Source organism: Hippichthys cyanospilos, chromosome 1 (genome assembly GCF_059441005.1).
Source record: "Hippichthys cyanospilos isolate Australia breed blue-spotted pipefish chromosome 1, RoL_Hcya_1.0, whole genome shotgun sequence".
NCBI classification, from domain to species: Eukaryota; Metazoa; Chordata; class Actinopteri; order Syngnathiformes; family Syngnathidae; genus Hippichthys; species Hippichthys cyanospilos.
The window spans coordinates 30,142,102-30,214,190 of NC_142369.1; the positions used below are offsets into that span (position 1 = coordinate 30,142,102).

Genomic DNA, 72,089 nt, shown 5'->3' on the forward strand with positions numbered 1-72,089 from the left:
CGAGCCACTGTGAGTTCAGCGCTCTAACGCTGGCGGCCAGCTTTCAATCAAAGAAGACGTTTAGCCTGCGTAGCAAAGTTCTATGACACCTCGATAAAACGGCCTGTCTGTCATCACTCGTGCCGGGGTTCGGGTGAATTGAAAAATTAATTTTGAATTGCGTTTGGATTTCCAAATACTGTATTTTAATACTTGTGTTGACTTCATTAAAAAGAAAAACATGATTATCTGCAGGAGCTTCGAGCGCAATCAACACCATTGGCCATGGCTCGAGCCCAAACCGATTTTGATTAAACAAATCCACATGCTCATGAAACTCAGAAGAGTTTGAGAGAACAGATAAGGAGCCGTTATCAAATTGCTTTCTGGATGGCAATTTTATTCATACGCAGGTAATTAGTAAATCACGACCTCTGACCATTTAGCCAAACAGCTATTAGAGCCTAAGAGTGCAATTTTGAGGTATTTAGGCTGTCAGCAAGTGTGATAAAAAGGCATTCTTTATCATTTTGAGGCTAACAATGGAGCGATGCGGTGATTTAGTCATCCGTAACTTGTTCTTAGCTCTAAAAAATATTTCGCCAGCACAAATAAAATAGCACAACCTTTCAATAAAATCACATAATCTTTTTTTATTTGATGGACGTTAACAATGAGAGCTTTTATTTTTAACCTTTTGTTTACTCATTAGGAATAAGGCTTTGACACATTTTTACAAAGCAATGACTGAGGTGCACGGGGGGAAAATATTTTCGATGAAAAATGTACTTCGTATATACAGTATATTATACAGTTTGTAAGCAATATGAAAAACATAAGACAAGGATATTTTCTGCATTCAATTATCACACCAAAAGGTGGAAATTCTTAAGGATATACAGTGACACAATTATTGGTTTATATGGTTACATTTTGAAATTGACATGCCTTCGATGGCACTGTAATCACAGAAATAGCACATTAATCAATAAATAAATCCAAATAAAACAGTGGCGAATGCCGGGCTCCTTGTCACCATAATGCTAAAAGAAACGTCATAAAAACAGTCTATATGGCAACCTGACTTGGTGAGAATAGTGCAGCTACAGCGCCCCCAGGTGCTTACTTATAGAAACACATACTCAGACACATTCATGAACGCGCCCAGGAACAAATAATTGTTCTAATTATTATTTGGTCTCACGTTATGAGACTACAAATACATGCAAACCTGAATTTACTGTATATATTATGATCACACGTTAAACACCGTGTTTAAACTCCCAGACATTTTCCTTCCAGATCCCAACATATAACCATTTATATATTTTACCAAGATAAAAAAAAGACTTAAAATGTCGATTGCTCATTTTACCAGCAAAACACACAAAGACGTATAAACATGTGTGTAAGACATTTTAAGTCTTTATATATATATATATATATATATATATATATATATATATATATATATATATATATATATATATATATATATAGAGAGAGAGAGAGAGAGAGAGAGAGAGAGAGAGAGAGACCATTAAGACGAGACTATTATAAGTGATTATTGTATTTTTAGCTGACACATCTGTGTTTACGCAGTATATTACAGCTCTCAAAGTATTCTATGTGTAACTACTTATAAGACCCACTTGAAAGATGTCTACATTGTTATTTGACTCTGCATCTATTCACTAACATTTGACTAAATATAATTGCATCTGTGAGAGGGACAGGTAAATGTCATGGTAAATTTCTTCAGATTTACAATGACTTTCATTTGCATTCTTTTTCTTAATCACATCCTTTTGTTAGCATGTGTCTATTTTCTTGTCATGTCAAAGCTAGAACTACTTCCCGCATCTGTGTCGAAGAATCATGGGAACTCTAGTGATACTCGTGCTGAGGGCGGCTCGCCAGTCTGACCCAACGCAAACAGGCCCTGTCTGGCGGCATATTTCCAATGCTTACGATTTAAGACCGGGGCAAGGTAGCGATACAGCCCCAGACCGGGCAATAAAGGTTGGGAAATGGTGATAGCATTGACTTGTTTACAGCTGTTAACCAAGAGAACATTTTGCATAAGCAAAAGCTACCAAAGATTACCAAACTTTGTTATTTTGTCAGTCAGATCTGTGAGATCCCCTCTTCTTCGCTCGAAATGACGTCTGTTATTGCAAAATAAAAAAATAGGTAATAGAGCGCCAACTAATCAACCAGAGTCAACTACAGTATTTAAAATAAAATACTTCACTAAACAACCATGTGCCTCATAACCCGGAGCACTTGATGTATGAAAGGTTTTTAAAATAGACCCGCTCATTGATAAAGCGCCTAATAATGTGGTGCACCCAATGGGCCCAAAAATATAGTATAATTTTGACCTTTTTTTTTTGTAAGGAAAACAATTTGAGCTGGCTGGATTTGAACTGTAAACATATTGCTTTACGAAAAAAAAAAACATAAATGGGAATGTAAGGGAAAATCAACGTGCCGACAATAATGCCAGTGTATAAATGTGAAAGTAATTTTGATTCTTGGAAACAGCCTTCAATGCGACATGCGCAAATGCATAATGCTTTCCGACATAGGGTTAATAAAACAACTTTGTTTCAAATGCCACCAAGTTTCTCTAATTGCATATTTTGAGTGGTGCCCATTTAACAACAGAATCCCACTTTTCCAACTATTTGTGTTGCTTGGACAGAGCAGCAGGAAATATCTAGTTCAACATTGTCCTTTATTTTTTTTTAAATACCGCTTGTTCCCAGTGTGGTCGACCCAGGATCATTTACATAAAATCACTGCACTGGCAGATGGGAGAAAATGCATAGCGTCTTTGAAGCTGTTGCCATGACTCATCATTTCGAATCTAGCCAGCTCATTCACACGCATCAATATTCATCAAGTTCTCCACATTGAGCTTTTATTGTCGATTGTGGGTGTGAAGAACTACTTTGTGTGCTAACAGCCTATGCGGAAGATTTTTTTCTGAAAAAACATGCATGATATAACAAGTATCTTTTACCATAACGCATTTATCTTCTTACACTATTGATATACACAGTTTATTTACGGCTTGTGCGTCTTGGGAATGAGAAAACATGCTCAGTTACGATCAAGCGGCTAGCTACAGCAGGTGATAAAGGTTTATGCATGAATCAGGTATCTAAGTTTTCTTGCACAACACAATGACCACAAACTTATTGCTGCCGCCTCTTCGTTTTACGGAAGAACCAGGTAAAAAATGAAAAGGAGTGAGTACCAGGGGTACATCACGGAGAAAAAAAATCGTACAAGTTTAAAAGCTGTTCAGTCCAGCGGAACCTCAGTAACAGGTATTGTGGTCGCTGTACCCCGTTTGGACTCTCTCATCTTGTCCAAGCCAAAGAGGAGGTCGAGTTGCGTGATTGGACGCAGTCGGTCCTCGTCCAAGAGTCTGCAGGACAAAATATATATATATATGTGAGTCTATTCTGTTATTAGTGCTTCATTATCAATGCCCGTATTGCCCTATAACAGTTTTGTTTTTTTCTCGCTTGCTTTATTATTTGCTCTATTGTGTGGAATGTAACACTGCTCAGGGAAGTGAACAGAATAAGAATTCCATGGAATACTGTTACTATGAATACGACAACCGAACTCTTCAATCTTACAAAGCACGCACGTATATTGATGGTTAGAAAAATACGGTTAATGTTTTGCGTTTGCAAAAATACTATACTGATATTGTCAGAAAGCTATTACTTCAAATCATGGATTTTTGTATATGTGGCTGTCGCAGTTTATGGAGAGAAACCACACAGGCACGGCGAAAACGTGCAAACGCCACACAGGATAGCTGGCTGAAATTGAACACGAGACCCCTGAAATGTGAGGTAGACATGCTAATCAGTCTTCCAACTATTGTATTTATTTATTTCTAATCATTTTCATCATCAAAAATCTCAAAATATATTCAAATAAGATACAAAAAAACCCCAAAGCAAAATAGTTTGAAATATATTGTAAACCTTTAGGAATAGATTTTCAAAACGGTGGAAATTTCTTTCGGGTGAAATCAGTGTGTCAATATGCTATGTTTTTTCCTTTTTCATTTTGATGGAGGCAATCCGTTGTGACACTCCTGAAGTGTTCTGGAAGCCAGTGCTACCATAGCAAACTTCTGACTGACTGCGTTATTGGCCCTGACGCCTCTCATCTTACTCTTCAAATAGCCAGTTAATTCTGAATTCGTATAAAAACAGTTTTCAACATAATTTGAAAATATCCTTCTGAAGCTGAACATTTTTTTTTAACAATCTTGATCGGTGGTCTTGTAGTATTAAAATTGTTGGAATTGTGAGACCCATATGCTCATATGGTCAGGTTTCCTTTTAACTCCTGAATCTCAAGACAAACTTAAGCAAAGCTGAAAGAAGAAGCTGAGCTAAAGTTTTCAATCTTAAAGAGACTGCTGCATGCACATAAAACTTTTACACAATATTCAACTTATACTACCTTCATGGTTTCTTCGAATTCATACTCAAATACAATAAAAACAAACTGAAATATATCCTTAAATGTTAATGAAAGTTACAATTTTCACTTTTATACTTTAACTCCTGAAGAGCCAAATTGAATTTTCCCTGATACGTAAATTTATTGAGGCACACCACTCTAATGAAATAGCTGAAGATCGGCGTATGTATAAACTGTATACAGTATTTGTATTCATAAACATATTCTCTATATATACAATTGCAAAGCCCTCCGGATGAAAACACTGAATTAAAGGGGAGGCCTAAACTTGAACCTTATGTTTTAATTGACAATTTCTCAATCAACGCACTAATCTATCTTCAAGCTTAGATTTAAAACCGCGACTGCTCGACAAATAGCTTAGCTGAAATGTTGGCGGCGTGGCTCATACTTGTCCTCTTCCTCGACCTCTCCTAGCTGCTGAGCAATCTGCCTCATCTGTTCCTTGCGGACGTAGTCTCGGACTCTGTACATGGCGGCATCGCGGCACAGTTCCCGCAGGTCGCTGCCCGAGTAGCTGTCTGTCTTCTCTGCTATCTCCTTCAGATTAATAGTGCTGCTCAGCTGGCCAACAGAAAGCCGGATGGTTACCCGACGGAACAATTGTAAAGTTCACCGTGCCTTTTGAAGGCATGAATCGTCTTACATTTTCTTCTGCTAATATCAAGCGTAGGATGTCATGTCTTTGTCTTATGTCCTGCGGGAAAAGACAAAGGTTTGCTCAAATCAAAATACAGTAAAGCCCAACATTTATGTTGTGATGTTTCACATAAATCCAAATGAATGTTATGAAATACACATGTAAATGGTTTCCTCTCAATCTACATCATTTCACAGATTGAATGTGCTTTTTCAAGATAGTTCTTACAGGAAAGCCAACGTGAAATGTGGTGGGCATTCGGCGTAGGATAGCAGGATCTACATCTTGTGGTCGGTTTGTTGCCCCCATGACCATCACCTGCCGATAGAAACAATGCTATAGAATGATCGCATAGGTATACGACCTGCTAACAGCAGTATACGGCCCATCCCGAAAGTATTCACAGTGCTTCACTTTTGCCACATTTTGTCATCTTACAGCCTCATTCCGAATTGTATGAAATTACTCTCGCCTCAAAAATCGACACACTTTACACCATTATGATAATGGGAATTTTTTTTTTAATTTATTATAAATAGATTTCCAGGGAAATCACAAAATTGAGCTCAGGTGCATCGTTTTCCACTGATCATCCTTGAGATGTTTCTACAGCTTAATTGACGTCCACCTGCAGTAAACTCAGTTGATTGGACGTGATGTGGAAAGGCATACACCTGTCTATATAAGTTCCCACAGTTGACCGTGCATGTCAGAGCGGACTTGACTCCCAGACCGTGAGAAACAAAAGTCTCTGGTATGATGAGACAAAGATTGAATGCTTAGGTGTGAATGCTAGGTGTCATGTTTGAAGAAAACCAGGCCAAACCATTCCTACAGTAAAGCATGGTGGTGGCAGCATCGTGCTATGGGGCTATCTTTCAGCAGCAGGAACAGGCAAACTAGTCAGGGCAGAGGGAAAAATTAATACATAAATGTACAGCGATTTCCTGGATGAAACTTGTTCCAGAACACCCTTGACATCAGACTGGGGCAAAGGTTCATTTCTCAGCGGGACAATGATCCGAAGGTCACAGGTAACATCTCAAAGGATTGGCTTGAGAAGCACTCTGCGAATGTCCAGGAGTGGCCCAGTCAGAGCCCAAACTAGAATCCAATTGGAGAGACCTGAAGTTTGCCGAGCTGTGCACAGACATCTCCCTTCCAACCTGATGGAGCTTAAGAAATGCTGCAAAGCAAACTGCACAGATAGGTGTGCTAAGCGTGTGGCCGCACATTCGAAAAGCAAACGCTTTGAATACTTGTGAAGACGTCATTTCTTAGTTTTCTATTTCTATTAACGTTGAAATGATGTCCCCCAAAACATTTCTCATTTATTGGGATATTGTCAAGAACATTTAGTTCACAGCAGAAATGTGAAAAAGTGAAGCGCTGTGATTATTTTCTGGATGCACCGTAGTTGCAAAGAGAGAAGAGCCAAGATCCGGCGCCATTGTAAACTCAACTCCAAAGAGACCCTGCAGCTTCAGTCACAAGATAGTGTGAATATTTACCTGAGTGGCTGAGGAAGTCTCCAGACCATCCCACAGGCTCATGAACTGGGCCTTCATCATGGCAGTGGCCTCGTGATCAAGACTGGAGCGGTTCCTGAGAAATGAATCTGTCAAGTATAAAATCAAAGTGGGATTTAAATACATTTCATTTCACCGTTAGACAGAATCATTAATGGATTCAGGAGAATGCTTAGTGAGCAGTCATTAAAAATGGCAGCTTGGAAGATTAAACATCACAATTTAGGGACTAATGAAGTCTTCGGGGAAAGTGGGATGTTTACAAATCCTGCTATGCACCCCCCTGTATTCACAAGTACACTACGAATTAGCCGACTCAACTCCACATAGTAAGGACCTCATCAGAATAAGGACCTCATCAGATCCAGCACATGGTGGGTTTTTTTTTTCCAGTTGATTTCTCATAGCTTAATTAACTTGCTCTGCATGGGCATGTGACATCAGTCAGCTCACATCTTTTTTTTTTACCACTCAATACATTTATTTGTCTACGTGATGGATGACATAACTCTGATTTTAGCCTCACGCTCAAGGGGCTGCATTAATGCATATTGTGACCTGATCGAATTGCCCAAGCAATTCAGATGATTTGCTGCTGGACCTGCTAAATAGCTAAAATTGTTTGAAGAGTGTCAGTGTCAGAGAAATATATGAAGACTTTTTCAAACAGTTTTATTCACTGATGGATGTTGTACTACTGTGACTAGAGACTTTAATGGCTGAGGATGGCCACAATGCTGCACTAAGGTTGCGACATCAACAAGGAGGTGGCTGAGTGATGTTTTACAAATGGAGAACTGCACAGCAGGATGGCAGAATGCATAAGAGTGCCTGCCACAAGGTGTAAAAATGACCTCTTCAAAAAATGTAGAGATACAAACTGGCAATATTTTGCAATACAGTGATGCCTCCTAATTCGCGGTCTCAGATATTGCGGTCTCAGTACTTTGCGTTTTTTCCAGGAAAAATTAAAAATATTTCAAGATAAGAAAATCATTTAAAAAATGTGCAAACATGTAAAAAAAATTGAAAAAAGCCAAGAAGTACATTATACAGTATTGTATTCATCAAATAACGAAGTAATATTAGTTAATAACTATGTTAAGAATTCTTCAAGCGTTAAGAGTTCGTGACGTTTATTATCTTATTTTGAAATGCATGCTTTTAATTTGTCGGGTCGCGTTGCATTTCCATTTCCTGTTTTACGTTCTCGGTGCGTCATTCGGCTCGTTACGGTGACGTATGAATGAGAACGTAAGGTCATATTTATAGTTTATTATCATTTCTGTTGATAACGCACGCTACTGCCTATGTTTCGTAAGCGATGAGTGTTTATTCTGTGTATGTGTTCGTTTGTGTAGAGATTGCACTTTATAGTTAGCAGTTGTTAGTTGTTGCTAACCGGCTAATGTCGGCTAAAAGTACAGTACATTCATAGCTTAAGTGTTTATGTGTTAGTTGACTGACTTTAAGATTGTTGTTGATTTATTATTCAACAGATACTACATGATACACCATACATGAGCCAAAATAAATGTGAAGTTCAACGTGATGACTTGCGTACTCTTTCACCGGAGTCTTGGTGCGAGAACAAATTCTCAACAAACTAAAGTAATATTAGTCACTTAATGAATATACAATAATGTTAATAATGTTAATAAGGATAATGTAATGTTAATTAATAGAAGAAAGGAAATAAAATAGGCAAAAAATACCAAAAAAAAAGGATTGTTTGTGGTTACTGCGGCTATATTGAGGCGTACATAGAAATCTAGGAACTGATATCCTACGTTGCGGGTTTCCGACTTCGCGGGGGGGTTGACAGCCCCCCATTAACCGCGAAGTAGGGGGGGATCACTGTAGTCCAAAAAGTCCATAAGTACTAAAAAGATTAATTTTCATGCAATTGAACACATTCTGGTGTAGAAAATGCCATCACGGTTGCACTAGATTTCTAATGGGTTGGCCCCCATCATCCCCTGACTTCAAGCCTGTTAGGAACTCTTGAGACATGCTTCAAACGAAAAGGAATGTGTGTTTGTAGAAAAAAAAAAAAAAACGCTAAACAGCAACTGGGAGGCAATTTTTGCATTTTCAACCGAGAGGCAAGCAAAAACGATCAATGCAGTACTTCAAATTTAAATGCATGAGGGAGTTCTTCAGGTTATGATGAAAGGGGACTGTGGCGTCAACATATTACTCCATTGGCATTTTGGGTTTATTTAGCATTTGTTAAATAAACATAAAAGATCTCTGAAGTACACATTTTTTTTCCCTGAGTTCTTTTCAACCTATTTATATTTTTAAAATGTGCAAAATATTTCGGAATGCTGTATTTTGTGTAATTTTGAAAAACAACAAATTGTGGTGGCTTTGTGCACTAAAACTAAAATTTTAGAACTAACTGGGAAAAACATTGTTTTCACTCAATCAATCAAAACTAAGAAAATGAGCAAAGCAGAATACGGTGATCCCTCGTTTTTCGCAGTTAATGGGGACCGGAATTCCCCTCCGGGGTAGGTAAAACCGTATATATATATTTTTTTTTTAACGTGAAAAGTCTTCATGGTAATACATACATGATACAATACAATACAATGCAATAAAATAAAACTACAATAAAATGCAATAAAATAAAACATAACAATGGAGTCATTAAACCAACCCCGACACATGTTGTTGTCAACAGGCAGAGAGGAGCAAAGCCGACGTTCACCAGACAGTTGGAAATCCCTTCCCTAGGTTTTGTTTTTTTTTTTTTTTATAAAATGGTATTTCAAGTGTAAACCCTCCAGTGTTATCATGTTTGATTATGTACAGATCTGACTTTAATTCAAAGTTGCTAATATGACCGCAGTTGCGCGAGACTTCAAAAGAAAGGGCGAACTGTTTATTTACTGTGCCGTGTATAAGGTTTAATCATTTAAGACTTAAGTGAATATGTGTACTGCAGTAGTTCCACGTCTGAGGAGTGCCCGTGGCAAGTGCATTGAGAGTTACCTCGTCTGCCTGGCATGCAAGAAACAGTCACCGCACGTGTCTCCGCAATGCAGTACAGTACTTTGCACAAGATAGGCTTTATGAGTTTCTATTGTTTCGCAACAGTAAACGTAGCTAATTCTAATTTCATGCTAGTGTGACAATACCTCTCGCTATACTGTAAGTATGTACAGTATATAATGTATAAAAAGGAAGCTTATCAAAAACTACAAATTGAGAGCCATCCTCCACTCACCGATTTCATCAATGAAAATGATACACGGTTGGAGTTTGACCGCCAATGAAAAGACAGCAGCTGTCAGCTTCTGTGATTCGCCGTACCACATGTCAGTCAGCGTCGATGCCTGCAAGTTGATAAATTTGCAGCCAGAAGCTTTAGCTGTTGCTTTAGCAATCATGGTTTTCCCACAGCCTGGAGGACCAAACAATAAAACACCTGCAACAACAAAATAGTAAAACGTTAAACTCATTTGATTTCTTGATTGTTGTTCCGTTGAGCTCTTTCCTATCCATTAAAGAAAACGTAGATACGGTATGCATCGCACAACTATGAAATGCCACAAAAATGTTGCAAGTACAGTGCTTTTATATATCTCGCTTTTGGGGATTTTCAAGAAAACAGGAGTATTTTCAACAAATTGCACTGCTGGGAATATTCTTTCCTGAACTGATCTTACAGGCAGTAGAAGTGGCTTGGCACTCATGAGCATACTTTCACAGAGCAGCAGATAAACAAAGCTTGAGGGCTAAAAAAGGAACACGGCTCCCTGGGTGCTAATTTCAGGAGTTGTCTCATCCCTACACAGAAACAGAAAAAAAAAAAGTCTCCGCCAAAAGGTAAGTTTGTCTTAAACCTAGGGCTCAAACGGATTGAAATTTGACATTTGGAAGAAAAGTACATTAAAATAAATTAGCTGGCCAATTGAGTTAAAGATACAAACTAAATATTTTTCTTAAGAACAAAGTTTAGCATTACAAGCAGAGAATTACCTTTCAATACTTTGTTTTCCCCCAGTCACTGCTGGCACTGTTAAATTGTATTTATTCACTGCCAGACCAGTCAAAATTGAAGAATTATTTGACATCTGTAAGGGTATGTGTATGAATTTGTAATACTTTTGTAATACGCATTGAGCACCAAATGGTGTAAAAAGCGTTAACTCTACTCCATTTACAAGATAGCCATCAATAGTCTTGAATATTTCTGATAAAGGATCAATTATATTAAATAAGTTAAAAAAAATAAAATTAAAGTAGTAATAAACATGCAAACAAGAATTAGCTGATGAATTTATCTTTAGATTTAGGTTGTAGATATATGCACTTCATAAACAACAAAATGAGCTAAGTTACTGACGAAACATTATTTATGCAGTTTAATGTTAAATCACATTTCGTCTTCACTACTTTTTATTTTAAGCAGACTTGAAAATTAAAACTGCAAGATGCCTTGATGTGAAACGATATCAACTGTCTTTTTTGATAAAGTTGCAATCGAAACATTGTACAGAGAGAGCAAGAGGGGTAAAATGAAACTGGGAGCCATTCTCGTTCTTATTTGTTTTTACACCTAGTGCTGGATGAAAGAATAGCCATTTACTTGGCAAATATTTGACCGATTAAATATTAAAGCTAAAGAAAAGGGCAAAAAAAACCAAAAAAAACCCCAAGGTGGCACGAAAAGCCTACTACAACATCTGAACCTCATTTTGGTAATCAGAGGCACTTTAAATAGTGGTAATTGCATTCTGACTTGGCAACTCCCCTTTAACATGATTCTGAATTTGGGTTCTCCATGAACTGTCAGTCACCTTGCTGTCGTGGAGGGGTTTGCATGTCCCAATGATCCTAAAAGGTCAGTTGTCTGGGTTTAGGCCCCTGGCAGATTCACCCATGGCAAACAGATCCTAGGTAAGGGACCAGACATAGTACAGCTCACACACAGTGTTTTCTCTTGAGTGGACGCAGGTAGCTGGGGCCTGGGTGGGTACAGCCCAAAAAGGCAACGTGGGTCCCCCTTTCCATGGGCTCACCACTAGTGGGAAGGGCCATAGGAGTTAGGTGCAGTTTGAATTTGGTGCCTCTCTGGCAGGGAGGGAGCCTGAGCTTGTGCACATGGCAGAAATGTTGTGACTAGACATAGCCTGACTCCAATCATCACACAGCTTGGGTTATGGTACAAGTCCTCTAGAAAGGGGTTGGAATGTCTTCCATGCAGTTTTTGCTCACGGTAAGAGGCGCAGAGCAGGAGTGGGCATACTTATTGCCCCCCGGCTCAGTGCCTGTACATTGGGGTTCACCCCGGTGGACGGGACTCCCTCCTCCTTCAGTAGGGGGTGGTCCTGACTGTTGTTTGTGCCTATGGACTAAACAGCAGCTCAGATTACTCACCTTTTTTGGAGTACTTGGAGGGTGTAAGTGGAGGGCACTCCCTTTGGGGACTGCCTTGTCCTGCTGGGGGACTTCAATGTTTTAGTGGGCAATGACAGTGAGACTTAGTGAGACCTAGGAAGCATGACTGGGAGAAACGCACTCCTTCCCAATCGGAACCCGTGCGGTGTTCTGTTAGTAGACGTCTGTGCTCGTCATGGATTTGTCCAACAAACACCATGTTCAAAATTTAAGTGTGCACACTTCCCAACCGAGTGTGGGGTCTTGTTTACATGTGAGGGTAGCATGGACTGGGAGATGGACAGGCAGGTATGTGCAGCATCTGTTGTGATGCGAACTCTTTAAAAGCTGAGTCTAAAGGTGAAGCTCTTGATTTACCAGTCTATCTAAACTCCTCATCTATGGTCACGAGCTGTGGGCGGTGACCAAAAGAACAAGCTCCTGGCATCAAGCAGCCCAAATGGGTTTTTGGCTTTCTTAGAGATAGACTGAGAAGCTCGGTCATCCGGTTGAGGCTCTGTGTCGAGCCGCTGCTCCTCCCAATTAAGAGAAGCCAGTTTATGTGGATTGGGCATCTGGTTAGGATGCCTCTTTGATGCCTCCAGAGTGAGGGTTTCCAAGCATGCCCAGTCGGTAGGAGACCCGTGGGACGAACAAGGACATGCCGGAAAGACTGTCACTTTGCTGGTGTCCGAACGCCTAGGGATCCCTCCGGAGGACCTGGATGAAATGGCTTCGAAGCGGGAAGTCTGGGCTTCCCAGGTGATGATGCTATCATCATCATCACCCCCCCCCCCCCCCCCCCCCACTGGTGGAGAGTATTTTACATGATTACTCTGCAACCCACTGTTCTCACTGCCGACAAAACACATGATGTTTCCTGACACATGATGCAAAAAAAAAAAAAAAAAGAAGAAAATCGGGGAAACCAGGATAATTTTTCACCTGTCAGTATCTTGTTGAACACCACCGTGCCACAGCACACTGGTTGAAAAACACTGCTTACAACGTTAAATAACCTTTAGGCCTAACATTTTTGTGTAGTGGTCTTGAATTGACACAAATATAATATTGTGAATTAATAATGAAAAGATGTTCTGATGGTTGTCTATTGTTCATCTGTTTACAACATGAAAGTGTTACCTTTAGGTGGCTGAAATAGTTTGGATCCAGCCAAAAGATGTCGTTTCTGAAAGGGCAGAATGACGGTGTCTTGTAGCTCATTGATTATCTCATCTAAACCTGCTATATCTCTCCAAGAAACCTGCAGCGAGACAAAGCACACTTCAAAGCTGGGTATTTGTCCCTGCGAGAGCAATTAGGACACGCACCGTCAAACTGTCTTGACATTTATGGTAAATGGTACTTCACTTATATAATTTTTTTCCACCTACAAGGCCCAAAATCGCTTTACAATCGACTACTAGACCTACTGATGGTGCTGCATGAGGACTAACTGGATATTCGGTTTCTTGCTCAAGAAAACTAAACCCAATCGGTTCATGAATTATTTAAAAATCATTACTATATGAAGTCTATCAGTTTTGTCTTTGTGCATGTGAAGATCATGCTTCTTCGATATGATTTGAATGAATAGGCCATCAATTGACGAAAGGTTTTCCTTAAATTAGGTTGTAAAACAGTGTCGATATTTGACAACTCTGATTGGCTATTAGCTTGTGAATCAGAAATGCGTTTGCGAGTGTTTGTATGCAAGCCTTTTAACTTTGTTTCTACTCGACTATGTTTGGCTCATATCCGATCAGATGCCACTGCCTGGTTACAGAAAATGACATAAATACTTTGGAGGCTATTGATTGGTCCGAGATAGGTTTGAAAATGCAGCAAGTTAAAGTAGACATGGAAAACACCCGCCATTAACAATGAATGACAAAGAGAGGAAAAAGAATGAAAACGCTTTCACTTCCAAGATTCCTTTGATGCACTTGAAGTGAATATTGTATTCTGGTTGATGCAAAACAGCCATAAACCAAGCATCGGGTACAATAATCCTTCTGCACTCTTCATTGTTTTTACATATAAGGTAATACTGAAGCCATTAAGACTAGGCATTCACAAGCCAGGATTCATTTATTGACGTTAAAATGTTATTCAAACCAAATTATGCTTTAACTTCTTCAACAGGCACAATTTTGCTCAAATGACAGCTTTGCAAATCTTTGTTATTTTTCAAGAAACGTTAAGAAGTGGATTTGCTTTGTGAACGAAAATGATTTTTAGTTGATGAATTTCTTGACCTCCTAAAATGGTTGAAAGCATATGAATTTGAAGTTGTTTCCAAACTTTTTATTGGTACTGAAAATAATTTGCTATTTAAATATTCAAGGTTGCTGACCCATGGTGTAGATATATTGTTCAATCAATACATATCTTATAGTGTTCAGTTATTATAAAAAGGCAAAATTATTGATAAAGCGTCCGCAAAGGTTAAGATTTCAGTGTGGTCTTTGTTCTTGATGTCAAGGACCTACCACAATTGTAACCATTACCTTCATTGTTTGTGGATCCACTAGTTGTGATGCAATGTTCATCTCATACTCAGTAAGTTTGACTCCTTCAACACCGATGCTCTTCATTAGTTGTTCTGCCTGGAAGGAAAAGGGCTAATCAATACTGGTCCAGATGCTACTAGAGTAGCACAACTGTGTTTTTTCTTTTTTTGTTTAAACACTGAGGTTAAAAGGAAAAAAAAATACCCTTTTCTTGGCTTGACTTTTCTGTTTGGCAGTGGGGTCCATTGCTTCCACAATCCATTTGATGCTGTAGTAAGTGGCTGCTCCAAAGATTGTCAGCCTCAACAGCATGCCCACCACCTCAGTCCTGGTCAAAGGCCGGAGCAGGCCCTCCCGAGGAAGATCTTTCAGCATTTTGGCTGGCCGATGTCAGTCCATCGACTTAAGTGCATGGAAGTACATCTACTAAGAGACATCTGTATATTACCATTGTGAAGGCCAATATCACCAAATCTGTTATAAAGTGAGAGCAACTTTTGGGAAAATGATTAGCAAAAATAGCTACCAGTTTGATACACTTTTCCAAAATAGCATTTGCTCAATTTAGAGAAATGTTAATAAATGATATTTGCCAACTTAAAGACATTGCTAATGATAATCTCTCAAGACAGCGATTTAACAGGGTTATCAAATATCAGTATGCCACACTTTATTTCTCTAAATCTCTGCAAGAATTCACATTTCGAAACGATCACTTCTACAACATTCCGACGAAATCACAATGACCCATCAAATATTTGGCGGCAGGTTATTAATTTAATCTGCTTGTTAGTGATCGTCACAAATTGCGCGTACTGAATGCTAGCAATATGAATTGTATTTATGAATGCATTTATTTATCAGAAAACTTGGTGAATCCAACATTTCCCAACTAGACATTTGAAGAAAATACAATTTAACGTTAAATTCAACATAACGCACGCATGCACTGTTATACGTGTGTAATATATTAACTTTAAATATGTTCAAATATCTTATAACAATGTGGGATACACCTGGGCATTTATTTTGAACTCATCTTCACCACTGGACAACCGAAACCTAGCGTCTTAAAAAGGAAACTAGCAGCGATTGATCAGTCATGCGAGTCAACATCATTAGATCAAGTTAAATATTGTTATTTTCATTCATGATTTTACTAAAACGCTGTAAAACGGAAACATGTTAAGCTTACCAAATAAGATTAGATTTTGGACACGGGAAGGAAGAGTGCAATGCACTTGTAAGTCGGGTAGAAACACGAGCGTCTGTTGGTTCCGGACCATTCCTTGCGTTCTTTCTTTCTTTTTTTTAAACCACAAAGCCGGAGTTGGTTCGAAAAACCCGCCACTGGATGGCAGAAATCGCACAAAGTTAACATCTACTGGTCAGCACCGAGGACAGCGTTCATTTATTGAAGGAAGATGGAGAAAGGCAGACGGAACAGAATGTATTAGAACAGACTGTATCAAAAGTAAAAACAAAGAGATTAAAAATAACAGTAATGTTGCGTTACTATATACTGTATATTATATTATATATATATATATATATATATATATATATATATATATATATATATATATATATATATATATATATATATATATATATATATATATATATATATATATATATATATATATATATATATATATATATATATATATATATATATATATATATATATATATATATATATATACCCTGAGGTGTTTGCCAGCCAATTGCAGGCCACACACAGACAAACAACCTTTCACGCACCCAATCACACCTAAGGACAATTTAGTATGTCACCTACACATGCCATGCACGTTTTTGGAGTGTGGGAGGAAACCAGAGAGCTCAGAGAGAACCAGGTTGCAAGTCTTAGAGCAGGGGCAAATTGTACTAGTTACACCAGCATTTGCTCTTCCATCGACTGTGATCACATAGGACCCTGTTCAGTACTTACTGCATTGTCGTTTTAATCAGTTAATCTTTTTTAACAATTGAACAAAACATTTTTAAATTCATTTGCACTTGTTCTTATGTTTGCCTTTACACTTCTATAAAGGGAGGGATCACAATTTCTACAATATCAATTCTGAACTTCAAAAATGAGGAAACTATAAGTCAGGACTGACTGAAAAAATGTCAAAATAAGTGCTATTGCAAACACCTCAGGCCCTCAAAATACTTCATAAAACCCCTTAATCCCTTATGTACCTCTGCGGCATGCCGCAGGAGATAGTGGACTGGCAGTACCATGCTGATGAGTCTGGACAGGAAAAAGCTGGCTTGTGTATCTGCAAAGTGCAGCTGCGCTTCCACAATCCCGCAACACCTTGCACCATGCCTGAACACCCACCCTCAGTTAGGTGTACTGTGTTTAAAATTAGAAAAAAATATACGGATGGCTGGACTGTCAAGCATCACTTTAGTATTGCCTCCAATGTTTACATTCAAAACCTTTTTTCTTTAGTGACAGTCTGGTAACTGATTGCAGTTAATTCAACATAATTATAAATTCAGGACTCCAGGTTATTTTACTGCCATTTGTTTTGTTGCTTTTCTAGGGTATACAGTGTCTTCAAGCTATTAACTGACAATGTGTCAAGCAACCTGATATACTCCAACACAACAAAGTATTTCTCTTCATGAAATATATAAATCGATGATACAAAGATTTTGCCGTTCATTTTCTACACATGTGCAGCTAATTTTGTGAATACAAAGCACAGCGCTTCATTGTATATTGGTGAGACAACTCTAAATGTTCACAAACTTTAGAAGAATACCTTTTTGAACTTACTCAAACTAGGACGTTTGTTGAAATGGATTAAATGTGGCAGAACTAGCAGCAAGTGACAGGACCAATGTCTGGGTGTGATGCACCACTGCTCAAAAAAGAGAATCCGTATGATGTTGCTGAGGCTCACTGTTCTCTTTATTCATTCTGTGACTTCACAAGAAAATAAAAGATGATTACAGCTGTTTCTCCTGACTGGCAGTGTGCGCCGTTTCCTTAACTCCGAGGGCCTCGCCATGGTAACCGAGACTCTGACAACATGAGGGGCAAAAATACTGAAAAAGATTGAGAATGTGTTCTTTCTCTCTCTTCTCATATCAGATAGGTAAGAAGGCTTTGCATTCCCAATGGTCCATCCAAAATTCATGCATACAGATAAGCCTGATTTCAGAGGCGTGAAGCAAAAACATATTTGTTATTCAGTGGGATGAACATTTGAGAGAAAATGCTTAAGATTTCTGTTGTTGCGTGTGTCTGTGCATTTATTATCAATTTTAAGTGATCTTTTGTCACACATGATGATTATTGTATTACTTTTATGACTATGTGAGCAACATTTAAATAAACAGATTTAATCATATCCCAAACCCAACTACCAAAAAATTATCAAATAATAAAAACATAACTCAGAAAAGAACTCAAGCCAACAATAACAAGACATCGCCATTCATTCGTTACACGTAATCCAGAACTATTCTATTCTTATTAAAACCGATTGAAGAGTGTGTCATTTAATTACTGTCACATAGATCTTGGGCAAAATACATTTCTTCAGCGCACTTTATTTTCCACTCAAGATGGCAGTATTCGAAGCAACAACATACTGTACATATTTAATATTTGAACCACTTTCAGAATGCCGGTACTTAGCAAACAATTGCTGACATACCACAATTGCCACAATAATTATTATCAAATATTTCATATCAAAGATTCAAAGAGATTCGTTGTCACATGTGTAGCACAAAATAAAAGATCACAATGTTGTGAAGAGGCGTAAGAGGTTGCATGAAGTCCACATATAGTTTACTTATTTTATTTGAGGACTTGCACTTTTTGTTCTTTGTCAACAATCTCATCTTCTCACAATATACACAAAATAAAAATAGAGCTGTTTTTTTTTTTTTTATGCGCATACAACACAGATGATAGAGGATTGAGACATTCAAGTTGACCTAAAATGAGGATACATGTAGGTAATATTTCCTGCTTTTTTATTCTATTTTTCCAATCTACACTGTTAATCACTAGTGTGTGCAAAATAAAGATCAAAATTGAGTTATAATTGGACCAGGACATAAGAGTTCTGCAAATACTTATATTGTGGCGAAGCGAAGGAACCACGCGTCGCTGTGCTAGTGGAGATCTTTACTCTTCGCATGCCATCACAAAACTGATACAACAAAGTCCAAAACAGCAAAGACAAAGCCAACAGGTTCAAAGCATCAAAGGATCATAGCGACATGCCTACTGGGTGAGAGACATGGTCCTAGTGTCCGCCACAATATATATATATATATATATATATATATATATATATATATATATATATATATATATATATATATATATATATATATATATATATATATATATATATATTCTTTTGTTTTTGTTTTCCCTAAATTTGACTGGGATGTTATTGTTTTTTGTTTCTTTCATGTCTTGGTTTTGTGTTGGTCTTTGGGTTCCTTTCATGTTCTTACTTTTTTCTGATCACTTTGTGTCAGTGTCTTGTTAGTGTGATTGCGTGCACCTGTCATCATCAATCTGCTTCTCTACGTCTGCCAATAAGCTCCTTGCTCCAATTGTGTCTTTCCCAAGTGTTTCTTTTTGTCACATCAGTTTTGAGTCTACCATTTCCTTTCATTTCTTGCCGGGTTATTGTTATTTTTTCTGTAGTCTGTTGTTGCTGTCGCTGTTACTCCGTTGTAGTCTCTGTGAGTTCCAGTCCTAAGTTTTTGCGAGTCCGTTATCCAAGTATTTTTGTACTTAGGTTATTTCTGGGTTTTTGTTTGTTACTTTGTATGGAGGTTTTGTCCTTTTGAATTTTTTTCCTCCTTATTTGTATTAAATTATGTTTTTTTAAGGCACCCCGCCTCCCTGCATTTGGGTCCACATCTTCCCCACCATGCTTGATGTTATGAATTTTATTGGTGTGTACTGTGGCAGCAGCACATTTAGATACTTTTAAGGTCTATTGTCACTCTTTTCACTTGGACTGTATTTTCTAATTCCAATTCTGAAACAGCTATTTTAACAGTGTAATCCCTGCAAGTGCACCAATGGTGTGATGTGCTATTTTCCTTTCATATATCACCATCTGACCATTTGATCAAAGTGTCAAAAACAGACTCAGCCAAAGCAGCTTCTTGAGTTCTCGCTACTCTCCTGAATCACTGGAGCTGACTGCATAATCGCCACCTGGAGCCAAGCATTCATAGAAGTAGACATGAAATTGAAGCAAACACGCCCAATTCTTCATTCTAATGTCAAATCTCCTTCAGGGAGGGGGGGGTTAGAATGACTTTAAAGAGTGTGTCTGAAGACAATGGAACGGTGACATGAGCGTCTACAAAGCACAACAATGACAGTGCTCCTCTGACAAGAAGGATATTTGAGTTCATTGCATGTAAGACTTGTCCTGTCGAGTGAAACAATTGGCTACTTCCAGCTCCCATTCATCAAAGTGACAGCACTTGGCCACTTGGAAATGAATGAATAAATAAAGTAGAATGTATTCGGTGCGCAAATAAAGCAGGGCCCGCTGGAGAGGATTATCTACATTATTGGCAAAAATGACATGCTCTACGATTGTTCAGTGTTGCGTATGGATCAATTTCAAATGATTTCAGTCAATACCAATTTGACCTCAATCAATGTCAATTTTAAAATCATCTTGCTGTGAGAGATTCGGTGGCTAATTAAAAAATGCTCAAATGATTCTAAAAAAATGATTTAAAATGTTGAGATTAGATCATATTCCACATTCACACAGCAAAGAAATATCTTTGTTTGCATATAAATGGAAAAAGAAACGTCTCACCATGACTCTTGTGCAGATGAGCAATGATCTGCCGGATATTCGTTATTGATAATTACATTTCTTTGCTGCTACGTTGCCTTGGTAACCACTTATAGATAACTACTTTTTTCCATGTGTATGGCCAAACCATTCAAGGCTGAAATAAATGGACGTACTTGAATCCATAATGCTACTATTCATATTCATTACACGTGCCCAGTGTATGAACAGTACCCTGAATGAATACGTAATATTGGCAGCTAAAGCAGTTTGAACGCAAATCTGCAGGTTGATAACAACATAACATTAACAAAATTGAAAAACAAAAGACACGAACCCTGACACGATAACTGACCTTTTTTCAATTGTATGAAGAAAAAATAGAGTTAGTTGGCTTTAATTCAGAGTATGGGGGTGCTATCACTGTGTAACTGTGCTTCATACAAGCGCGCACACTTCCCAAATGTCAAACAATCCCTTTGTGTAATGCATGCTAATTCAGTTTCATAACTAAGCCCTGAAATATTCTATTCATTTCATCTATCATTCACAGCCACTTTAATTCAGCACTCTGTTCGTAGTTTCTATGGCATCCCTCAGATCAATCAAGACGCACAGAACCCCAGAAAATTTGTTTTTCTTTATGGGGATGAACATTTCTATTTTTCTTGTGAAGTGGGCTCCCTCATCCGTGGCGTATCATTCTGAAAATGACACCTTCATCATAAATTACACACAGGCAGAATGATTGCACACAACTTTAGCCTGGAGTAAGCAGTAGGTGGGTGTAGGCTGTCTTGCGTTTGTTGGCAGCACACTGGCCCATATTGATTAGCACTCGTGTTTATTTTGAATCAATCTCCATCACCCACCGGTCATTTTCATCACGTTTCAGTGTGGGAGACAGTATGGTAGCGTCTTTGGCAGGGCATTCGGAGCAAAGATTACCTCCATTGAACCCCACCTGGTAAATAGAAAAAGGCCCATCACTGTCATTGACTGAATGCCTCATTCTAACCTACTACCCACCCACGCCTTCGCACATTCCTTTTCATTGGACCCCGAGAGATACAGAGACATTTGCTTTGGCTGATTAAAATCTCTGCCTCTTCTCCAGAAGGTGAATCATGGTAAACTCCGACATAGAGTTAGGACCAGGGGTATTTGTACAACAAGACAGTTGATGGTGTGCAAACACCACAATGGATTTAAAATTAAACACCATACAGTTAAGTTTTACCTACATCTCAATGGATTTGAAACAAAAGTATTGAGATTTTTAGGACATGAATGAATACTGAAGTATCAAATTCAAATTGAAAGAAATATTAATCAAAATAATAACGTTCATAACTTTGAGCATTAAATAGCTTGTCTTGATAATGTACAGACATTCAGTAGGTTATAGCATGTTGTGCATATGTCAATGGAATAAGGGTTTAGAAATAGATTGTTTCATTTTTTACCATTTGCTAAACAAAAATGTGTAAGATGAAGCTATAGTTTGTCAAGCCCATTCTCTTTTCACATAACAAAATACTATATATTTAATATTTTCTTAGAATATATAAATATAATAATTTATACTGTGAACTGGGCGTTTTTTTTCATCCAAATAATTACTGCAATAATGATATCCTAATGACATTCGACCACATTGTCATATTTTGGTGATGAATTACAATACTGTATATTCTGAAACACAAGTTAAGGCATCACAGCAGGAACGAAACTTTTCCATATACAGAGGACCTCCTCCACTGTAATCAACACCAATGATCACTGGACACCAAGTGGTCCAGTTTTGCCATGTGCAACTGGTAAAAAAAATGTGCACCACATCACATGCTTTCTTCACAATTACAGACGCCGAGCAAGGCATGGACATCAACTATACTCTTTTACTGATCGTTCCTGGAAAAGCCAGTCTGGCTCATTCCACAAAGTGGAGCAGAAAGCACCAGGATGGTATCAGCCAGGTTTATTTTTCCTCCAAAGCACTGGAACTCTGTCAGCCGGCTGTTGAGCCCCAAGTCCCAGTTTATCGAGTCCATCAGTGTTCTATGTTGCCTTGGGGATGTTGGCTGGCAGCCTAGATGAGCTCTCTCTTCCACCTCCTCATCCTCATGATGTGTGACGAATTATGGGCTGCTCTCCACACTCACGTACTCAATTTCTCAATGTTGCTTTTCATGACAATACACAAGCTTGGATATGTAACAGCTGCACACAGGAGAACCGTTACCGACATTAAACGTTACTGGAGGATGTTACTACAAATGCAAGCAAAGCCTAATTTTATTTTTTTTTGTTTTGTTTTTGTTTTCATAATTGTTTTATAAATATTAGCTGTGAAATGTTTTCTTTGACTCACAGGACAATGACATGCTTATGAATAGAATAGAATAACTTTATTGTCATTGTATAACTGGTACACAATGAAATTGGGTTCAGAAAGCAAAGTTGAAGCGTCATTGTCTCATCACTAGGTTTGACACAGGAAAACAAGAATTTCAGATCAAACTTTGGCAGTGGGTGAACATATATAGGGCCAAGATTTGTGTGAGTTAGCTCCACATTAAGTAGAGCAACTTGTCCATTCCCCATTTTCAAAATAAAACTTAAAAGAGCTTTTTCAAACACACACCTACACACGCACACACACAATAACACGATGATGATGCAGCATCAAGAGTATTAGCTATTGTACTTTCAGTATCTTGGAGGTGTTGAACCAGTAATCTTACATTTGCCAGACAACCACTTTCCTACCTCCCAGGTTAAATGGATTCTGCACTGGTGGAGGGTACAGCAGGGTCACATTTTCTTTTGCAGTGATTTATCTCCAAGTGCGCTTGAGCCAACTGCTGAGTTTTAAAGAATGCTTTCTTACCAACTCTGATTACACATTCAAAAGGTCAAAAGGGTGGCAAATGCCTGTAATCATGCATCTCATTTAAAAAGTTCCCTTTCATACGGTCCCAAAACTCTTTTTCTTGCTAAGTGACTGGGTTCATGTGGAAGCCAAGACTGCCGTGTCAACCCAGAACATTCAAAACTATTTTTTTTTAACCTGTTAAGGGCATTTGGTAAATCGTTTCCCTGGAGTAGAGGGTTTAAGGATTGGGATGTTTTCTTTTTGCCTTAGGGCTGACAGATTATTTCATACGCCCTCAATTTTTGTGATCATGACTTCTTGCGTTGTCAAAGGAAAGACAAGATTGTTTGCTCACTTCTTCAAACCCGCGAGCTGCTTGATCCCTAAGGCTTCATCAACTTTAGATACATTTCTAATGAGTCTCAAGCTAAGCAGAATTTATAAGTGAATGCACTGAATTCTACACACCAACAGATGGCATTTGGGATCGGTCCCAAACTTTAAAGGACACCCAAGGCTATTTCAAAGCACTACTGTCTGGAGCACAACTTCAAACTAAAATCACCAAGGACCCTCTATAACCTAATTTCATTTGCAAAGTGTAAACCATAGTATACTAATAAGAGCATTGCAAAAATAATATTAGCAGTTATAAATGAAAGTCAGAGAATGCTTTATGTAACTTTATGTAATCAATCACAATAAATGACTACTGTAGAGTAGCACATCAGCCTTTTGGTCAAGATATATTTGTTTGAATTTCAACTCCTTGGAGTTGGCATTTTTTTTTCCATGTCCCGCGCATGTCTATTGTCACTATGGCCCACGTGTATGGCAAGCCTTTTGAGCATTTATTCGATATCATGGATATCAGCCATTTGCATTTTTCACTAGCTCGGTCTTTGCCAGCACTAGTTGGACATTCAGCCACACTAGATGTGCACTTTGTCACACAAGTTGCACAGAAACTCTACCTTGTCACTCATTTTCAGCCATATGTTAACAAGTCAACTGTGGCTTATTCTAACATGTTAACTAGTGACCTATGATTTGCAGCACAAGCTCACTAGTGAGAGCTGGAACACTCACTAGTGACACTAGTGACAGACAATTGACTGACAAGTTAACTAGTGTGCTCCCCTACATCCCGTGATATCGAACTAGTGAGTGTCAAATGTCTTACTAGTTAACTACTGACATGCCAAATATCCACTTGTTATACTAGTGTGACAGTTTGATCTCACTAGTTATACTAGTGAAACCCAAAATGCTCACTAGTACAACTAGTGGATGCCAATCTGCTCACTAGTTAACTAGTTACACAAAAATAATGAGGAGGTGGGGCAGACATGTTGCATCCTGAAATTCCATTGGCTACACAATTACAATCCCCCAGTCAGGATTTAGATTTTGTTATTAGCCCACCCACTTTATTTGCATGTTGGACACTAGCTTACAAGCTGTTCTGAAGAATTGCAGCTAGCTAACTTGGCTGCCATTTACGGGTTACATGTTAACTTGTGAATGCTGAAACACAGATTGCTTGACTACTTGCAACCTCTTTTGGCCTTACATGCTAACTAGTGAGGCTCAAAATGTGAACTGCTTCACTAGTAAATTGAATATATCCACTAGTTGGACTAGTTGGTCTCATTTTGACCTTACTTGTTTTCTGGTGAAACACATTTTCTTACTAGTAACACTACTTATTGCCAGAGTTACTCACTAGTTTACTAGTGACACAGATTGTCATCTCACTAGCGAACTAGTGGAAGGTATTTTGTCTCACTTGTCAGGCTCATTACTGAACTTGTACGGACTTTGATTGAGCATGTTTGACGCTATTTGGCACTAGGTGGCATGCGCACGCAAGTTGTTTACAAGTTGAAAAAATCAAATTTGACCAATGCACATGTTTGCATCTTACAACACATTACAAGTTCACTAGTGGTGCACATGCTCCAACTTGTAAGAAATTTTGTTAAACTTGCACTGTGTAAATGACAGCTAGTTTGCCCAATACATTAACAAGTACAACTAAAATGTCTACATGTTAAACATTTGTTGTACTAGTTGTGCATTATTGCTCAGTAGTACTGCATAAGGGTCAACTAGTGAAAAGAAAAGCCCTACATGTAGGGAAAATGTCAAACATGTTTGACCAAATCTTTCACAAGTTCATATCTGGGTGTGACTAGTGAGACAAAATGTCCACTAGTTAATCCACTAGTTAACTAGTGAGATGAAAATCCGTGTCACTAGTAAACTAGTGAGTAACCCTGGCCTCAACTAGTGTCACTGGTAAAAAAACATGTGTTTCACTAGTAAACAAGTAAGGTCAAAATGAGGCCAACTAGTACAACTAGTGAATATCTTCAGGTTTACCAGTGAACTAGTTAACGTTTTGAGCCTCACTAGTCAGCTAGTAAGGTTGTGAAAATCCCAACTAGTGTTACTAGTCGACATTATATGCCTTACTAGTTTACTAGTGATCGATTTTTAAAACACAACTTAAATACTAAGTCAAATAAAAACGTGACTAGTGCAACTAGTGGGCGTTTGACCCTTACTAGTGAACATGTACACCGTAACATGTGGCCGTTGATTCCACTGGTGTGACACGAATGCCACACGTATCACCAGTGGGCTGCATGCAAATGAAGTAGGCGGGACAAGAATGCTCATTGGTCACTATTCAGTTGACATGCCTCGAGGCTTTAACCCTTGAGCACCCGAACCATTTGAAATGAAAGTAGTGATGATAGAACCGTTTAAACGCATATATTTATAAAGAAAATATCAAAATGCCTAACAGCACCCTATTTGGCTGTACATGAGCAAATTATGGCCGAACTTGTGACATGATTTTGGTTATTATCAATAAAACCTTTGTATAATGTCTCACTAAATGCATTCATCTGTTAGGAGCTGTTTTTTCTTCTTCTTTTATGTACTAACTATGCAATTATAATGAACATAAAATTGAAGAAAGTGGTGGTCTTTTTTTCCCTATGCCTGTTTACCATACCGTACAGTATAGACCACCTGTGTCAAACTCAAGGCCTGGGGGCCAAACCCGGCCCGCCACATCATTCTATGTGGCCCGCGGAATGCTATTTATGACTTAAATATTCTGACTAAAATACCAAGTTTTCACATTGTCTTTAACTTTAAAAAGTTTTTTAGGACACAACAAGCATTTTCTATGACTAATCACCATTTTGAACAGTTTTAACTGGCCTCTGATTTCACGCATAGGTACATGCGTGACAATCATATTTAAAATTGATTTAACTTCAGAGTCATAACGGCCTTCCGACATAAACATGAAGTACACTTTGGCCCACGGTTGAAACATGTTTGACACCCCTGGTATAGACAAATGCCGACCACTCGATGGCAGTAGACACAACGGATTCAACTACGCAAAAATAATATTTGGCGCGGCCACTTATTCAACGCAGAGATGAACGTCGCATCAGAGAATGAACCAAATTTTTCCGATGTCATAAATCGTGTTTGGAATGCACTGGATGTTGCCAGAAGAGAGCTGGCAACACAGATGGACGACACTAATGTCTTACAAGCCACAAGACGCACTTTTAGGAGACGAAGAGCACGCCTGTCGTCTGGTAAGTATAAGGTTACTTAGCTAATTGGCTAATTGCTAGACAGTAGTAGCAACGTGACAAGGAGGTAAGGACATAAGCTAAAACTAAAGATATGTGTATGCTAATAGGGGCCTTTACATGAGGATTTTTCACAAGAAATACTGCAAGGTTATAATAGAACAGACTACGGTCACGTGAATTAATGTGTGCATTTTTGTTGGGGTATGTAGAGACATGACCGTTATACTCTTTCTCAGATTCAGTGAATGTTAACCTGGGTTGGGGTTCGGTGAGTTGGCAAACAATGAGGAACGCTTCAACGAATTTACACAAGACATTTGAGGGGTTCGATCAAAGTTAAGAACCAATGCTATTATGCCAAGTAGCGTTTTGACCAGATTTTCATATACAAGGTATACCCCCCAAATAAATGTTTTCCTCTAAAAAAAAAAAAAAAAGCTTACTTCTTCCAAAACGCTTCATCCAATTTTCAAGATGCGTTCTACTCAGTATAAAATATCATTTTGACATATATTAATCCAGTCATGTCATATGTTCTGCCTTTGATTTTTTTACTCTGAAACTGGTTATACTGAAAGTAATGCAGATAGTGATGTGAAGGGAAACCTGTGACTTGTTAGGCCAAATGTTGTTGGCAATGTTGAGACTAAAATAGCCCAATTTGCCAAAAGTACTACTGATAGTTGTGTATCAATACGATGTTTTGTTTCTTTACAGACACACAATCAACACCTGCAAATGGAGTCTGGCGAGTAAGGCTCTTCCTTTTGCCATCCTCTGATGCTTCTTCCCTTCCATCTTATACAGAATGCTGCAAACTAAGCAAAATTGGTTTGGGTAAGGTATATATATGTGCTAAACAAATAACCTAATCAAATAGATTGTAAGTTACTTTAAACTAGTACTGATATAATATTTTTGAGGGTTGTTTTTTTTTTTTTTTTTTTTTTTTTTTTTACTTCAGGCGTCCCAGGTCATGAACTTCAAGGAGGAAACTCACCCAGCTGTTATGTTCAGTTGTCTTGGACTCTCCAAGAGTTAAATAATTACATCTGCCAAAGCTACCCCTCAGTAAGCCTCAATGTGATTGGATTTCACCTGGCAAGAGCTAATAAATGTAGGCTTCTGAGTAAAATTCAGGCAAATACAGTATCTGACATCCGAAGAGCTGTTGGCCGAAGCAGATTATATATTATTCCTGCAAGCAACATTACACTGCCGTTAGAGGTTAGTCTTTGAATTGGTTAAACATTCTTTTTGGATCATTAAGCAGAGTGACTGACTAATAAGATCTCATGTGTTGTCAACGCAGATCACTGAATCTGAACGTATTCATGCTGGACCAGAGACATCCCAGCCAACTGGAGGTGAGAGTGTGTCCCAGTCTTTTTCTCGTCCTTCAGCATCCGCAACATTGATTGTTTCGTCCACCGCTACCTCAACAGCCTCCAGACCTGAGAGCTCACCCAATACTCTATTTCAATCCCCATCAGCATCATCAACCATTGGATCTCCTGCCTCCTCTGGACTTTCTCAGGCCATGGAGCCTGCAGGACCAGTGCCCTTGTCTTTTATCACAGCCAATTCTGAGGCGAGTTCTCAGTCTTTGCCTAATGCCATGGCTTCCTCTTCATCTATGGACAATGATAGAAGCTCATCAAGCACAGGCTTGAACCCTCTACTCGTAAGTATTTGTACACAATACTGTATTTTATATGTTATTGAAAATTCAGACTGAAAAAATTGTGAATGGTAATATCTGGAGTTTGAAAGTTGCCCTTTCAGTGGAAAAAAAAAGACCATTTGGATTTAAGGTCATCTAACTCTTGCCAGCAGGAGTCAAGTTTGGATTCTGAACAGTGGCTGAATGCCGGGACCCCAGAGGTAATTTATGTAGTGATAATTATTAAATTTGTCTTACTGAGTAGGGATGTCCTGTTCTCAATTTGTGAGTATTGTGAGTATATATATATATGAGTATGAGTATATATATATATATATATATATATATATATATATATATATATATACACACAGTATTTCCCAAAAAATCTTTTCTCAAATTACAAACATTTTAGTGCGGAACGGGGGCCCGTTGCTATAATTTAATACGCACCTGGAATAACTGATGTGTAACCAACCAAACCCAACAAAAGCGTTTAAATGTCTTACTTGTTTTTGTCCACTGGTCCAAAAGCCATGTAAAGGGTGGGTGCAAAAATTGTGATGAGGACATTCCTAATAATGAGTATGTTTCGAAAATAGTCATATGTATTTATATTTTTATGACCTCATCACATGTAACACTTTGTACTTTTCAAGGTGTTTTACAGAAGAACACGTTTGGAACCAATTAACAGGTATTGTATTGGTCCCAAAAGATGATGTGGTACTGAATTCTGCTTAATGACTGTCCTGAACCGTGCACATTGACAGATAGCTAAACGTTCTTCACTTATAACACTCCAGAGTTTCTGTCCTTAATGAACATTTAATGGGTATGAGAAAGTCTTCTATATGAAAAACACAGAAAGCAAATACATACATGAGTAGTCAGTATTGATCTGTGTACATGATCACATCATTAAACTAGAAATGAAAGAGATACGCTTCAATGAATGGAATCACAATAAATTAAAAAAAAAATCACAATGCCGTACCTGTGCTATGCAAATGGTTTGGGATTTCAGTATTCCGGTGTAATTACGTTTTTTAAATACAGTTAACCTGTAACGTGACTACCTCTCAGTTTGTAGCACTTTCACTTTTTGTTACAAGTTCACTTGTGTTCATAACTGATTATATACCGTCACAATTTACTTGTGTAATGTAATGTTCAATTTTTAGGTGTCCTGTCAATGACTTTTTTATTGATGATACAGAAGATGAGGAAGATGATGACCTCCTTCCTTTTGAAAATAACAGTCCTCCATCAGTAAGTTATATTATCTTTTTACAGAACATAGAATGCTTTTTCAAGCGATTCAAGATTTATTGCCCTATGTATAGTAATACCACACAATGAAATTCTTATTCTATTCACTTTCTCGAGCAGCAGACTACATTCCATAATCTAGCAATAAATAAATACCGTAGTAATAAATAGCAATACATATCAATAAACAACAGACAGAGACAATAGTGCTAATAATGTAGTGCAGAATATGTAGTGCAAAACCTTTAGTGCAATACATTGTTTTATGCCTGCAGTAGGAGGCAGATTAGTTCATGAGAGATTTTTTGAGAATCCGGATGGCTTGTGGGTAGAAGCTGTTTGCCAGTCTGTAGCGTCTGCCTGATGGCAGCATTTCAAACAGATCGTTTTGTGGGTGTGTCTTGCAGGTGTTTTTATGAATGGAAGGAATGATTTAGTCACTTTCTGACATTCTCCATTCATTTATGATGTACTGTTCTTTTAATATATATTAGGAAGAAGTCGATCTTGCCACTATTTTGAGGAATTTTCAAGAGGACCACATTTCTGGCAACTCTATTGCCACTATTTGTGTCAGAAGGAGCAAGCTTCTGGAGAGTTCCATTAAAGCACTCTCCAGAGTGAGCTTTTGTTGGACCCATTTGCCACACATTGAGTTTGTCGGAGAAGATGCAGATGATATGGGGGGACCACAACGAGAGTTTTTCAGGTCTGAACACCAGCAGTAATTATGAATATTTTACTTGTACACTGTACATATGTTCTGGTAAACTGTGCTCAAGCACATATAAGGATAAATGCTTCAGAAGAAGAATGATTCTTGTTGATTTTTATTTTTTTTTCCTTAGGCTCCTGATGATAGAAGTACAGACCTCTCTTGGAGTTTTTGAGGGAAAGGCTGGCCAGCTTTTCTTTAGTTATGATCAAGCAGCTCTTGATCAGAAAAAATATTTCAGATGTGGCAACCTTATTGCTTGGTCAGTTGCACATAGTGGCCCATGCATCAAGGCCCTGGATCCTTGCCTCTTCCAGTTGATGTGCGGCCGGGAGCCACCACTGGAGCAATTTGACTGGCATGTGCTGCCTGACCCAGAGGTGCAAAGCAAAGTCAAGAGGGTACATAATGATGATAATGTAAACATGTTTTATGATGTGTGAAGAATTGAAATGCTACCAGTTGTTGCAATTAATTATTTAAAACAAATGTCAATTTGAGTCTTAGCTGCCTTGTTCCCACTAATGTTTCTCTTTAGATTCAACAATGCAAGACAACTGAAGACCTGACAACACTAGTCAATGACTTGGGAGATTGGATTTCTGAGTGTGGCTTCCCAGGAATATTTACTTCAAAAGTTGAAGACATACCAAAAATCTATGCATATGTGGTAAAGCATTACATCTTTCTCAGGTAAAAACATCTGCACCCGCCCATCATCGTCCATCAGCTTACATTACGCTGTCACTACATAGAAGTAATGTTAATATGTAAACATTAGTAACTTCTCTTTTTACATATAAAAAAGATTTAGAATATTACATCTTCAAACATTCTGTATCTATGACAAAATTGTATGTATTTGTTTTCTTGGACAGAGGTTGGCAGAAGGTTCGGCATTATAAAAAATTCTCCAACTGTCACAAATTGTCAGCAGGGGAATAATAATCTTGATGTTACAAGAGATGCTCCAACCTGAGTATCAGTTGTAACATAGCTTATATTTTGATGTAATTGTAAAAAGTACTAACTCGCCATATAGAGGTCTTTCTTCAGAACTGCAATCTGTTTGGGAAATTCAATGTATCAAAAGTGCTACAGGTTTTGCTGACTACTCAAGAGATGAGTACGCACACTGGTACTAATTTTAAGAAATTGTCTTTGAACGTCCCTGAATGGGAGTATAGTTCTGTCCAGATCTGGCAACAAAAACCTACAAGCTATTGTTAACATGCAGGGTGTTCCAAAATGGTTGACCCCATTCTAAATGCCCATACCTCGGAAAGAAAGGTACAAATATTTGTTGGTTCTATGACAGATTTTCATAAATGTTCAATATAAGCACCGCCTGTGACTGCACACGTATAGTCGGTACTCGAGCAGGGCCAAACGCGCCGTAGCATGTCTTCGGTAACAGTTTCCAGTGCAGCTGTAATTCTCTGTTTCAGTTCTTCATTGTTAGCTAGAAGAGGCGGTATGAAGACTAGTCCTTTCACAAAAACCCAGGGAAATAAATCAGATGGAAAATGCCCTTTCTTTTGAAGTGAACGGCATATCTTAAACTGAAAAGACAGAACTGCCAAACATTACACTCGAAAACATGAAACATTTCTAAACAAGCTGTAAAAATTGGAGGTCATTCCAACAAAAATGTTCAAAATGATTGGCCTACGAAATGGAGGAACATGGTGGAACCCCTGTACTTCTGACATTTGTGTGACCACATATATTTATATGAATTTTGTGTCACTTATTCTTTCCTATTTGAAATACTCAAATTAGTGATTCACAACTTTTACACACTAAAATGGTCTGCTTGTGTTCTCTCTGTTGTGTTATAGAACAGCCAAGATGATACACCAATTCACAGAGGGCATTAATGCATTTGGGGATTTGTGGGACCTTGTGAAGCAAAACTGGATTGCCTTCTTGCCTTTATTCACAAACATGCAGGAACCTCTGTCAAAAGAAGCCTTTAAAGCCATTCTAACTTACAATTACAGTCCCAGAGGAACAAACCATCGGCAGGCAGAAGAGGACACCATCTACAGCTGGGAAATGGTTCTCAATATGATTGAAGGTATTGTAATTTAGTCTTTGTTGCACCCAAAAAAATGTCACACTTAATATCTAAACTACTTTGGTAGTCCGTAATGTTATTGTCGGCTATTTTTAGTGAAAGAAAAATGTCGCTTGAAGACGTTTAATAAATGAGTTGTACTTTTTGCTCTTATGGCACTTACTGTTTTACAGTGTTATGTTTGGAGGACACAAAGTGCCAAAATTCAAGAAATCAATGTACCATTCTATAATTAAATGAAAGTGTCGATAAAAATGAGTTTATTAAATTTGTCAAAGTAAAAGTTTTGTTGATTGAATGTGTCAATAATTGAAGAAACCATTTTTGTTGATGAACAAATAAAATTGAATAAAACATTAAAATAATTAAATATTAATGACAATAAATTTATGAAACATTTTATTACACTTAACACCTAATTATTGAATGTTACATTTAATTATTACATTTTGACAGTTTCAGTCCTCCATATGGAAGCACAACTACCTTTCTTATCCCCACTTTAAAATAACAGTGCCTTGAAGAAAGCCCCGCCCCCTCCCAAAAAAATGAAGCAAATGAAGCAAAGTTTAAACTTAATTTTTTCCACCACTAGATATTTTTGCCATTTCAGGACAAAGCAAAAACTTGGGTCATTCAGAATTGTTGTTCATCAAATATAACTTTTTATTTTAAACTTATGATCACAGACCTGATATCAGGCCAGGTAGGAATACACACATGCTGTCCCGATCTTACATTGGAAATACAAATGACACATTGATTTACTTTTTCACGGCAGATAAATTGACAGAAACAAGATTTGAAGACCTTCTGGTTTTTATCACTGGAGCAGATGAAGTTCCTGCTCTGGGCTTTCAAAGAAAACTCTCCATCGACTTTTATGACCAGGTGGAGGGCATGCGTCGTTTGCCCTATTCATCAACTTGCCTTATGTGCCTGTACCTTCCAAGAGGGGTTACACAAGAGGAGGAACTGCATCAGATGCTTTCCCAGGCAATTGGAGACTCTTTGGGATTTGGAAAGGTGTAGTCATTGTCTGTTGAGTTACATTTGTGCCACAAGCGCGAGTGCACAAAAATAAGATTTTTGAGCACAGAAAGAAATTGAGCACGCTAAAAGATTTTAAGCGCTGAAAAAAGTATTTAGAAGAGTTTGAGCGAGCACCGATGGATTTTGAGCACAGGCAAAGAAGTTGCTCGCTCAAAATTCCATTTTGCTCGCTCGCGATAGCCGTCCGTCCCTCGCCAACATCTTGCTCTTGCTTGCAACAGCCCTCCATCACTCGTGTAACATCATGCTGCTGCGCTTGCTCAACATCGAGCGTGCGGAGAAGACAACTCGAGTGAGCAAGAGCTTGATGGTGAGCGAGCATGATGTTGAGCGAGGGAGGGACGGCTATCGCAAGCGAGCAAAAACGAATTTTGATTGAGCGACTTTTTTGCCTGTGCTCAAAAGCCATTGGCGCTCGCTCATACTCCTGTCATTGCATGCTCATCGTTTTTCTGTGCTCTAAATCGATTTTTGTGCGATTTTTGTAACTCAATAATTGTCAGGCATTACATTATGTTCTGTTTAAAATGTTTCCAATCTCTCTCGCACACACCACATACTTTTCCTTCAGGTCTAATATTCCATTTATTGAATTGTGAACATCATGTTGTTGTTCAGGACTCAGGTTGTTGAGTGGCTGTGACACAATCACTGATCGCTCAAGGTCTTCACTGTTTTGTCGTATTTGATTGAGCTGTATGCCATGTCTTGCCAAACCAGTTTCCAAATTTTCGTTACTGTAAGGGTCATCGCCAAAGACGTTGTTGACAGCTGTTGATTCATGATCACTGTTGGCTAACATGCCCTCCATCCAAATTTGTGTTGGAGTACGGTTGTTTGCTGTTCTTATTTTATGGTTGTTCCAAGCACATCGGAATATATCTAGTTTGTTTTGAATTTCTGGCTTGAACACTACTTGTAAGGCCATTTTGTGAATGTGATTGTCAGGGTTCAATATTTGTTCATCTTCAAATGAATAGAAAAGTAAGTAAAAGTAGTTCACAACCTGGTGGAAAACATCCCTCCAAAGGCGTTCTATACGTTGGTTATGTACAGACTTGCCTGTAATGTGCCTTGTATGTCCTTCCCCCTGCAAAAGGTTCATTAAAAGAGCAACCAAAGTGTTTTCCCCACCGTGGTCTGATCTTACTCTGGAGGGTAACCCATACAAGCAAGTGGCTTGGACAAAATATTTCAACACTGTCAAAGCTGTGTTGTCTGTGCTGCAGTTGAGGTATGTTATTAGCCTGGAATTACCATCAATACCAGCATGTGTCACAAAGCCCCACCTGTAAAACATAAATGTACAGTAAAGGGAAAACTGGATGAATTACAAGAAAATAATTACATATTACATTAGTATTAAAGTGTTATTTTAATATTTTGTATAAAATGATTAATTTAAAAAGCACTCATAGAGTGAAGACTTCCACCAACGATACCACCTGTGATAAATAATCCTGCAATAGTACAACCTTCCTTCCAGTAAGGCGTGAATACCACTACTGGTATACATACTTTAGTTTTAGTCTTAGTCTTTAGGGAGGCTCAACTCAGTATAGTTCTAGTAATCAGATTTTAATATTCTTACATTCAGATGGCGCGCCAAACCATTCCCAAAAATATAAGTACTTGTTCATGTTTACAGTGTGGTTAGTTGCTGAAGATTTCCATGAAATCTGTCCATTACCCTTTGGGTAAATTTACTGACCAACTCACATTCCAATGAACCCAGGTGTTAACATAACTGGTAGACACACAATGGCCTTGTTATGAAAATGATTGGACTAATCTTACTTTTTGTGTCCCAGTTTTACTTTTTAAGTTTTTTTTTTTTTCTGCTTCATCTGATGTGACGCGCTACTGGCAGAGATGATGTTGTAGGGGACTCGAGCCCCCGGAAGCAAGTCTGTAGCTTGAGAAATTTAGCTATACAACTAGAAATTATGAAATAATTCATCTGCATGGCCCTTACAATAACATTTTTAATATAGCTCTCACAAGTGCAGAGGAATGCAAGAAATTATGCCTTATTACCGAATGAGACGCATATGACCATCTATGTGCCACAGACTATTAGGAAACGGCACATAGTAAGTTCTTCGAGCCACTGTCTGGCTCCATCTCTGGGCTGCAGCAGTTGGGTCAATACGGTTGAGAATTTCTCGAACTCTTTTTCTCTGTACTACAATCCCATTCGCACGTAGATATGCTCGCATCATCTGAAATAGGTTCATAATTCAACATCATGAAGAATCTTTACTTTCACACTGGAAATAATGATATGACGTACATGTACAAGGGAACTATTGCAGTGTGCTTACTTCTGAGCCTGATCTTGGAAATTGGTTGTGCAATCTTCTGACATGCTCTTCTAGGTCAACATCATCAATGGAAGTAAATCTGTTTCTGGTTGAAAGCTGAAAAGAACTCATTTTTTTATGAAGATATGAGGAGGAACAGCCCAAAATTTTTGCTATGCATCTCACTGTAAATCCTTGAGTGAGGAGCAGTTCAATTTCATCCCTGGAAATGTCAAGGGATGGTCTCCCTCGATTGCCTACGTAGGAATGTAAATAAAAGGAGAGTAACACCGACAAATGACTCAATACATTTTTATATCCCGTATATCCACGTATGTCTTATTTACTTGTACATTAATAGATATGCAGCAATTTTATTATCCAGACCAACAATTATTTTATAATCCACACTAGCAGTTATTTTCCCAGAATATTTTTGTCATAAAGATTTAAAAAGAAAAAACTAATTTGACTACTTGGGTATGAGTCGTTGACAGTTTAAACATGTTTGAAAGTGTTGAACCATTGTGTTACCTAACAGTTCAAATACTGTATTTAGAGCTAATTTAAAGGGATAGGGTCAATCATTTAATGATAACTTGACCTATGATTGTATTTAAAACCTGCTGGTGGTCATAAAGAACACATACATTTGCAAGTTTTTAAACATTTTTATACAATAATTTAATTCTCTTTTTGATTAAAAACGGACAAAGTCTTACACATTATCCCTTTAAAAGAAAACTCCTACTACACTATTGAAAAGAATGATGTTTGAAGTTAATTTACTGGATGTAATTGCACAACAATTGATTAGTCAAACACATAAAGTATTTAGCTACAATAAAAAGAAAATACGAATGGAAATAAGAATTATAGCAAATTTACCTTGAAGCAAACGTTGTGCCACATGAAAACCAACATGTGCATCCCTCCTGGTCGAGTGTGCACGAATGAAAGACCTGAGCTCTGTCAAGGCCTGAATCAAATTTTGATTAGTCTCTCTGCTAATGTGGTCACGAACTCTTCTTAAATTAGCAATGGAAATGTTTAGAGCGCGTACTTCACTTCCACCAGCAGAACCTTGATGATAAGCTCTCTCTATTGCTCTGCACCTTCGCCTGACACGAGTCAGTACGCTGTCCGCCATGTTTATTCAAAAAGAAGGGGGGGCTAGAAAATTTCAAACTTGTGGGGTTGGCTTTGATTGGAAGGATGACTGTCATCTGTTTTGAAATGGACAGCCAATAGGAAACCATCGCACACGTTCCTAACTTGATATCATGCGCTTACAAGCGCTCACTAGCTTGATATCAAGCCTACAAGCGCTCACTAGCTTGATATCAAGTGTAAGAACGCCCACTAGTTTGATATCAAGCCTAAGAACGCCCACCAGCTTGATATCAAGCCTAAGAACGCCCACTAGCTTGATATCAAGCCTAAGGCGCCCACTAGCTTGATATCAAGCGCCTAAAAGCGCTCACTAGCTTGATATCAAGTGTAAGAACGCCCACTAGCTTGATATCAAGTGCTTACAAGCGCTCACTAGCTTGATATCAAGCCTACAAGTGCTCACTAGCTTGATATCAAGGCTAAGAACGCCCACTAGTTTGATATCAAGCCTAAGAGCGCCCACTAGCTTGATATCAAGCCTAAGAACGCCCACTAGCTTGATATCAAGCCTAAGAACGCCCACTAGCTTGATATCAAGTGCTTACAAGCGCTCACTAGCTTGATATCAAGCCTACAAGTGCTCACTAGCTTGATATCAAGGCTAAGAACGCCCACTAGCTTGATATCAAGGCTAAGAACGCCCACTAGTTTGATATCAAGCCTAAGAACGCCCACTAGCTTGATATCAAGCCTAAGGGCGCCCACTAGCTTGATATCAAGCGCCAACAAACGCTCACTAGCTTGATATCAAGCCTAAGAACGAATAAATACTCAAACGGCGATAGGACGCGTTGTCGCTCCTCCTACTTTACCCAGGATGCATCGGTAAGGACAACAGCCAATCATGATACAGTTTGTGGCAACCAACGACAGACGAAGCCGGAGAAAATCCCTTTTAGAAGTAAAGCTCGTTTTGTTTTATTTGTAAGTAATATTGTCGAACAAAATGTGGTTTTACGATTATTTTTCAGATATCTAGTTCGTTTAGTTTTTTATTTCTAAGTAATCTTGTCGGACAAAATGTCGTTTTACGATTATTTTTCAGAAATGTTCGTTTTGTTTTTATTCGTAATGAATATTGTCGTAAAAAATGTAGTTTCACGCTTATTTTTCAGAGGTAATGCTCGTTTTGTTTTTCTCTGCCAATAAACTTTCTCTTAAGATTGCAGAGTTTTGCGTGTCCCGTTTTGACGTCCTCAGTAGGCGCCAAGAGAAGCCTCATGTTGGCAGAACTTTATGAAATCTGCCGCTGGCTCTGACGTCCGTAGCCGTTAAAAAGCAATATAAAAGTGCAATTTTTGGAACATAATATTCTTATTACTGTTTGTTGCTTTTGTATGTTAGAATTATTGTATTTCCTTGCTCTAGCGTTAGAAATAACAGTTGCGCCGTTTTTAGTGTGGAGACAACTGCTGGAAGACGCCGCTGCACAGAAATTGCTTCACTTTGGACCTTAAGATGGCATCTTCAGCAACATTATGCTGTTACTTAAGAACATCAGGAGGAGAAGCACAGCATTTGTCATCATCATATCCGATAAGATTTGAGAGATTTGTCTCTAATATTTTTAATATACACTGTTTAATCGTTGTTAAATTTGTTGTATATAGTTCTTGTGTATTTAAATATTTTTACATAAGTATTTTAAATTGGTCTAGACATGAAAAGTCTGAAAAGAATTGGTGAAACAACAATTAAAATTTCTTCCAACATCTAACAGAGATCACACATGCTGTCAAAAAAAATCAGATTTCAATAAAGACCGTAGAAACCTGTAGGCACGTTAATGGGTTCTGTTCAAAAGTAAGGAGCCAGGGCTCTGTTTTTGTATTTTACTGTATTTATTTTGTTGGTTTTCATGGTAAAGATAATGAAAGACAAGGTGCGGATGTCAACAAGTACACCGCTGACACCATTGCTCTGCGAAACATTCTCCAGTTCTCCCAGACCTGGATTTACAACACAGTTTACAGCAGAAGCCTGATAATAGCCCATTTATTTTAGTTTTGTGAGACAGAAGAGAAAAGACATTCAGGTGAGTGGGTCTCAAGAACAACCCTGTGTGACTAAAATGTTGGTCTTCCACTAATGGATGGCTTATATACAGTAGAACAGTAAATAATAAGTCTCTGAAACTCATAAAAGTATTTGCTCCGGCAGAGATCTACGTAGTTATTGTTCATACTACTGTAATGCCCGTTATGTGGGGGTCAGTGCATCAGCCATCTCCCGTCTGCAGATGGTCCAGAACGCTGAAGCACGTCTTTTAACAGGCACATGCAAACATGAGCACATTTCCTCCTGTACATTTTAGGATTCATTTTCAAATCCTTTTATTTACTTTTAAATCCCTGAACGGTCTTGCCCCTCCCTACCTCTCTGAGCTTCTGCACACATTTTGTCTTATCAGTTTTAACTTTTATGTCTTTGAGCTGTTGTGTCTGTTTTTACGATGTTTTTATCTTTCTGTATAGCACTTTGTTCAGCTGTGGTTGTTTTAAAGTGCTTAACAAATGAAGTTGGATAGTCTTGAGTTTCAGAATTTAAAATCAACAACAAAAAAATAAACCAGTAAAGTGACACATGATCTAATATATTGTATTGATATTTAGCCCAGGACAGTAACCAACTGTGGAATCGCAGCTTCAGGCTTTACAGGGTTAATTCTTTGCTGGGTGGAGCACTTATCTAAGAGCCAATAGGAGTTGTCATCATTTTTGTCTTTCCCGCCCCCTGATTAGCATTTGGTGTAACTAGTGCAACTAGTGAGCAAAATGTGTCCAGTTGTTCTACTAGTGAACATTTGGGCATCACTTGTTAGCTAGTTGAACTAAAAATACCCTTTGACTAGTTGACAAACGAGTGTATTGGCATCCACTAGTTGTACTAGTGAGCATTTTGGGTCTCACTAGTATAACTAGTGAGGTCAAACTGTCCCACTTGTATAACAAGTGGATATTTAGCACGTCAGTAGTTAACTAGTAAAACATTTGACACTCACTAGTTCGATATCAAGGGATGTAGGGGAGCACACTAGTTAACTTGTCAGTAATTTGTTTGTCACTAGTGTCACTAGTGGGTGTTCCGGCTGTCACTAGTAAACTAGTGGAGGAAATCAGAGTTCACTAGTTAACATGTAGGAACAAACTGTTTGACTAGTTAACATGTTGACGCTTTTATGTCTTACTAGTTAACTAGTAAGACTTTGAACATGACTAGTTCAATCTAGTGTGCCACATGTGCATCAAAAAGCGAACTAGCTGGGCAATTGGCACTACAAGTGTGTTTCTTGATTTCACTAGTTGGGCAACCAATCAACACTTGTTGGACAAAAGTGCCACTACTTGTTGAAAATTAGCCACTAGTCGGCGTTTTTGTACAACTAGTAAGACAAAGCTAATAACTAGTTTGGATGTACGTCCAACTAGTGCCGGCAAAGACTAAACTAGTGAAAAATGCAAATGGCTGATATCCTTGATATCGAATAAATGCTCAAAAGGCTTGCCATAGCCATCTCCCGTCTGCAGATGGTCCAGAACGCTGAAGCACGTCTTTTAACAGGCACATGCAAACATGAGCACATTTCCTCCTGTACATTTTAGGATTCATTTTCAAATCCTTTTATTTACTTTTAAATCCCTGAACGGTCTTGCCCCTCCCTACCTCTCTGAGCTTCTGCACACATTTTGTCTTATCAGTTTTAACTTTTATGTCTTTGAGCTGTTGTGTCTGTTTTTACGATGTTTTTATCTTTCTGTATAGCACTTTGTTCAGCTGTGGTTGTTTTAAAGTGCTTAACAAATGAAGTTGGATAGTCTTGAGTTTCAGAATTTAAAATCAACAACAAAAAAATAAACCAGTAAAGTGACACATGATCTAATATATTGTATTGATATTTAGCCCAGGACAGTAACCAACTGTGGAATCGCAGCTTCAGGCTTTACAGGGTTAATTCTTTGCTGGGTGGAGCACTTATCTAAGAGCCAATAGGAGTTGTCATCATTTTTGTCTTTCCCGCCCCCTGATTAGCATTTGGTGTAACTAGTGCAACTAGTGAGCAAAATGTGTCCAGTTGTTCTACTAGTGAACATTTGGGCATCACTTGTTAGCTAGTTGAACTAAAAATACCCTTTGACTAGTTGACAAACGAGTGTATTGGCATCCACTAGTTGTACTAGTGAGCATTTTGGGTCTCACTAGTATAACTAGTGAGGTCAAACTGTCCCACTTGTATAACAAGTGGATATTTAGCACGTCAGTAGTTAACTAGTAAAACATTTGACACTCACTAGTTCGATATCAAGGGATGTAGGGGAGCACACTAGTTAACTTGTCAGTAATTTGTTTGTCACTAGTGTCACTAGTGGGTGTTCCGGCTGTCACTAGTAAACTAGTGGAGGAAATCAGAGTTCACTAGTTAACATGTAGGAACAAACTGTTTGACTAGTTAACATGTTGACGCTTTTATGTCTTACTAGTTAACTAGTAAGACTTTGAACATGACTAGTTCAATCTAGTGTGCCACATGTGCATCAAAAAGCGAACTAGCTGGGCAATTGGCACTACAAGTGTGTTTCTTGATTTCACTAGTTGGGCAACCAATCAACACTTGTTGGACAAAAGTGCCACTACTTGTTGAAAATTAGCCACTAGTCGGCGTTTTTGTACAACTAGTAAGACAAAGCTAATAACTAGTTTGGATGTACGTCCAACTAGTGCCGGCAAAGACTAAACTAGTGAAAAATGCAAATGGCTGATATCCTTGATATCGAATAAATGCTCAAAAGGCTTGCCATACACGTGCTCCCGTTGCTTGGTGGAGAGCAAGCCTAGTGGCTAACAGAGGGAAGCGGCACTCATTGAGTAACCAGTTAAAGACAGTGCGATTGTTTCAATAGGAAATAAAAGTAAGTAACCAGGAGCCATACCTTATAAGCTCTCAAATGAACAAAAAGGGCAACTATTAACGTTCATTATACACCATTAAATATCACTTTGTGGTACATGGTCAAGACCAAGGGTTATTGCACTGTAATTTCTTTGATTTAAAAAAAAAAAATCAAAACAAAACATCTGAGTAGAACAGCAGCGATGCTCCCACCATAAACCAACATGTTGTTGTTTTCTTGCTGGAGGGACCAGCATCATTCACCGGCTGGATAGCCATCACTGTCATGATGGTCTGCCATCATTACCAGCGTCAGACAAACAAAAAGCAGCATGAGACCATCTTACGCCAACAACTATTCCATGTTGATTTTTTTTTTTTCCAGGGTGTCGTGAAATAATAACAACACCTTCTAAAAACATACCTGGGTACGGCATTTGGAACATTAACGCTCAGTATAATTGTTGTCTTCCTTTCACTTTGAGCCTCATCTTTCTAGCCGCAAAATTTGACTTTAGAAGAAGTATGCTTGCTTAAAGTTAAACGATTTTTGCAGGGAGAGGAAGAGGCTCAGAGCGAAGCCGCAGTTCCCCTCTAGTATTATCTTTCTTGTTAGCGTTCTACTTGTTAGTTCTCCTTTGACGCATCAGAGGAACACGTGCCAAGGTGAAGCATTGACTCTTGGAGAGGTATGAGGTATGAGGATATGTGACTGTAATGCTCCATCATCTGACAAATGACGGGTTGATTGCTTTCCTCTGGCTATAAACACCTCTCGTCTTACCTGGATGTAGTGGCCTCAATAGACCCCCCTTCCCAGAAGTCACAAGGGGCATTTCGTTCAATGACCTTTTGGATTAGTGTCATCTCTTGCTCTGACAGGCAGCCTTCATTGGGCCTCTTATCTTCTTTTACTGAAAATTGAACATGGTGGGTGCTGCTGAAAGTGGTCAATCTTATTCAGACCATTTTCACAGTTGTAAAAAGGTACAAAAGAGGTGCACACAGTCTGCAGTTAAAAGAATGCACGATTATTGAACCCTGCAGCCTTGATGGTGGACTGCACTGAGAGGGGCTCTTTATTTATTTATTTATTTTTGATGTACTGTATTCTATTTGGTAAAAAGTCCAAATCATTAACTGTTGAAATTGACAGCCTTCAGAAAAGTTTTTATTCTTTTTTTTTTAATTGCATCTATGAGAGGGGAAGAGCCTTACCACTGTGTGGAGAACAGCTAAAGCTAATTTGTCCATAGTTCAAATAAGAGGGCCATGGAAAAGGTTTCAGGAGTCATAAAATAAAGAAATCAAATGAAGGAATACTGGTGGAGATTAAACCATATTCCTCATCATTTTTTCATTGGTAAGACAATGCATCCATCCATGATCTATATTATCCTCAGTTGGGTTGCTGGCTTCCTGGTGCCTATCCAAGCTGTCTACAGGCAGTAGGCGGGGGACACCTGGAACTTGTCTCCAGCCAATCCCAGCAAGACAATACATGAACCACAAACAGCAAGACAATACATGAACCACAAACAGCAAGACATAAACAAAACAAAAGACAAATACAACCTAGACAAAAACACAGGTCTTTCATGACCAGTTAGCAACCACAGCTTCTCACGACTCTTTGAACATTGCACAAGGGTATTTGAAAAAACACATAGTTATGAGAAACTTTAAGAAATAACACCATTGCATATAATGAACTTCATAAAGCGAACAGGCAGACACATGCACAGCCAAAAACACGTCTTCTTGACAGTTTTTCCTTGACGCGCAAGTGGCTAGGGACTTTCTGAATAAGTCAGAGCTGTTGTCTCGCAGGCACGCTTTAGCTTTACTCCCTTGAAGAGGGCATGGTGAGTGTTGTAAAGACTTTGTAATTCGGCACTATTGTTTCATCCAGTCTGTGTGCTGATGTGAAGACAGCTGAAATGAATGTGACATACCGATTGTTGTATTATAACAGTTTGCAATTGTTTGAATTGTGTCTCTAACAACACGAGGTTTGATTAAAATAATTGAGGTGAACAAAACCATACCTTTCCGGTCACCCTGACTTCCAAGTTCATTGTACCAACCGTATCACAGAGTTCTCAGTGAAGGGGAGCTGGGCTTTTGAACCAAGTAGCGTACTGTTTTCAAGGTGTTCAGTACTTACTGCAGCCTGAACTTGGAGTATTGTAGTTGTTTTGCTTGCTAATGTAGTTCAAAATAGACAGAGAGATGGATGTAGCTCTTATTGTCATTAACACCTGCACAAGTACAAGGCAATAAATGTTTGATTAAACGACTTCAAACCGCCCAAGAAACAAAGAATATGATCGAATGATGTGTGAGGCGGGGAGGGGGGATAGAAGAGAAAGAAAAGAAGAAGAAGAAAAAAAAAGAGTCTTCAGTCATGCCCCAAAGAAATCTGAAATCTGAAAAAAAAGTCTCAAACTACTCAAACTACTTGGACATCATTACGCTTGTGTTTTTTTTACATACTTGGACTATAAAGATGATTCTGATAAACATGCTTTGGCGTGACACTTTTTTTCTTTGACACATGGTCATCCTTTCTCATCAGTACACTGTATCACAGCCTATCAGCCGTTTCTGTCCGCCATCGTCTGTTTTTACAAAGTCATTCATTTGAGCTTTTGATCCAGAGGCTCAAGTGTTTGACTGAAGTGGCGCTGGATAATATTCCAGCAATAATATCATTGTGCAGCATCTGTTGTGATGCGGACTCTGGTTCATTTTGTCTTGGCAAAGAGGGAGCTGAGCAGAAAGGCGAAACCCAGGATTTACTGCTCGATCTACGTTCCTCCCCTCACCTATGGTCATGATCTCATGACCTGATGGAAAGAAGAAGATCCCAGATACGAGCAGCAAATGACTTTACTCCACAGGGTGAGAAGCTGGCTTAACAGAGAAGGAATCAGAATAGAGCTGTTGCTCCTACCCTTTGAGTGGAACCAGATGAGGTGGCTTGGGTATCTGCTTAAAATGCCTCCTGCACACCATCCTCATGAGATTTTTGAGACATGTCCCACCTGGAGGAGGACTCGGATGGATGGAATTTTGAATAATATTGCATTACTATATTAGTCCTGCATATCATTCCAAATTCACACAAAATATTGGGTCTACTCATGTTGGAGTATGATGGAGTGAAAGATCTGATTGAAGCACAATTAAGCCATGTCTCTCATCTAGTGGTCATGTTGATATTACAATTCAAAACTATGAACTGGAAACACACTATTTGCCAGCCCGGCCCGTGAATAGCGAAAAACAGTAGATAATTAACAACCATTGAAATGTGTGTGCGAGGGTTTTTGATGAATGCGTTAGACTGCTATTTAGCTATTCCTGGTTTAGGGAATTATTTGCAAGGTGATAATCAGGATTTGTTGGGTAAGAGAGAATCATGCCCCCGTCTTGTAGTGTGCCAGTACTTGAGTGTGCAGATATTTACAACGATATTTTCATCAGTTCTGCAGTATGTCTATGTTCCAGTCAGATTTTTTTTCCCATTTTTTTTCTTTAGTTAAAAAAAAAAAAAAAAGCGGAACCATTTTATAAGGTATCTGTGCTTTTAGAAGGCTGAATAAAAATGAACATCTTGAAGGTCATGTTTTGCTGCACGTTCAGACTGGGTGAATTACGTATGAGCTTTATACCATATGTTCTTTGGATATTAAAGCATACAGTACATATAAAAATAAAGAGAAGGCTTCAAAGCTAGCCGTGGCTTTGAGACTTCATCTGTAAAGATTGCGCAAGTGTCCCTGAGGACCTCTCATTAAAAGTCAGAGCGTTACCTCTCACCCTGACAGGAGTTAAGTATTTCAAAGCTCGATGTACAAGTGGAACTTATAAAGTTGATCACACTATTTTCCATAGCACTGGTAGGGTTCCAATTTGTTTTAATATCAAAACAGTTTTTTCTATCCATTTCACTATTGTGCTTTAATGAAGTAATTCAAACAGCAAACATTCTCCATCATAACACCTTTATTAAGTCACTGGGTAAATTATAACCTGTCATACATGTGAGTAAAAATGAGGACGTCTGAAAATGACTAAAGTTAAAAAAAAGGGGGGGGGGGTTGAATATGTTCGAAAGAGCTCTTTTCTGGTATGCAGACTCAGGGCCAAGGACTCATTCAAATCAGTCCAAGCAAAGAAGGAAGTCAAATGTTAGATAAACCCGTTGATAATGGAAGAAGGCATGAGGAGAACAAAAAAGTTTCAAAGGGCGCTGACGTTGTTGAGGGCGGTGGATTTATATTTGACAGAATATTTTAGGAGACAGACCACATTTCTGTTTTTTCTGAATGAAGATAAACCACGTATGCCGAGGTAAATTAATGATCTGCCAATGAGACCAGTCTCATGGATAGAACAGAAAAACCTTTTAATCGTTTATTCTGTATAAGTGGCCCATTGGCCACCCAAATTTTTGTACATTTGTTTAATTGCTGTAATATCACATTAACTGTGTAAAATCAAGTATCTGTTTAACAAACCAAAACCTTGATTTAAATTACATTTTACAACATGATTGTCACAGAGACTTATGGCAACTAAATTAAAATGACACCAACCAATTATACCTAAAAAAAAAAAAAAGACCCACACATTTCGTTTGTAATCCTCATTTTTGGGGCCATTTCTCCGTCTTTAGCCCATTTCAAAATACCGGCTTTCCTACAAGCATTGGACTCATTTGTTTCTAAACACCACCAAAGTTTTAAACAGCTTTGTTGCTTCAGCCCAGAAAAGCCAAAGGCGCACATCGGTCTCTTCCCTTCTGTTTCTGAGCTCAGGTGTAATATAGTCTGAGCGACTTGACTCACCCCTTTCTATGTTCCTTTATGCAGAACTTCAACTAGGAAACAGATGGTTAACGCTTCACTTGAACAGACTATGTTCAAGATGTTCAGTACGTGCGCTGCTGATTTGATTTGCATGACATCATCGGCCTTTTTTCAAACATTTGTGGTGGGGCAAATGGGGAAATAATTGACTTCCGCTGCAGTTGTTGAAACACTGTTCGTTTCACATAAAACACCACCCACTTCACTCTGCTTCTGCCATGGCTTTACTCATGTGTGGCGTGCCGTCAGGTCAAAAGGGCAGAGCTGCATCCACTTAGTCATTCTTCAAAATGGAACAGCAAACAGAGTCGTTCAATCTTATTTTTAAGAACACCTAAAGGGGAGTGGGGAAAAAGGAGCAAAAAGGAAAACACTCTATACTTTCTGTGAGTCATTGGGCCTTTTGGGACAGCACAGCATCTTTACAGCTGAATAAATTATGAAGTGTCTCTCACTAGAGATAGCGCTTTCAAAAAGAATGACTGGTGTGTGCTTGTCTCAGTTCTCTATCAATCAAGCGTGCACTCCTTCTTTACAGGATGCCAGGGGATGTTTGGTGAACAGGGGTAGGCTTAGACAGCCTTGCCAAATTGCCAAGACAGGATAAAGATGATGCTGGACACCATCCTAAATCTAGTCTCACTTGGAAAGAGGTTTGCCTTTAAAAAAAACAACAACAAAAAACGTGACCGTCTCCTGGTGGATGTGCCCCATTTTGCTGTTTATACTGCTGTTTTGGCTTTAAAGCCTCCTTAACTTCTGGAGGGTAATTGATTTGAAGTTGTCAGGCAAATTAAAGTCAAAATATACATAGGCTGTGTATATTGTAATCATTTTGGTACGTGGTATTCCATTTAAAACGGTTGCACTTTCAAAATTGCTACCATGGCAACAAAAGCAACTATGGACTGCTTAACGTATGGCAGTGTGCTGATCATGATCATGGGTATGTAAAGTTATGTGATGTCAATTTAAGTTTCTGCATGGCTGGAAATGAACTTTGTTTTGATTTGTCAATACATTTTAATATTAATAATAATAATGCATACATTTATACAGCACCTTTCACAAAACCCAGTGCACTTTACAAAGCATAGCACTCTCACACAGTAAGACCAGTAGTGGTAAATTACGCTGTGTAGCCACAACCGCCCTGGGGCAGACCGACAAAGGCGAGGCTGCCATTCGGCGCCATACGGCCCCTCCGACCAACCACTGGAGGCAAGGTGGGTGTCTTGCCCAAGGACACAACAGCACGTCACTCTGACACAGCGGGGATCGAACAACCAACCCTTCGAATACGAGACTACCCCCTCTACTGCCTGAGCCACGGCCGCCCAACATAAAACCAGCTTGTGCGTTTTAATCAAATAGATTGTCTGTTTCAGCACTCACTTCTATTCTCTTGTCACAGTGTATGCCTCAGAAGTCCCTAAAAATAGGTGGGCTTTTGGAGTGTTTTGAGACGTTACTGAGAGCTCTCTCCAAATGATGGCAGACGATTCTTTTTCTGAATTCCATCTTGAAGTTCAGAATGTAATCATTTGGTACACCTACTGATTAAGTCATTGCTTTCAAATTGCTCAATAACATTTGTGTTAATGTAGTTTCATTGTGCATCATGGTTACTGGGGCAATTTATGTCTCAAATAATGATTGATGTAGCTTTCAATAAATGTATACTGTATGCTACACAGTCTTTACGTTTCAAGTTACTATCACATTTGATCTTCACAATGCACACTTACTGAATTAATCCTATTAGTGATTCTCAGTGTGCAATTACTACTAGTGGTACATGGAGTCCCTTTAGTGGTGTGTGAAAGAATCTCCAAATTTAACACGAATAACATTTACTTAATTCAAATCATACTTATCAGAATGATTATCGTTATGATTACTGTAGCTATACATATTTGCTTTGAGTTTAGTACATAGCTGTATATTTTGAGCTGAATTAATCTTTTATTCATTGATCCATCCATCCATCCATTTATTTTATTTTTTTTTTTTTCATGACGAATTTTTCACTTATGTTACACACATGTAATTAGAATGCGGAAGGGCATGGTTTGTACTGCCCTTGATTGGAACTTGACCAACAATATTAGTAATGTAAACATCCCTACTCGATCGCTGCCATGACTCAAATTTAAATTGAACTCTAAGGTTGAGCAAGTGCGTTTCTCCGAGTAGACAAATAAGAGAATCAATCTGAGCCAAGAGCACCTGGCGCCACAATTGTTTGAGCGTATCAAAGGCTAACCTTCCCGCTTTCGTGCAAACAAACAAACCATAAATCACTACTGATGCAGTGAAGCCACCACTGGCTTCATCACAAAGCTTTTTTGAGTCAATGCATTTCATGAAGCCTTTTCTACCTTTGAATGCAAGCTGCAATAGAATGTTATAATCTATCTATCTATCTATCTATCTATCTATCTATCTATCTATCTATCTATCTATCTATCTATCTATCTATCTATCTATCTATCTATCTATCTATCTATCTATCTATCTATCCATCCATCCATCCATCCATCCATCCATCCATCCATCCATCCATCCATCCATCCATCCATCCATCCATCCATCCATCCATCCATCCATCGAGGGTTAACCTTAGGTTAAACCCTAACCCTCGAGCAAATCAGCTCAATATCTCAGAGAGTCAGGCTTTCAATCTGGGCTTCGGCCTTCCTGTGTGGGGTTCTCTGCATGTTCTCTCTCCCCACATTTGCATATGTTGTCTGCACTTACTGTATTGTGATTTCCTCCCAAATTCTAACAACATGCATGCCATATTTACTGGTCTTAGGTTTGATTATGAGTGTGACTGAATGTTTGGCTCTATGTGCCCTGTGACTGGCTGGTGAAATTTCAGGATATATCTTACCCCAAGACTACTGGAACAGACTTGAGCACACCCACACTCGAGTAAGAGTGCCACTGGAGACAGATGGATGAAAAAAAAAAAAAAAAAGAACGGTTGAATTAAAGTAATTTGCTTTGATAGTTATTAATGAGACTTTCTTGGTACATTGTTTTTATGTTGTGTGCTTGGTTGCTTTTTGGTAGGTAACACACAGATAATCATCAAATGCAATCAGCTAGTAATAAAAGACATCTTACCACAGTGGTCGTAATTATGACAATTCACAACTTTAAGTGAATCAATTTAAGTGAAACATTCTGATGTCAATCTTGGACAAAATAAATCTCAACTTGCCAGACTGTCATTTATGGTGTCTGTAAGAGCCTTCAAGCTCTTCTTTTTTCTCCTTGGAGGTGGTAAGGACGAGCTTAGTCACGAACAATTTGTTGTGTAACCCCCCCAACGCACACACACACACACACACACACACACACACACACAATGGCATCAAGGGCATCAGCGGTTGCATGCATTTTAGCAGACAAGCTTGATTATTTGAGAGATAAAAGAGCACTCATTTGTATTCAGAGTTGTGTGGAGAGCTCCAGGAGAGTCTATCACTCTCAAGAAGGACAGATATTTGCAAATGAGAGCAACCCATAGGTCAAATCAATACCCTGTCTACAATATTACTGTAAAGTAGTGGAGCAAAATCAACTATTCTCAATAACACTTTCCTCTTCAACAGTTCAATGAATGACAAACGTGTCAAGGCCCCAGACATTGAAGAAAAGCAAATGCACTTTGATAACAATATTTTCCTGGCTATTCTACAAGACGTCTATCAGCAACTATTGATATTTGGATTACTTTTCATTTCCTTCCTTGTGTGTACGTAAACAAGTCAGGAAAAAAAAGCATCCATGCTAGCATCCAATCTGAGATGAGTTCCAGAGGATAAAGATTTTTATATGTACTGTATACTGTACGGTGGGGGCGTCAAAAATGTCAAATTTTTTTGGACCAAGCTGTGTTATGAAAAAGTGACTATGCAATGAGATGGAATGGTCAATCAAATGTGTATTTATAGATTCCAGCGCAGCCAAAGATTTAGATCAAGCAACTGCACTTCTTTTTACTTGCTGGTTCATCCCACAAGATGAGAGTCATCAGAGCATCTGCGGAGGTACTTTGACCTTGAGGTGAGTCAAAGTTTCTTTGAACCTTCTCCCCAGAGATTGCAAGGGGTGCAGGAAACACATTCACTACCTCAGATCGGAAGAGTATTACTTGCGGGCAGGTGACGCATGTGGTGCAATCGCTTTGCATGGGCGGCCACACACGCTCACTGACAGCATTGGATATACGGGACCAATATTATTAGTTCAAATACAAGAGATACAATTGTTACATTACAATGATAATAATAAACTATTTTGATAGACTGTTTGATCTGAAACGTTATAAAGAATGTTTGCAGAACCTTCAGCATGCATTATATTCCCTGTGTGTACATTCTTAACTTCTGCAACCAATAAACAGGTAAAAAAGCACTAGTAAAGCCTAGTAAATAACTCTCAAATTGAGGTAGTCTGGCTGTTCATCAATGCATTCTTTTATTCAGTTTGTTTTCATTGGAACACATGAAGCTTATTTTAGCCGACTTTGGACAAGAGCTAGGATATGTCGCGGTTCAGCCGTTCAGCCCCTTAATTACATCAGGGATCACCAAAATACTCTATCAGAAAACTAAAAAGTGAACAGAATACAGAAAATAGTGGGTTGAGGAAGTGTTTAATGAAAAGGTGAGTCTGGTGTCGACATGTGGTACATAAAGTTGTGGCTAAAATAATAGTCCAATCCATCATTGAGGGAATGAGAGGTCCATTGAGGAATGGTGGAGCAAAGTTAGGCACAGTGGTAGGTACCCGTGGTGAGACGGCACAAAAGATTGAGCCCAGCCACAACTCGAAATTACAAGCGTTTGTCCAGCGATGGCCAATATACTACTCTTGATGTAGGAATTATCTAGCACCCACTCACAGATCAGCGAAAGCAGTTAATTGCTGTTCAGCTGGGGGCGTGTCAGGGTGAGTTACTGCTCTCCAGGAACCGACACCCACCCAGCTTGGAACAAGAATGCATTCGACAAATACAATACACAGAAACTGAGCCCGCCAAAGTAAAAAGTTTGAAAGCATTGCAGTCACATAAAACTAAAATGAGTCTGTGTATAAGCATCACGAGGAGACCAACAAACAGTAACTGTAAGAACAGGAGAGCCTGAGCCAAAATTCAAACCCGAGATGTTTCGGTTGTAAATAAGATATCCTGATCACTGTCCCCAGGGTGGTCTCCAACAGCAAAATGCTATAAAAATAAAACAAAACAAAAACATGCAGTTCAGAAAGATCGTACTTTAGTGGTCGTTCTGAATCACCTTTTGATTCGTCCTCTTTACTAAAATTCACAAATATCTGGATATCCCATTACAACCTCACTATATGGTGAGATAGATTCCATTCATCCGTGTTATTAACGGCCTGGGGGGCAGCCAATGAACACATTGTATTGTATGGCAAAGCAGAGCTCGTCTGACAATTCAATTAGCCTCCTCTATTTTCTCACCACCTTCACATGACCTGCATCAGCAGTTTTTCGATGATGGATCAACTACTGTATGTAAAGAGATGATATCTGTGAGTTGGGCTGTGACTGCAACCTGCTGGTTGACTATTACATAGTGTTTCATTACTAAGAAATGCTGTGGATATTACTCTGCGACTCTTTCTCAGACATCGACTTCTGAACATTGACACCACAAAATTACCTTTAATCTCTAGAGACACTGTTTTGCCAAGCATATGATGGGTTTAGCTAGAATTACATTATTCCAATTGCACTTGCAGTAATGCACTCTGATGTCCTTTGTTGGCATTTATGTTGGTATGGCAAAAGTAATTTTGCTGCACTATGCATCTAATTTTATACAAAGAATATATTTTTTTTCTCCATTCATCCAATGGTTTTAAAATATAGGGCTTGGAGATAATACTAATATATCGATATATAGCAATATGAAGTGACGTCATATGCATATCGCAATATCATTCATTTTCCAATATATTACGTTTCAAATTTGAGATGCCTAAAAAAAATTAATTTGTTTGTTTTTTTTTCTCTTTTTTTTATATGTCTTTTAAAATACTGTGTGAATTCTATCAGGTAAAAGTTACATAAGTAAGAGATTTTTCAAAGTAAATAAAGTAAATATAGATGTGAAATGTAGTTTTTGTTATAGCCTGGGAGAATGTAGTTTGGCTTTGTTGAAAATAGTATAAAAAAGTAATATCTAATTATTTGTTGATTGTATTAACATTTTTGTCAACATATCACATTCACTGCTCCAGATTTATTGGAATAAAGCCGTGTTTTAAAAGAACATTACGCAATATATTCTTCCAATTGGATATCCGGACAATTAAAATGCTAAAAAAGAAAACAATAGAAATTTTCAATGAGTTAAATGTATTTATATGAACTATTGTACTCCTTGTATATTTATTTTTTTTCTCTTCTAGCTTTTTATTTGGATTTTGATTCCTTGTCTCTGTACTTTTCTTTATATGTTCTACTTTTTTTTGCTTCATGCTTATGGTTGTTGTTCATACAACTTTTTTTAAAATTGCAAATGAAAGAATAAAGGTTCAAGTAGCAAAATCACTGAGTATGAAGCTATCTGCAAAAAGAGGGCAAAATCATCTATCTGGAAACATTTCATGCTTAAAAAGATAAAGAATGACAGCAGCATTGCAGATGAAGTTGCAGTGTGTTTTCATTGCGAACATAGACGCACGCTCAAGCGATGAAGGACCAATTCGTTAACGCACAAATGAGACGTCACCATTCAGCCGCAACAAGCACGTCCAACAAGGCAGACCATAACATGGAAATGAAAAGAGGTGCTACTGGCAGTAGTCAACCACCCACAACGGACTTGTTTTCAAAAAATTTGAAGGAGTATGAAAGCATGTCAGCAAAAGTCCAGGAGCTGACCAACAAGGAAAACAAAATTCTCCGTTCCATTATTTCGACATTAATTTATTATCACCTTTCATACAGTCAAGGGCATGCTTAAAAAAAAAAACTAAAAATGGACGTGCTACATTTGAAAAAGAAAAAAAGTGATTGTGCGCTCAGATGCCAATGATGTGCAACTTCTGAAAAATAATGCAACACGTTTTCTGTTTTTTTCAATAATTGTCATTGCAGCGCGGTCGACTAGCAAAAGATATGGATGGATATTGTTGTTGGTTTATTTATTTCCCAAGTAGGGAGTATACTAGTGCTGGGTATTGCGGCTTGAAAGTGTGTTGCGATACATTCTGATGCAGCAATGGTGTATTGCGATACATGTTCTGATAATTGGGCAAAGTTTTTTTTTGCCAGTCTACCGCGCTGCAACAACAATATACGCTGTATAAAAAACAGCACTACATGACACAACATTTACAAATTTAAGCTTATGATTGGGGTTGGGCATCGAGAACCAAGTGTAACCAGGACTGATGTTCCGTTCTTTGTGACTTGTTCAGGTTTAGCCAAGCTCATCGAATCGAAGTCGCCGAACGCGAATAGAGAAGGACCAACAAATGTGTGCCTGCGGCCTACTATAATACTCACCTTGAAAGGCACCAACCAACAAAGAAAAACTAGCTAGTGCGAACAAGTATCAAGCTCACGAATTGCAGGAACTACTCAAAGACCAGTCTTCTGCTTAGTGCCACATGTCCCAAAATAATTCAGAATTGTTAACCACACAAATCGAATCATAGAACCAGAAACGTAATTTGAAAATTGAACAATTCAAATGATGCCCAACCCTACAAGCGCTGTATTTTTTATTACATCCTCCATAAGAAAATGATTCATGGCAGGAGCTGTTTTTTTTTTTCAATGACTTGGTCATTTTGCATTTCGAGATAAGCAAAAGATCATGTTACAAAATATATTAATATCTCAACATCCAACTCTAATGTACATAGTTTTAAATTCAGACTTCTCGGATTATGTCACTCACAAGTGAGCATTAGTCAAGGCACAAATCATTATACTGTTCATTAACAAATGAACACTTGAAAATTAGAACGACTGACCTTGACTGAGACTTTAGAATTGCCCGATGTCCTGTTGCTTTGTTACTTTGTAATTGCAGGAAATATTTTTCTCAAGCAAGAAATGAAGCTAATTAGATTCCTGCTCCTTGCATGGCCTGTCTTTATATAACACCACACAAATAAATTGGTGATAAGCACCTCTTGCAATCTTTACAGCCAAGGTGACTGCTGATGGCTTGGCTGATTGCTGTATTGGCTTGACATTTGTCGTTTTGAGTGAACTGTCTGGACAAATATTGGCTCTTCCATTATGTAATATGTTCGAATATTCAATCTCAATCCCTGTGGTTATCCCCCTGCGCTTTTGATGGACCAGAAAGGTCAAAATATAGCAGGTCCCAATTCTGCACACAACATTTTTCTGCCGCTGATATGCTTTTGTCGTCACCAGTAAACACCATTTAATGCCCCTAATTCCATGTAAGAGTCGTAAATATTGCTGAATTTCTCTGCCTAAGGTCAGAAATTTAGAAAATGATGTCATTGCCATATTTGTGTTTCACCGGAGATGATCTCAACAAAGCCATTCAGCATTAATCATCTTATACAGAGGTTGCAAATCCTTGGATTCTCTTCAATGACTACTTGCTAAAAGCACAACATTTCACACTGACTCACACAAGGGCCTTTGACAGTGACACGAACGGCAATGCGAATAATCCTTGACACTAAAATTGGACTGCATTTCATTACAGACCCTTGCAGCGTCTCCTCCCTCATGTGGGAGCACTTCACAGCAACCTGTCTGTCTCAACATGTTTTTATGAGCCTGTATGAAACGGTCGTTTTTGAGCTGGTCCCAGGTTTGATTTTAGACTTTAAAAAATCTTTGATGTTTTAAGTTCGGAGCTTTTAATGTTTACTGTATCACAGTATTGTATTGTATATTGTATTGTACCACAGCTGTGTATATTTCAATCCTATAGGCAGGCACTCTAATCATCTATTTTGCAGTGGCGGTCCGTGACTTTCACACGCACGTCTTCCGTGATGTCAAACTCTCAGATAAATACCCCCATTCGCACACATACGCATTACTGGGCTACACAGGCTTTTTTACGGAGCTTTTAAAACGTCAATAAACCCGCATTAGCCAATTAAACTTGTCATTATACGGAATGTTGTCAATACTCTAAAATTAATTAATAATTTAAAAAATTAATTAAAATTAGTTAAGAATTTAAAATAAATGTCCCCGGAATTTTAGTCCAAATTACAAATTGCAGTTTAATATAAGAGGAACATCATTTGATTTCTTTACAATTAATTAAATATGAACGAAATAAAATAACACAAATATATTAAAATGAAATAATAAATAAAGAAAAGGCTTGCACTCAGCAAACTGAACGGCGGTCACAGTCTTTACAATATCTATCGATTTTTCTTGACGTCTTTGTGCTCGCTTTCTCTTTGCACTGAGATGTACAATATATTCACTTGGGTGTTCCCAAAAGATTTTTAAAAGTACCGTGGCACATTGAAGAGCTTTCTTTAACTTTGAACTGAGATGTACAATGCTGTATATCCACTCGGGTGTCGTCATAGGTTTTTAAAGGCCCAGTAGCGCGTGTGTCCAGCCGTGCTGGTATCTCGTTGCTGCCATGGTTAACAATTGAAGTTTGCAAATCCAGTGTAGCTCCAAACAACAAATCCATCCTTTGCAAACAAAAGGCATTCCCAACAGAACTCGGGACAGCTTAGCTAATACCTACGCTTTGCCTTTAATGCAATCAGCCAAAGCCAACACCGCGTTGCTTGTTGTTGAGCATTGCACCACCTTCCTGCAGCGAGCATCTACGCATGTCACGTTCAACGTAAGGCCTCTAGATGGCGAGCTTATGACTCGATTGGCTATTGCAGCCGTCCATTAACTCCAGTACAGTTATGGGCTCGTTCACATATCCGTTTGCGCAAGCATGGAAGCCCGCTACTGTACATGCGAATGCCCCAGCGCCTCTGGGAGCAGGCGGATTACATACAGCCTGGCGACACAAATCTCCAACTTAAAACTACAGCACTAGAAGGAGCGTAGCCAAATGGATATAATATGACACGAAAAGAACAGAATATGGAGAATAATTTTCAAAATTAAAAAATGCATAATATATACATTTAGTAAAAAAACTATTTAAAATGAAATGGACTTTCAATATAATTATTATGTCAGGTGATGACATGTCAGGTTATGTTAGGCCAGCAGAGATGTCCTTGCCGGCGCTGACAGTTCACCACTGCTATTCTGAAATTCAGCTCTAGTGTGATGAAGAAGATGAATGTTTGAGGGAACATGGGTGTAGCAAATAATCATAAGCAGTACAATAAACTGCATTTTCACAAATGGTGTCCCTGAAGTCTGAACATAGAAAGAATGGAGAGGAAAAAAAGTTGGCCTTGACTGTAACAGAATACGGTATGGCAGCCCTTTTGAGCTGCGCATCCATCAATGATGATGTATGTGAATGCAAAACTACAGAGGAACTCATAAGTTTAAACATCATATTTCTGTACAGTATTTCAAAACACATTATTCCAAGGGAAGGAACGGATATTGACATACTATAATGTGCTTTGACAAACAAAGTGTCCCGACTTGGTGTCTTCTAAGTTATGTGCTAGCCAAACTTTTGACGGGGCTTCAGACACACGGTCGCTTGGATGATGACGGAAAACCGTTCAAACACACAAACCCACATTTATAACACTATCAAGAAGAAAGCAGCAGATGCAAAACCACATGGAAAATGGATGGTTGGAATTGGAGTCAGAACTTCACTATGCAAACTTGGCCGTTCCCTCCATTAAGTCACATGTCATCACAGTGATACACTATTGTGTGTTTGTGTGTGTCTGCATCTGTGTATGTCGCTTGTATATATGGGTGGGACGTTTGGCTTGACTATGGTTTATACATGTATTTGCACTATTTACATTATTTGTTCTAATTATTTATTATTTATTGAGCTGTGAATATTTCAGGTATTATGCAGAATCATTACATTTACAACACTATTGTATTTTAATAACACTAAAAGGAAAAGGGCATGTTTGTTAAGTCAAATGGAGCAAGCCATTTTCAACATTATATAATTCAATCTGTAAAGAAAAGAAAAGAAAAAAGAAAATACTGAGCAGTACACTGATTTGGGAAAAACTTATATAGTGGTATTTCTACTTACGAAATTAATTCATTCAGTAATTAGTTTCATAACTTGAATGTTTTACGATAGAGACACTTTTTACATGTAAATAGCTATTTGTAATAGGAATAGACGTGTTTTTTGTATGTTACAACTTACATACAATATACGGTACTAAATAGAAATAAAAAGAAATTCCTCTAGAAAAAAAAAATGAATGTAATGAAAAATATACATAAGCACAAACATTTTATGACACAGTTAAACAACACTGTGTATCATTACATTGCACTTCGAGAAGATACAATCACCTTTGGTGAATTTGTTTACATCTGTAATTGTAATTTTACATTCATGTGACTAAACTACAGTAAGAGACTGAAACAGACTTCATGCGCTATTAACACTTCACATCCGTTTTCTAGCGGGCTTCTTTCCCTTTCCATGTTGCTCTTCCCAGAGACACAATACATGCTCTATTCTGTCAGTAATGCACGGTGATGGGCAAAGGAGAGCACTGACAGTTGTACAGACTGATGGGATGTGAGAGTGAGTAGAGCTGCTATGTGCCTGAACAGCTTGTGGATCTTATAATGAGATCTCCTGAGAGGCGAGCACACTTGCTCCAAGACACAATTAGGCACAGTGTTGCTTTTACTCCCAATCACGCTGTACAGTTAGGTGATACTGTACTGTACGCGCGCACGTGGTATTGTTCTGCTGCTTGTTTGAGCAACGCAATTAACAGCCTATTCTAGACAATGCACTAATTGCCATTCCTCATGTTTCATTTCTAGCTTGATTTTGCATTGTGCGACTATGCATATCCATGACAACGTATTGAAGCTAGTCACAGCTTGTGCAGCTTCGCCTTGGCTTCAGTGCACCGTAGCTCGTCAAATCATCTTCTTCTTCCACTCGGATCTTCGGGCTGATTTGGAAACTCGGAGGAACCCGCCTCTCAGCAAGGTCTGTGCACCATTTGTTTGGACTGCAGCTGTCCCACATAAGCAAAGTAGCCCAAATGAGAAAGCGACAGTGCCAGAGTAGAAAATAACTGCTGCTAAGCAGTGAGGTGTGAAGATGCCTTTAGGCTAGGATGAATAGAGAAGCAGCGTTCGTCTGTTAGCTAGTCTTACATCTAAAATGATTGAAGTAAGGTTTGCCTGAAAAAAGAAATTGTGGGCTGTCAACATGACGAATGCCGTCTAATGCCTTGCTGTATGTATGGCAACATCAACATGGTCAGATGAAAATTTGAATTGAAAAAGTGCTGACAAAAGAAAATGTGCATGTGGCCTGTCAAATGTTCAAATGAGCCTTGACAGGCTACCTCCACCATATGGCATATAAATGAATGCCTTGGTTTCTAGCAATACCCTTAGAATAACTTTGGAAAATGGATCAGTGGAAAAAAAAAAAAAACATGTCATTCCGTAACATACATTATTTTAGTCCGAGTCAAGCTTTTTTCTTAGATATCAATTATTGCTCAAAAGCAAACATTTAAGTATCTCACAGCCACCGTGTGTTATAATTGGTTAAAATGACCAAAATGCTAAGCAGGATTTCACTTGAAAATAATAGTAGTTCTCCATCAGAGCTGGTTACCACTGAAAATGGTAATTGAGGTCTACTTGCAGACCCTTTTCAGGTGAATGGTTAAAAATTGTAAAAATAAGTTTTTATAAGTTTGCAATATTTTAATGTTCACAAAAAGGCAAAATTAGACTGTATCTTTTGTAACATTCTCTCTATAAAGAAACATTCTCTCTATAAAGTAACGGTCTCTCTATAAAGAATCCATATTTGTAAGTTGTTTATATGTTTATCAGCTTTTGATGATGCATAAAATATAAATAAGTATGTCTTCCTCTCAAAGTTGCCAACCAAATGTTCATTAAAATTATCATTCATATAGTTTTCATGAATTTAGCTTGAAAATTTTACCTGCAATCAGACTTGATAATACTACACATTTTCATCTAAAAATTGCTTAAAGCAATATATTTAGAGTCCAAGGTTTATGACATCTGTTTTTTGAAATACACTGATAGCATTTTAGCATTTTACAGTACACAGTAAACACAGTGTACAGTAAATCTGCTTGTCACTGAAATACAGTGTATATGGTGTCCAAGCAAAGGACTTTTCTCAAGGTAATTAAAAAGAGATATGTGTCACGTTCTGTCGGGTCTTTTCTATTTTGGGTTTAATTTGTGTAGTTTCAGCTCATTTCGGTATTGTGTTCATGTTCTTTTCTTCGAGTCTGTATTTAGTGTAATTTGTGTCACCTGTCATCAGCATGTTCCAGTCCCAGTATCTCCTCCAATCAGCTTCCCCCTCCTCTTGTTCCATCCAGCTGTTTTGTGTTTGCGTAATTATTGTCCTGTTTAGTCCAGTTAGTTGTCGGGTCGGGTCTAATGCTGAGGTTATATTAGCAGTACGTGTTCCAGTTCCACGGGTTTTCTGTCTCTGGTCGTCCTCCAGGTGGGTTTAGTTTTGGTTTTTACTTCTGTTGTTGCTTTTGATCCGGTGTTTTTTGTGTGTGTGTGTGTGTGTGTGTGTGTGTGTGTGTGTGTGTGTGTGTGTGTGTGTGTGTGTGTGTGTGTTTCACCCAGCTCCAGCAATAAAATCCTTTGTTGAGCTCACTTCATCCTGCCTCCCTGCATTTTGGGTCCACATTTCCACACCCGTCTCCAACATGAAAATATGCATCGTAAACTTGATTTAATGAAACACATTTTAAATGTCTGTTTAGCAAATGAATGTGAACAGGTTATGGTGTATTTAAACCCAAAATCAATATACAGGTGGAGATCCAGCCATCTGTCCATCTATCCATCCATCCATCCAAAAATCAAATGCGACAAATATAAACTTGCAACATTTTATTTCTATAAATTGCTGCATGCGTCTTCATTATTAACTTACCATGATCACTATTAAAGCATGTCCATGAAATCACAATGTTCTACTGTTTTCAGAACAGACTAAAGACTACCACTGTTGTACTCGTTGAGTATGCTGGGATTGTAATTAATCAGACCAGTAATCATTCCACTCAGGGCCCCATTTTGGTGATCAGGCGCAGGTCTGGCCAGGAGGTGCACAGATGGTCTGGGTGGGGCCGGACGATATTTGGCAATATGGTAGATAGGCACAGATGGACGTAGCCGGTGCAGCAACATGTGTACGCCAAAGCAGTCGGCGCCTATTATGCAATAAGAGCGGCCCTTCCTTATCCCTGTAAATGTGTTGCCACCTGACTGGCACTGAAATTCTAGATATGACGGTGGAAAGGGAGGACACCCATTCACCTGAAAAAGATCTGCAAGTAGACCTCATCGGGTGGACAATGTCAAATTGGCCTTGGAGAAGGTCACAGCTGTTGTGAATGTCCTGCAGTTCAGTGTATGTTGGATGGAGTGCGACAAACAGAGCTCGCTTCGTGAGGAGCAGCAACATCATCACCTGCGATCACATTAATGCACAGTTTTAAATTATTATGCAAATAAGCTGGTGCAATGACGCATTATAAAAAGGGTGTCATTGAATGTACTTCATTGTTGTCAAGTCGGTGCAAATATACACACACGCGCGTCTTTTAAAAGTACTGTTTATGTTAATTAAAATGAAACGTGTAATAAAAGGTTTTGTTGCATTATTTTTTTTTTAATTTCTTTTCTACAATGAGAGCACCTAATTTGTATTTAATTAAAATAAGATGGAAAATAGGATGTAGAAAGGGGCTTTTGGGTCTTTGCGAAATTGAACTTTGAGAACTTGTCTACTTTCTGATGGTAAAAGTCACCCTCATTCCCTTTAAATGGAGTGGAGCGCAGCACAGCAATCTGTGTTCTACGAAAATGCGTCAGTCCACGTTCGTTTGGCTAGACACCGCCATCCCTTGCCCGATCGTGCAGCCAGGTACATGGCCAACACCAAAATCTTCTTACTTGCGGCCACTTTGTGTGTGTGTGTGCGCGTGTGTGCGAGTATGTGTGTGTGTAGTGCACCGTGGTTCAACTACTTTATTATTACAATGATTCACAGGTAATGACATATGCCTATTGTTCATCTTTATGCATTAATGCGCCCCACATGCCCAGAGCTGAATCTGCCTGCTCACGCGCCAAATTTAAGTCACACCACCTGCACCTTGAGAAAGCCTGCTTTTAGGTGGTCTAAAAATTCCCCTACGTTTGAACAAAATGTCAAGATGTGGCGTGAAGTACAGTTACGGCGAAACACCAATTGGGGCGAAGTGGGGTCTGCCAAAATCTCAGGCACGAAAGGCTGGACCTGCGCAGTTACCAAATTTAGAATGCCTAGAAACACGCGATATGGTCTACCAAATTCCAGCCATCCATTTTTTTAGAGCTTTTTAATCATCACTAGGTTTGCAGGCTTGCTTGTGCCTATCCCAGGTCTCTATGGGCAGTCGGTAGGGGACACGCTGAACTGGTTGCCAGACAATCGCAGGGCACAGAGGGACGAACAACCATTCACGCACCCAATCACGTCTAAGGACAGTTTAGACTGTTCAATACACCTACCACACATGTTTTTGGGCTGTGGGAGGAAGCCAGACCTTCCTTAGAGAACTCAGGGAGAACATGTAAACTCCACACAGGAAGGAGGGAGGTGGATTTGAACTTGGGACTCATGAGGCCGACCTGCGAACCACTCTTCCAACGAGGCGTCTACCAAATTCCCAAACACGGAAAATTAGACGTGCGCCTTCAGCAAATTGAATATGCTCTGGTATTTGGACCAAATAGTCTACCAAATTAGAGCGCTCAGTCTTTGCTTTGATGGAGAAATAAAATATGCGCAATATCTTTCCAGTGTGGTGCAGGGAATTAACTTTGGTGTAGCTTCACAGTAGAATGTATGCCTTTTCAAACACTTTCACCAGATGATACCCAGCCAGTCACCCCCAGCAGCGTTCTGAATAATGAAGTCACCTCTAACTCTTGGCAGTGGCCCAGGCGTAAAAAGAGTATTGTCAGCATCACAATGAGCGCTAACGTGGCTCCCCTGCTCATGAGACGGATGTGTTGTCCTTGTCCATGTGACCGCTTCTCCAACCTAAACACTATTCCCCACCCCCAGTCGCTCATTTTAGTGCCAGCCCATCACTCACTGTCACTTTGTCATCCACTCAGAGGGAAATAAAAGCTGTTAACGCAGACCACTTCCCTTTTGGTCTCTCAGAAGAATTTTGAATTCTCAAGCTTACCACTGCATAAGTGCACACATTCGGTATGAAACACGGGGATGAGGCTTGAATCTTCTTGTTGTATAATGAGCATGCCATGCAGGAAAGGAATTGTGGTGACTTACAGTGTCACCTATGTCCACCTTAGAATAGAAAATGGATAGTAGCTGTTCAAAAAAATGACCAGCAGAAGAGAAAAGCTGACATTGTTGGCAGTCTTTGGGCAAGAAACCTTCAAAAAAGTATATGCATCTCAGTTCTAACAGATGTCTGGAGAAAAGGAAAAAAAAATGACAGCAACAGCCATCACCACAGCCAACCCCATCAACACTAGAGAAATAAATACAAACAAATTGACGAAAAAATAAGGAAAATCTGGAAAAGGAAGGCTAGACACAAGAGACCTAATGAGAAGGACAACAAATGAAACACCAGAAAACATGCTACAAAACAAATACAGTCCAAACAAAAAAACAGATCCCGGTAGCCAGAGGTTTGTTTTCCCCTTTGACACTTACTCACACGTGTAATATTCTTGGATATGTAACAGTTACACTTCCTCTTTACCTAATGTTTTACTGGCACATGTAAACATCCTCACATTCTTGACAATATATATTTTGTACCTATACATGAGACCAAGTCTATACTGTCTTTTAATCTTTGCCAATGCTTGTAGGAGTAAATAAACTCCTATTTTGTTCTAGTCTCTATTAATCATTGTTATATGTACCGAACTACCTACTTACCTACCTACCTACCTACCTACTTACATACCTACATAACCTACCTACCTACATAACCTATCATCCATCCATCCATCCATCCATCCATCCATCCATCCATCATTCTAAATACGTTTGTGGTGGGCTTGTGCTGCCATGGATCTAGTCTGTGCTGTGCGGGCTGGGAGAAACTTGACCTCAACCATCCTCTGGTCTTGACCGTCTTGGTCGACTGTCTGTGGCTTTGGGCTGTTTGCGGCTTCTGTTGCTGACAACCCTCCGTGATGGTGCTTCTTTAGTCTGCTCTGTGCTCAGCCATGCCTCAGCAGCCATTCCATACATGTTAGGATTGTCTAAACTGCACATATTTTGGTGTTGGTTAGTCAAGGGGTCCTGTGGAAAGGAGTGTATTTCTGTTTTTTAACATTTGTTCTGTGAAGCATTTTGTGTTGATTTTTATGTGGTGGATGAATAGTGGTTTCTTGTTGAGAGAAAAAAAAATCACCAAAGAAGAAGTGAGAACTTGGGAAAATGACATGGGTCATGTTAAAGGCTTTTAGTAGGCTATATGCCTTGGATGTGGAAAAGCTAGGCAATGGGCCAAATACCGTCTGTAGTGTAGGTGTCCCTGGCTTAATTCCACCACTAGTGGCAACAACATTTTACAGTACCATTTTACAGCAATTATGTAATGACAGTCTATCTTGATTTTTAAAATAGATATCAGAAAAATGTATACTGAGAACTGTATGTGTACTGAGCGTTACATCTAAGGACTACATCCAAACTACAATACAATAATCTAAATGCAACTCATTTGATTGACATTGTCATGGTAGATTTGTAGCGACTAGTTGTTCCAAATCAAAACAACTGACAACAGTGGATAGCAGCTGCAACTTAAAAGCACAATAACACAGTGTTGTAAAAATATCATCTTTGTATTGCCTGCAGCGGTGTTATATGTGTTGTTGTTTTTTTTCTCTACACTGCCAAGTGTGCTAGCTCTGATGCTGTTATTTGTTTTGGAGAAGGCTATAATTGAACTTGAGAGGCTTGTCTAAGGTCATTGAAAACAAAGTAGGACGAATTAAAACACACACACACACGCACGCACACACGCAAACACACAAACAATACAATTGTGGTGTAGGTCACAAGTAGCTCATGCAGTTTTATCAGTAAATAATATAATTGTATCTATGAACTGAGCACTACACAACACTAATTTAGCAGGTCAGTGGCACAAATATACCCTCAGCTCAACATGGAGCAAATCATGTTAGGTTAGGAGAAACCAGTATTGCAAGAACCCATCATTTGCAGTTCAGGGTTCAAATATGGGAAAAATCACCACACTGACAGTGTTTGCATACCAGGCACCTTAATAATAACATGTTACTGTGCTCCCAGAAGAGTCTCCGATGATAAATTGCTTTGATGGCATGATTCAATGCGAAGAGACAACGGAGCTGCAAATTAAAAAGAGTGCATACAAATTGAATAGCATGATAATCCACAGTGGAGAAGACAGCCATCTCATTTTTTTCCTACAATGGAGAGAATTCCTACAGTTGGAGTGGACTGGGGAAATTGATTGAACAGGGCAAACATATTGGCTTCACGAGAGACAGATATTGAGGAGAGTGTGCTTTTGATTACCTGTCTAGTAAATACGGAAGGAAAAAAAAAGGTGCACGGTTTGTCATATTTTCTTGTCTTTGTCTTTTTTTACAGATGACAACAACAGCTGTCCAATTTAATTTGAAATGATGCGGCTGCCCATTGTGGGCAAAAGCCTGTTTCAGATCATTTGATTGTTTCGTTTTATTTATTTAATAATTTTAAAGTTGAATAAGCTTGAGCTTTTCTGTGGAAGTTTGCATACGTTGTATCTCTCCGTCTTGTTCGATCTTTGATATCACTCTCAGATTAGTTATCCTTTCAGCTATGTTAATGGGATTTTACTAGTTTCACAGTTACAAACTTGAAATCTCATGTTTGACGCAGTAAAGAATCAATTTTACAATTTTTCAGTACCGTGTGAAAGAAATGAAAATTCGGGCTATTATCTAAGAAAGTATGCATACATTGTATTTCCTGTCTTGTTAGATCACAGATACCTTTTTCTGATTTGATGATTAGTTTCCTATTTCAGCCATAATAAAGGGAATTACTTGTTCCACAGTTATGCAGTAAAGAGTAAATTTTACAACTCTCCAGTACCATGTGAAAACAATGAAAACTCTGTCTACTCAAAGAAAAAGAAAATGTATGCTATCTTTACACTCTTTTCTCTGTACTAGCCTGGGTTATGGCCAATGTAGACAAAATGAAAGAGTTACAGGACAAAATGTGGGGGCAACACAAAGTGTCAAGCCGTGATTGCTGTTGCTGCTCAGCAGGCTGCTGTTTAAATTGTCTCAAAATTTGCCACATCAGTCAAGATGCAGATGACTAGCCTTGTCAGCCACTGTATGACAGGGTGTCACATCAAAACCTAACAAGTTTGCGCAATATTAGCACATTTTTATGCCAGCAAATCACATACATTGCCTACTACTCTTGGAAATCTAAGCCATGTGTTTAATTTGACATGCTTGCAGTGTGTTGGAATAATTGTTAATCGAGTGATTATAAATTTGCTACAATCAATCTAACTGCTTGCAATGAAGAAATGGTTCGTTGTGAGAAAGTTCAACATAACTGCTTGAAACGAAGAAATGCTTTGCTGTGAGAAGGTTGCCGCCATAAGTTTGGCCAAGCTCAAACCGCGGACAGATGTCACTTCACGTGATTAAAAATATCTTGCAGAATGTCTTGCTCCATGAAATGTTGTAACCATACATGTACTAATCTTCCACCTATACATGCACACACATAGATGAAGAAATACTCTGGGTTCTGGCCGCGCTTCTCCCCCCAGCTGCACTTTTGCCCTTTTAAAGCTGGAACCTTCATGAAACCTTGGGAACTCTGAACCAAATAACACGAGAGGGTTCGGAGAGACTGCTCCAAAACGCTGCAGATTTGTATTTGAGCAGTCCTTCTCCGTTCTCCTCATGCATGAGCAGAAATTAATGCCTTTTCTCCTGCTTTCTTTATAGTATTTTCACAAATGTCTATTAGGTGAACCTGGCGTTTAATTGGCTTCCCATCAGGAAATCAAACCCCGGTGTTTCCGCCCATATGGTCTAGGAGTTAGGATTCCTGATTTTCATCCAGGTGGCCCAGGTTAGACTCCCGGAGTGGGAACCATTCGATTCCCAGACAAGGAGCCAATTAAATGTCAATTCACCCGATTTCAGTCTAGAACAGAACACCATACAAATAATAACTAAATAACAACAAATACATAAATAGTAAATAAATAAAGATTACTTTATAGGTATTTTACTGTAACATATTGTACTATTTGTCTGCCTCTTTTTGTCAGATAAACTGTCTTCTTGTGCCGCATTTTATTTTGGAGGGAACTCTTATTTTGAAGGGCCGTACAATCGGAAAAGGCACAGCCTCCATTTTCGCCCCGGTGCACGCATGCATGCGTATCATTCTGCGGACGTAAATCGGTGCCCGCGGTTGGCAAGAATGGCTTAAAAAGAGCTTAATAATATCTAATTTCACTTACATGGTGATGGCCTTTCTTTTCTGAAGAATCTGCCCTACGCTGTGGAGCCATAAAAAAGGGCCAAAAGTAAAAACAAAAACAACAATCGAACATGTGAGAGAGAAAAGAGAACCAAACCTGAGATGTCTTCCTTGCCCACAAACATCAACACTAAGCGTATTCGTCTGCTGTGCGCTAGAAACTACTTCGATCAAGCCATGTACTTGTGAACGCTGCGCCGCAATTCTTTTGATTTTGCCTTCGGCATGCATTATATATTTTTGACCAGCTATTTCGTTATGGAGCACAAAGAAGTTACAAATAATCGAAAGTCAGGGAAATTTAAACAAGAAAAATGCAATGGTATGAGTTTGGAGCCAAGCGCAGGTGAAGGCTGGTGCCGCTGTCTTTTTAATTCTTTCCTCGGTGTGCATTATATATTTTTGACCCGCTATTACGATATGGAGCACAAAGAAGTTAGGAAAAAAACGAAAGTTAGGGAAATTTAACCGACAAACATGCAACGGTATGAGTTTGGACCCAAGTGCGGGTGAAGGCGTGGCGCCGCTGTCTTTTTAATTCTTTCCTCTGCGTGCAGCATATATTTTTGACCCGCTGTCACGATATGGAGCACAAAGGAGTTAGGAATAAATGAAACGACAAACACGAGTGTGGGGCCACACACTCTTAAGTCCTCAAAAAAAAAAAAAAATCATGTTGGGCCTGCAAATCAGGTTAAGTAATCGCGCTGGGCCGTGTCAGCTTTAATACCCTCGGGCCAGGTCGGTTTGAACTGGATTTTTCAGGCATAAACTATAGTTTATGCAGTCGGCACATGATTTGATCCATATACAGTATAAGGCACACCGGACTATAAGGCGCACTGTCAGCTTTTTGAAAAAAATCAGGCTTTTGGGTGCGCCTTATAGTGCGGAAAATACGGTATATATTTAGGATAATTGCGTCAGGTTATGTTAGGCCAGCAGACAAGGCCTTGCTGGATCAGACAATGCACCACTGCTTGTTACTGTTACTGTATGGTCCGAGTCAATTTTTTTGTTCTACAGCACACATTTACTACATCTTAGGGGATGTAAGCATTGTAAAACAACCATTTGAGCAAATGCATTACCTGTGGGGTGAAGTCATATTAATCATCTTTTTGAATTACAGGCCCAAATTCTGTGAGCTGCACCATGAGCAGACAAGCTTGCCCATTGTGCTTCTGTGGCAGTCCTGTTCCCAGACTTGTCTGTCACACAAAGTAGTACAGGCGTACATCCTTTAACTATTTCTGTGTTATAAGTAAAGCCACTGGCTCACTTTTGGCAGATCACTCCAATCTCAAACATGTGTCAAATATTTTGTCAAACTGTCCAAAGAGACTAATTCACTCTACACACTGAGTCCATTCTGAGAGTTTGAGCCAAATAGATAGTTCAGTTCAGTTTCTATTTAGATTGCTAGATGAAGGGGTGCCCCCCTTTTCAAGGAAATAGGGGTGGGGCTTACAGCACCACGGGCAATAATGATCATTTTGAATAATTTCGTTCTTCATTGCTGTATGTGCACAATTTTCTTGAAGAAATTGGGCCAGTATGCATTTTAAGAATACAGTACAAGTATGATTTTTCATGTATGCTCAACTTGTGCACTGAAAGACATGTGTATGTGTATATAGCAGTAATGAATCAGGCAATTCAGTAACTTATTAAAACCCGACTCCTCAAGAATAATAAATGATGTATGTTGTTTTATGATATAATCTTATGTGTTAAGGTTGGTACTTGCAAATGTGAATGATCAAAATAAGATGATACAACCGCTGTCTTCTACTATTTAGTTATGGCCAAAAACATTCCAAGGTGTTGTGTCCATACATTATTTAGTATGGAAATGTATAGGTAAGGTAAGGTAGGTAAGGTTTATTTTGAAGCATTTATGGCCTTCTTACCACGTTTGGCTGCAGGTTTTACTGTCATGCAGCACATTCTGCTGTGTGTTTCAGTGGACCTGCAGCCAAACAAGCCCCCCCCCCCCCCCCCCCCCACCCCCACCCCCACCTCACAAAAATAGATATTGTACTGTGCAAAAGTAAACTTAAAAATCTAGCGGTTTTCCGATTTGAACACACCCACACACACAGGGGATTTTCTATCATAGTGGGGACATCCCATTGACATAGTCCCTAATCCTATCCTTAAACATCACAAAGGTCTGCCTAACCCTAGCCCTTACCCTAACCTCAAACAAATCCAATTCAAACCTATACCCTAAGGAAGACCCGGAAAAAAAAAGAGGTCTGAACTTGTGAGGTCCACCAAAATGGTCCCCACAAGTGCAAGCAGTCCCCACAACGACAGTAAAATCCGGTTAAAAAAAAAGACAACAATAAAAAAACACACACACACACTCATCGTCATGGTGGGATACTTATTAGCATATTTGCCTCACAATTCAGATTTTGCGGGTTCCATTCTGGCTCTGGCCCTTCCTGTGTGGAGTTGGCATGCTCTCCCCATGCCTGCTAGGGTTCTCCTGGGTACTTCGACTTCCTCTTACATTCCCCAAAACGTGCATGGGATAGGCTCCAGCTTGCCTGCGGCCCTAGTGAGGATAATCGGCTGAGAAGATGGATGAATCCTCACTCGCTCACTCGCTCACTCACTCACTCACTCACTCACTCACTCACTCACTCACTCACTCACTCACTCACTCACTCACTCACTCACTGTTGCAGTGGTGTTGGCATTTTGGGTAGGAATCTATTTGCAGTTTTCATTGATACTTGTACTGTAATGCTGTAATATATGAAAGACTGTAATTCATGAAATACACATCCACTTCCAAAACGGTCTGACATAACTCAACTTGAGTGAAGTGAAAGTAAGACAAATGATCATAAAATGGATTTTAATAGCTGATCAGTTTAAATCCTTCACTCTTACAGTATATTACTATATTTTCTATTACTTTAATACATTGCTTTAGATATTAAATTAAAAATAGTTTATACATGCTTGAGGGACTCACATTCCCTGGTCATTTGAAGCAAATGATAAAAAGGCACACAATTGCTCTTTCCCACAGTGAGCAATACTTTTAAAACAAAACGATGTGCTGTCGTAGTATGTGTCACTGTAGATGAAACACCATGCCCCTGATGTGTAAAATAACAACCTCCTTTTAAGCCTATTGTCGAGTAAACAGGCTAAAGCGATATGTCAGAAGCAATTTTCAGAACCTCAAAATAATCATTTGATGCGGTAAATTACAATTTACAACTCTGGCATTATTTTAATTGCTCGGATGCGCCCATCAAAACAATATACACTTCTGCACACACTCACATTCATCTACAAATTTTAAACAGGTAGCTTTACAATAGAAATAAAATACTTTGAAGTCACACCCTAGGTGTCATTGTACAACCCTCTTTACATGTCAAAAATGTGGGCTTTCACAAACTGTAGTCACGAAGAGGTCCAGGATTTGGAAGGTTCTGCGACCCGAGGGAGGCCAAGCTGTGTGGTGGCATCACACCGCCTCTTCCGATTCCTAACTTGTGACTAAACGACCTGAAAAAGTCTCAGATTTTCCCATAGCTTTAGTGTCTAGGGTGCTTAATCCAGTTACGTATGATCCACTTCTGCCCTGAGCATCTCTGCACCACTAGACGAAGTCCAAAGTTGGCATCTTTAGACATTTCCACCTCCAAGCAACGGCCTGTGTCCCTGCTGATGATAGGTCCGTTCTGCAGGAAGACACAAGTCGAATAAGACATCTTGCTTGTTTTACAGACAGGTTTATTTCGCAAAAAGACAGCGTGCTTGTGATTTGCTGTTTTCCATCGGCTTTGTAGAACTAAACCGCAACGATTCTGACATGTACACAACTACCTTTATTTGGTATTTCCGGATGACAAACCAACTATGTCCAGATAGTTTACGTACAACCATGTTAAATAAATATTATGTTATGGGGAAAATTTTGGAAATGTATGTCTCAATTTGTGAAGATCAGCATTTGTCAGCTATGTACGGCTAAGAATACACATCCAATTACTAAGTAGCAACATGATCAGCAGCTTTTTGACATTTTGATGCGATTGTTTTTTTGTTTTGTTTTTTCAATATTTTAATCTCTGCCAGGACACAGGCAATGAAGGGATCTAAACTATCCTTCAACTTACCTTCAGGAAACCTTTGTAAAATTGAAATAAGTCATTCCACAGTTACAAAGCAAAAACAGATATTTGAAAAGCAACTTTCACATCTTTCACTAAAATTAATATATTGAGTATTACTAGTTAAATGGAACCTTTTTCAATCCTTGATAATGTCTTCTCAAGTTTGGTCTAGTACAACAACTCTGCAGCATGTGCTCTGATGTTACGATTCATTTGGTCATCTGTG

At 38.8% G+C, this 72,089-nt stretch overlaps 4 protein-coding genes across 9 annotated transcripts in view; 1 reads left to right on the plus strand and 3 right to left on the minus strand.

Moving 5' to 3' along the window:
- Nucleotides 1–2,079: 2,079 nt before the first annotated feature.
- Nucleotides 2,080–18,862, minus strand: atad1a (ATPase family AAA domain containing 1a). 3 transcript variants are annotated; one of them, XM_088432592.1, is made up of 10 exons: nucleotides 18,681–18,862; nucleotides 14,778–14,999; nucleotides 14,571–14,669; nucleotides 13,204–13,324; nucleotides 9,905–10,105; nucleotides 6,652–6,758; nucleotides 5,369–5,458; nucleotides 5,147–5,197; nucleotides 4,892–5,064; nucleotides 2,080–3,418 (listed from the first exon to the last, which is right to left on the minus strand). In XM_088432592.1, exons 2-10 carry the CDS (start codon nucleotides 14,946–14,948, stop codon nucleotides 3,292–3,294), a joined length of 1,140 nt encoding a protein of 379 aa, XP_088288718.1. In that variant the 5' UTR covers nucleotides 14,949–14,999; nucleotides 18,681–18,862; the 3' UTR covers nucleotides 2,080–3,291. The 3 variants fall into 3 exon arrangements, with proteins under 3 accessions (XP_088288718.1, XP_088288701.1, XP_088288709.1); XM_088432575.1 differs by lacking the exon at nucleotides 18,681–18,862 and adding an exon at nucleotides 15,769–15,861 and having other exon boundaries at nucleotides 14,778–14,996; XM_088432583.1 differs by lacking the exon at nucleotides 18,681–18,862 and adding an exon at nucleotides 15,769–15,823.
- Nucleotides 18,863–26,502: 7,640 nt separating this feature from the next.
- On the plus strand, nucleotides 26,503–33,826 carry LOC148430079 (uncharacterized). Its single transcript, XM_088409051.1, has 13 exons — nucleotides 26,503–26,899; nucleotides 27,617–27,736; nucleotides 27,864–28,126; nucleotides 28,212–28,266; nucleotides 28,345–28,583; nucleotides 28,736–28,783; nucleotides 29,222–29,259; nucleotides 29,747–29,834; nucleotides 30,329–30,543; nucleotides 30,683–30,950; nucleotides 31,088–31,242; nucleotides 32,391–32,629; nucleotides 33,411–33,826. Exons 1-13 carry the CDS (start codon nucleotides 26,734–26,736, stop codon nucleotides 33,659–33,661), a joined length of 2,145 nt encoding a protein of 714 aa, XP_088265177.1. The 5' UTR covers nucleotides 26,503–26,733; the 3' UTR covers nucleotides 33,662–33,826.
- Nucleotides 33,827–34,077: 251 nt separating this feature from the next.
- Nucleotides 34,078–37,435, minus strand: LOC148430080 (uncharacterized). Of its 3 annotated transcripts, none has more exons than XM_088409314.1 (5): nucleotides 37,049–37,435; nucleotides 36,874–36,964; nucleotides 36,007–36,242; nucleotides 35,720–35,904; nucleotides 34,078–34,971 (listed from the first exon to the last, which is right to left on the minus strand). In XM_088409314.1, the coding sequence occupies exons 1-5, from the start codon at nucleotides 37,133–37,135 to the stop codon at nucleotides 34,194–34,196; spliced, it is 1,377 nt and encodes a 458-aa protein (XP_088265440.1). In that variant the 5' UTR covers nucleotides 37,136–37,435; the 3' UTR covers nucleotides 34,078–34,193. The 3 variants fall into 3 exon arrangements, with proteins under 3 accessions (XP_088265440.1, XP_088265377.1, XP_088265295.1); XM_088409251.1 differs by having other exon boundaries at nucleotides 36,007–36,102; nucleotides 36,172–36,242; nucleotides 36,874–37,435; XM_088409169.1 differs by having other exon boundaries at nucleotides 36,874–37,435.
- Nucleotides 37,436–70,570: 33,135 nt separating this feature from the next.
- Nucleotides 70,571–72,089, minus strand: part of galnt9 (polypeptide N-acetylgalactosaminyltransferase 9) — a 70,338-nt gene continuing 68,819 nt past the window's right edge. For both annotated transcript variants that reach the window (XM_088424815.1, XM_088424826.1), the window contains one exon: nucleotides 70,571–71,428. In XM_088424815.1, coding sequence (XP_088280941.1) covers nucleotides 71,282–71,428 — 147 coding nt within the window. In that variant the 3' untranslated portion in view covers nucleotides 70,571–71,281. The remainder of the gene's footprint in view (nucleotides 71,429–72,089) is intronic.

What these genes read in the sequence shown, in the direction of transcription:
- LOC148430080 (XM_088409169.1), bottom strand. Translation starts at nt 37,135, where the DNA reads ATGGCGGACAGCGTACTGACTCGTGTCAGGCGAAGGTGCAGAGCAATA. An exon ending in GGCACAACGTTTGCTTCAAG is followed by an intron (nt 36,243 to 36,873) that starts GTAAATTTGCTA and finishes ATTCCTACGTAG; the next exon opens with GCAATCGAGGGAGACCATCC. An exon ending in GGTCATATGCGTCTCATTCG is followed by an intron (nt 34,972 to 35,719) that starts GTAATAAGGCAT and finishes TATGTTTTACAG; the next exon opens with GTGGGGCTTTGTGACACATG.
- LOC148430079 (XM_088409051.1), top strand. Translation starts at nt 26,734, where the DNA reads ATGAACGTCGCATCAGAGAATGAACCAAATTTTTCCGATGTCATAAAT. An exon ending in ACTAAGCAAAATTGGTTTGG is followed by an intron (nt 27,737 to 27,863) that starts GTAAGGTATATA and finishes TTTTTACTTCAG; the next exon opens with GCGTCCCAGGTCATGAACTT. An exon ending in TGAATGCCGGGACCCCAGAG is followed by an intron (nt 28,784 to 29,221) that starts GTAATTTATGTA and finishes GTACTTTTCAAG; the next exon opens with GTGTTTTACAGAAGAACACG.
- atad1a (XM_088432592.1), bottom strand. Translation starts at nt 14,948, where the DNA reads ATGCTGAAAGATCTTCCTCGGGAGGGCCTGCTCCGGCCTTTGACCAGG. An exon ending in AAAGTCAAGCCAAGAAAAGG is followed by an intron (nt 14,670 to 14,777) that starts GTATTTTTTTTT and finishes TTTTCCTTCCAG; the next exon opens with GCAGAACAACTAATGAAGAG. An exon ending in GAGGTCGAGGAAGAGGACAA is followed by an intron (nt 3,419 to 4,891) that starts GTATGAGCCACG and finishes TTTGTCCTGCAG; the next exon opens with ACTCTTGGACGAGGACCGAC.